At 37.4% G+C, this 72,089-nt stretch overlaps 1 long non-coding RNA gene across 6 annotated transcripts; it reads right to left on the bottom strand.

The window, feature by feature from the left end:
• Positions 1-35,660: 35,660 nt before the first annotated feature.
• Positions 35,661-38,425, bottom strand: LOC110929475. 6 transcript variants are annotated; one of them, XR_004888518.1, is made up of 7 exons: positions 37,867-38,425; positions 36,813-36,900; positions 36,684-36,731; positions 36,525-36,571; positions 36,329-36,423; positions 36,164-36,257; positions 35,661-36,064 (listed from the first exon to the last, which is right to left on the bottom strand). It is a non-coding gene; the product is annotated as an uncharacterized LOC110929475 (long non-coding RNA). The 6 variants fall into 6 exon arrangements; XR_004888517.1 differs by having other exon boundaries at positions 36,525-36,731; XR_002587133.2 differs by having other exon boundaries at positions 36,329-36,571.
• Positions 38,426-72,089: the final 33,664 nt, after the last annotated feature.

Genomic DNA, 72,089 nt, shown 5'->3' with positions numbered 1-72,089 from the left:
GCAAAAATATCAGATAGCCAGTCATTATCTGCTAAATTGAACTCTGCGATAACCGCTTCCCATTCTGATTCAAACTCTTCAGGTGTGAGAATATCCGTCCACACAACACCACAAATACGTTCTTTAAAATTGGTGGAATCGCATAGCCTAACACCAACCTATGTATAACACGAAAACGCCATGCATAAAAAAACATATAAATTACACAAAGACAAAACTTAATTAAAAAAAACAGTAACAGGGTAAAGAACGCTATGTATTTTAAAACGCAGTGTATCCTAAAACGCCAAAGGTAAAAAAAAAGCATAACAACCTTTAGAGAAATTTTATGCATCACATGCCACACGCATAACCGATGCCTCGTGTCAACAAAGATAACAGAAATAGCCTTCTTCATTGCTAGATCTTGGTCAGTGACAACAACTTTTGGTTGAGAACCAACAGCTTTTAGAAAAACTCTCAACAACCAAATATCCATGTCAGTAGTTTCCGACGCCAATAATGTTGCACCAAATATAACATTGCAGTGATGATTGTCTATACCAGTGAACGGTACACACACCATAGAGTATCTGCATATGAAAACATCATGAGAACTGAAACAATAATAAAACGCCATTGCATGTAAACTAATAAAACGCCATTACATGTAAACTAATAAAACGCCAAAAAACAGAAGAAGTTGAATAATAAAATATTACTTGTTGGATCGATACGTGGCGTCAAACGAAATCACATCACCAAACACATGGTAATTTCGTTTGGCTTGATCATCACACCAAAAAAGTCCCTTCAAATGATTCTCTTCATCTGTGAAGTAATCATACGGGAAATTAGGCTGAGAATTTTTTTTCATTCAAATGTCTCACAACTATATCGGCGTCATATTCCCCCATAAACAAGTTAATTTGCCTCTTATAGTTCTTAAATTCAACTTTACTTGCACCCACATCTTCAAAACCGCCAAAACAAGTCTTCATAACATTAAACGCCTTCACGGGACCCAAATTCAGCTTAGACATGCTCTGTATAAGATGCTTCTGGAGCTGAGTGAGGTATCATTCAGTTGGAAGAAAATGCTTATCAGGACGTTCAACAAGATAATGGTTGTTCTCCTCGACAAACTTATACACCTTCCATGATCCATCCTCAAAAGTTAAACCTAACAGTGCACCACAATCCGTCCTCTTTGAAAAGTTGGATCGCACTAATCGCTCCTTTTGATTAGGGTCCAACGTATCAACCTTCTTGTCCTTGTAACCCAGATCTCGTACACAAGTAATACTTAATATGTAACACACCTTTAGAGTTTGTCTTTGTAGTACCTTTCCTGACTGAAAACCCACACTCCTTGGCATACTTGACATACATTGAATAACAATCCTCGAGGCTTGAGAATACCATATCCATTATGGGCTTTATTTCTTCACTGACGTCAGGAATGATAAATGGTAATCCAGTATTGGGGCAAAGCCTTTGACTCGAGGAAGCAACTTCGTCTGAGAAAACACAGTGAGGAACAAAAAAATCAGAAAAACGTCATTAAAATAGAAAATGTCTCGTAATAACATTATCGATTAAAACGCCATTAATTGAATAATAAACAAGACATAATAAACACATAATTTAAAAACGACATGATGAAAACACCATGAGATGAATAATTAACAAAATATAACATCATAATGAAAACGACATAATTAACAAAACTGATGTTTACACAAATTAACAAATAGTAATAACTGATGTTTACAAATACTACTAAATAACATTCAAAACTAATCAAATAGATGTAAAACGCCAATGATCGTGAAAACATAAGAAATATACTAGATCGTAAACGACAATTAAAATTAGTATTGAAAACTCCAATTATCAGTTCTTAGTAATTGTTTGAATGCCAATTAAAACGCGATTAAATTGCATAATTTAATAACGCCATTGAAAAATCATACAACACATTATAAAAAAACAATGAAACAAGCATAAATGAACAAAACGACATATCTGTTGCATGATTTGTTGGAACAAAAATAGAAAACTCCAACGAATTTTACATTGTCGAACAGAATCCACGTTAGACGCAATAGATCTGAGAAAGCTTGCAAAGGAGGTAATAGCTAACGAGAAATCTTTGGATTTTTAATTTGAAAGACATTTATAACGCGAATAAGGAGGGAACATATAAAAGGACAATCGTACCCCCGCATAACAATTAGCGCCCCCTGCCACGTGTTGGGTCAGGATCCGTTTTCACCGTTCTCACACTTTTCACCGTCCTCTCCTGATCCCGTTTATATATATATATATATATATATATTAGTTTTTTTAAGAATAATATAATAAACATGATAAAAAAAATTCAGAACATTATTTTGTACAAGTACAATGAAAAATACTAGATGTTACGACAACTAACTCATTAAAACACCTAACCCAAATCCTCAACTATAAAAACCAAGTCTCCCGCCACTCCATTTCACCTTCCACACTCTCAATTCACTCTCAAGCTCTCTCACAACTCCAATATTGCAAATTTGGGCAAAATAGTTCCAAGTTCAAAAAGTGAGTTTCAACTCACTTTCTTCATCTCTTATTCATGAATTCTTGTTTCTCCTTCTTTGGATAACCTCTAGGAGTGTTACCACAAGTTTATCATGGTAAACAAAGTTTATACATCACCAATTTAAGGACTAAAGTTAGGTTTATTTTCTGTTTTGTTTAAACTTTTTCAAATAATGTTCATTCTACATCATTTTTGGAACATCTTCAAGTTGCCATCAAATCCCTTATTGGATTGGTTTGGATTGATGTTTGTTCCAAAAATGTTAGTCATATTAGTTTACTTTCTATCAAATCTAAGTTACCAAGTACCTTCCAAGCCCACAAAGTGAACAAACTACACCAAATCTCCAATCATAACCATGTTTAGAAGCACTCGTCTAGTTAAACTCACTTGGCTAGTAGGTGAATTAAATAAGTTATTTGCATTCTTGTACATATGTTCATGACCATCCGAATCATCCATGTGGTGATTTGTGCATTGGTGAAACTATAGGGTTAAAGGATTCATCCTGCCCATGCATGACAATACATGACAAATACTTGATGATAATATATAATATACCATATAATGTGCACTCTAAAACCTAACCACGATGTCATCCTACCTCATGGTTGAATATCAAGGTGGAAATTATCTTAGTTCTTAGACTCCTCATTTCGGACTTCCAATGAGTAAAACACTCATAAAACAATAACTAATAACGACGTCCAAATGAGTATCTAAGCAAGGATATATTTTCTTATATTTTCATGACTCATGAATACACATTTGTTTCCTATTTTAGGGTAACTTCGATGCTCCAATCTTCCAAATCGTTTAACTCACTTTTGTGGAAAGCTTCGCAAACCGTGTGTATACTTGACCCATTTTACGCTTTAATTCACTTTGGGTTCTAACATGTATCATTAACAAATTCACACTCGCGCATACAAACAATCTTATGCAATCACTAAATCCGTAAACATGCAACTTGACATACTTCTTGTTTATTCAAACTAGGACTATTCATGCATGCTATTTATCATTAACTTTACAAGCTTACCTTAACATGTATAACGCTATAGGAGTAGCAAACTGCCCGTTTTGTGGTCATTGTTAAGTATTCAATCAATACTTTCTTATTCACTTTGGTGATAAGATTACTTAGTAGACACTTTGCTTTGATTCATTGTTGATGCATGCTAGTATGTTATTTTAACATAGTATACAAACTGCCATGTGGATTTGAGATATTTCTATACTTATGCTATGTAGACAAAACCTGTATGCTCGCCAACATTTTTGTGTTGACGTACACTATATATACATCTTGCGGGAAATTGATGATGAAATCTCAAGAAATCTATTTAAGGTAGAACTAGAAACGCACCCAATATTTTATGTATTTGTTGTTCCTTCATATTGTTATGTTATTTCCCAACTTGTTGTAATTTCCTTTCAAGACAATATACTATTTGAAATTATGAATGAAATGGAACACTTGAATTATTTATCTATTGTAACAAGTAATCCTTTCAAGACAATATACTATTTGAAAGTATGAATGAAATGGAAAACTTGAATTATTAATCTATTGTCACAAGTAATACGTTATGATGTTTTGAGCAAGCTCATTCATATCACTCTGATGTTTTGCCATCGGTTGCATAACTATAGTGAATTAGGAAAAATTGCCATGTTGACCTAGTCTATAGTAAACGAACCCTTTATTTGACCATTCTCTTATCATGTTCAAAATATACTTGATTCTCCCTATTTTGCTTCTTATATCCTTCTTTTGTCTTAAAATATTTGTCTTTCCTAAGGCGAAAACTTTGCTACAATACAAAGAAATGAAGACACTCGTAACCCACAATCGAAACGACCTCACCAAAATAGGAGTGAAACCCATAATTTGGTGACGACTTTCAGTTCGCGACGAAATTTTACCATTAAGATAGGAGTGATTTCCTTACCTTCATGGGAATTTCATTCTCAAACTCTTGTGGACCCTTACGAACGAGTTGGATTCATTTTCTTATATCGATGAGTAAGTACCAACCACGTTTAGGGATGACACCACCAAGTTAGGAGTGATATCTAAATCTTAGTGACTAGTCCCACTCTTTGATTTTCAATCCCACCAAAGTCTCGAACTCTCGATTAACTAGGGACATGTAGTAACCGGAAGGGTGAATATCGTTAACCGAAATTTCGGCGAGAGTATTCTACCTACTAAGCCAAAGCATGGTTCCTGGAATCAAAAGAAGTTTTGATTACTTTGGATTAGTCTTAGTTGTGTTCCGAAACATTCCAAGTTTTATAATTGAATCTCTTTTATGCTTATATCAATTTTTATGTGTTTTAAACTTTAAACCTCTCTCCTTTCCAAGTCGAATTTCCCGAGTCGTACTATACTCGCAACCTAAAACAATAATAACATTCGAGAACCAACAAAAATTTAAAAACTTTTTCATTGTTGTTTAATTTGCTTTCATTATGAATACATGTTTCGTTTATGTGAAACTATTTGAAATCTATGTGCTATGTGACATACTATCATGCTTTAATCAGGCAAAAATATTTTTAAAAAGCCGTTTGATCAAGTCTCACCATTCTCTTTTCCCAACCTTGTAGATGTGTTCTAGCTATTTCTCCGACTAAGAGCTCTAGGCAAAGCTCTAACAAGAGGATGCTAACATTTATGGCCAAGAAAGTGGCTCAAGTCATACCCAATGATGTTAGTAAAATCTAAGCTAGCTCGAGCCGTAACATCTTGGTCAATTTCAAAGTCGACCCTTGCAAAACTGGCTTTACCTATAAACAATTCATCGGTTGTATCCCCTCATCTTTCACGGGTGATGATGGGGCTACCAAAATGCTCCAATGGGTTGATGACATCGTGGTCATATTCATCAATAGTGAATATATTGACTATCTCCGGAGCTGCAATGCCACCAGTGTCTTTAAATAGAGGGCACTCGAGTGGTGGACAAACGAGAGTAAGCTTCGTGGGATCGACGCCGCTTACGTTTTACTTTGAGAAGAGATGAAGCAACTCATAATAGCAGAATTTTGTCCGCCCCACGAGATGCAAAAACTCGAGGAGGGGTTTTGGAATCTCAAACAAATCAGTGGTAACAACTTGGCCTACATCACCCGACTTAAGCAACTTAGTATCCTATGCCCTCATCAAGTAAGCACCACCAAGACAGCCATCGCAAAGTACATCAAAGGACTTACGTCGGCAGTTCGGATGCCGTCTATGCGGTCGAACCCCAAACCTGGGAAAAAACTTACCGTTTAGCCACCACCTTCACCAACAACCACGTCGAGGATGGAACCTTGTCACTCAATGGCTCCACCAAGACCGTCAACAGAGCCACCACCGAAAAGCCCAAGGAACCTAAAGAAGTCAAACCCTAACCCAATAATAACTCCAACGGTAAGAAACATGAGTTTCAAAAGCATGACTATGCCGTGGTAACTCCACGAAACCAACCCACCCAACCCAAACCCCGCACCTACCAAGAAAGCTTACACCGGGACTTTTCCCAAGCGTAACACATGCCATTACCACCATCCAACCACCTCCACGTGCCGATATTGCACCACATGCAACCAGTACGGGAATTACAACAACGCTTGCCAAAGTGGTCCTAGACATAAGGTAACCAAACCCAACCTCAACCCCAAAACCAAAACCACCAACCACTGACGAACAACGGTTGTACTCGCTACAAGTGTGGTGATCCCAACCACCTTAGCCATCAATGTCCTCAACGTAACGCTCAAGGTCAAGCACAAACGCCTCATGGTCGCACTTTCAACGTCAATGCCAACCAAGCACAAAGCGACAATGATGTCGTGAACGGTACGTTTCTCGTAAATGGAATTTATGCTTCACTATTATTTGATACTAGTGCGGAAAAAAGTTTTGTATCCGTAGAATTTGAACCATTTCTTAAATGTACACATTCTAAGTTGCCAAAATCTTTTACCGTCGAAGTCATCAATGGGAAATCCATCACTGTTGATTCCATTCTCCGTGATTGTGTCCTATATCTCAACAAAAACGAATTTCCAATCGAACGCATACCCATGCAATTGGGTAGCTTTGACATCATAGTAGGCATCGATTAGCTTACCAAGGTCTGTGCTAAAGTCGTTTGCTTCAAAAAGTTTATTCACAATCCTCTTTGGTCCGGTGACACCTTGAAAGTCTATGAGGGAGAAACCATCCAAAGGGCTCAAGCTCATGTCATGCACCCAAGCAAACAAGTACTTATGTAACGAGTACATTGTTTTCCTAGACCACATTGTGGAGGAAAACGACAAAATAGAAAAACGTGAAAGACGTTCCAATCGTTTGTGATTTCCCTGAAGTCTTTCTCGAAGACTTACCCAGTGTTCCTCCTACTCGTTCCGTTGATTTTCGAACCGACCTCATACCCGACGCTACACCCGTTGCATAATCTCCCTACCTTCTCGCACCTTCAAAATGCTAGAGCTATCTTGTCACACCCCGACCACGTTAAAACAACAAACCGTGGCGGAAACGTCGGGGAGTGTTGTAACAGAATCATTGTTTCAAAACACACGGAATATTGAAGTTTTGTTTTATTAAACATTAAATGTTTACATCGTCTTGAAATCTAACAAACAAGTTAAACATAGTCTATCATTGTTATTAAGTCACTAAGGCCTCGTCCAGTCCTATATGAGTGTGCATTCTAGCAATCGACATCAATCAACAATACCTGAAACATATGTGAAAACAAAGTCAGCAAAGAAATGCTGGCGAGTACATAGGTTTTATGAGAGTGTCGGATTCATGGCTAGTTTATATGTTGCAGTACCTTGTTAGACTACAAGAGTCAAAATACAAACCTTGTTTTGAAAAATGTATTGCAACATAAATAACCAACTCAAATCAAATTGGTTATAGTTTGTTATAAAATCTCGTAGCCATGATTCTTAACCCAAAACATTTGTTTTAGTAAAATAATTTGGAAACATCTCGTAAAAGCTCGTTATTAAAACTCGTATGGTTTATATCATTTCAAAAACCTCGTTGTGTGACATCGTTTTAAAATCGTTTCCCCAGTGAACTAAATAATGACACAAAATGTAGTATGATAAGAGCATTTATATATAAGATGTACCAGCGGCGTATCTACCATGCTTTTATCATGCTACACCTGTCCCATGATTTAATCACATCCCAAAACCAATCGTTTAACCAAATCGTTTATCTCGTTTAATTTGTTTCAAATCGTGTAACTCATCCCAAAATCGTTTAACTCGTTTTAATAGTGAAAATACTTTTGGTCGCCTCGCTAATAACATTCAAACCTTCGTGACTCGCCTATCTCGCATTAACAAACCACCAAAGGGTAAGTTAACAATCTCGCATTAACTAACCACCAAAGGGTAAGTTAAAAATCATCAGGTTCGGTCGCTACCCACCTAACCCACACATAACCATGGGTGCAGTCTGATAACGGGATTTGTCAGATCCTATGGTACCATAACCTAATACTCGTCGGTTTGGCCGAAATTAATGAGTGTTATTCGTTATGTAATTACAATCAACAAGTCTTGTTCACCTTATCAAAATCGTTATTAATTTAATATAAACCATTGTTTAAACATCGAAATCATTTAACACATATGGATCACCCCAAAACAATCGAAAACAGTAAAATAGGGGAACTATGTACTCACTTGAGATTGTAGGGTATCCTTGATTTTGTGAACTATCGATGCACGGGAAATCAAGGAATCAAGTGGTACCTAGTATCGGATTGCTAGATAAATAAATCGACACCTAAATCGGGAGATAGGATAGAATGAGGTTCTATAAATCAAATGAGTATTTGAACTCATATGGTATGATTTAATAGTCCCAACATTCTGATTGAAAGGCCTACCTAAGTGCTTTTGACCCGTTTCGACCCATTATGGTAACATAAGCCACTATAATGCGTCGTTAGCGTAAAACTATGTTCGGATGGTAATCTATGTGCTATGTCAAGTCTTACATGCCCAATTATCCCTAAACATGTTACTAGATCAGATTACTTGTCAAAAATATGTTCACATAGTCAAATTACGGATTCTAGCTTCAAAAGGGCATTTTGGTCATTTACTATGGGCATACAAGCTAACTAGCAAATGACTAACAGATCCTACGTGATCATAAGGTATAACCTCAGTGGTTATTCCCTATGTAATTATGATCACTAACTAAGCTTGGTCGGATCCAAAGAACGACCAAACGGGTCGGGTTCGGAAGTATAAGCGGTTGTTTAGTCCGCTCATCTTACGATCCTAAACAAGCACAAACTAATAGTGTCGAGTTAGACATGTCAAAACATGTCTAACCTACTGATTTGGTATCAAAACAAAGTGTTTTGATACCCTAAAGTAGTTCCGTTGCAAAATGCGTGCTAAAACGCATTTTGACCGAAACTTTGACTCGACACTACAACTAGATAACGTGGTAATCAGCGGTTATAATTGCGAAGGACTATAACTATCGTGATTACAATCACGTGTCAAAGTTCAATTGAACTTTGACTTGACCAATTGATGGTCAAAACCGAAAGTCAAACTGTTGGCCAAACTGTTTGACTTTCTGCACTATATAAGGAAAAAGCAAGAAAAAGAATGAAAGAAGGCTCACAATAGTCCTTGCTATCTTTTCTACAAAGAAGACAAGTCCCAAATGCTTGAGAGAGAGCTCCAAAGCAGATGTGAAGAGAGGAGAAATGAGAATGAGCAATGAAATGAGAAGTTTGGATGGCTATTTATACTTGTGGTGAGTTAATAGGATCATCACAAGTGTTTTGCTTGGTCATTAAGCATTAATCCTAGCCATACATGTGTTACAAGCTGATTAGAAGCCTTGGTGAACACACAAACTTGCCCACCACACAAAGAAATTGCACAAACAGCCCCTGAATTTGCAAACTGTTGCTGAAAATGAACATTCTGTCCAGATGAGGCACTCGCGTAGCGCGACGGCATAGGCCATAGGGCTCGCGCTACGCTAGCATGTATCAGGTTCAGCCAAGTTTTAAAATTGACAGAAATGGTCCCTGCACGTGTTTAAAGCCTTTTTCGATGCGTTTAAACCCCGTTAACCTCATTTCAAGGCTCTAAAATGAAGTTAAAGCATAGGGGACTCAAAACATGTTCAAAAATATCTCGGATGTCGGTTCGTTTGATCGTACAATCGCGTTGTTCGGTTAATTACGACGGAAGTCGTAACGAACGCAAAAATCGATCCAAATTAAGCGACGAATGGAATTTTTGCATGGCGATCACTAAAATAAAAATATTTTAGTGTGTACAAAAGTTTTGAATGTCCAGATGTGTCCAGAACGTAAGATACGCGCGAAAATGCAAACTTACGCCGTTTTTGACACTTTTAGTCCCTGAAAGATCATATAAGCATGTTTTCGCACACCGAACCTATCAAAGCTTATTTCTAAGCCATTTTTAGGTTATATATGGTATGTTTAACTTATGATCAAGTTCCGGACTGTTCGACACCATACGAATCGGTATAGTTTCGCAGTTTGACACAAATAGTCCCTGCGATCGAATAAACTTGTTTTCGACACACCAAACCATCCAAAACTTATTTCTAAGTTATTTGAAGGTTATTTAAGGTATGTTAAGCCTATTTCACTATTCCGGAGTGTTTGTCGCATTAAACTGACTGCGTTTACACACCAGTTTGCGTATAACTTTCCAGAAAGCGATTTAGAGCTCGAAATCGAACAAGAATTTGATATGTGCAAACGATACACATATTTTCACAAATCCCAACTATGAAACACAAAATTTCATTGGTTTGGTATTTGTTCGATGGTCTTGGAGGCACAGATGTCACAGTCTCCCCTACTTCAGGAAATTTCGTCCCGAAATTTAATCAGAGGAAACTTGTGAGAGCTCGAAACATGAAGTTGGAAAGATAAGACAATACTGGTTGGGTTCTGAACTTCTAGTAACTTTAATAACATTATGCTTGCAGTGTAAGAGGGACACTTATATACAAGTATATGAAGTGTCATTGGTGCGTCCACCGTACCTCATTACATCGTTCACATTCCGTCATTGTTGCCACTATCAGTTCTTACACATGATAAATCTTACTGTGGTTTCTGTGCACTGAATTTCATAATTATGTACGCGTCCATAATTACGTAATTCCTTGCATAGTCCACACAGTGTATTTGATAATGTGTAGGGAGGAACCAAATGAACGAACCTGTGATAAGCGTGACTAGACCATCATTGAGTCCTTTAGATCAATAAATGATTTTTTAAAACAGACTACCTAGAAGTCTTTCCAGCTATATCACATATCATTCTTGACCAGATGTTGAATCAATCTTTAACTAGACCACTCAAGGGGTCTTTTTCGAAATATGAAATGGCACTTATATAATCCAAGGGTCTTAACTACCACGTAGAAGCCCATTAAGGATTTAAGGTAGTACCTTTGAATATCCTACTATGAATCCCTCATATGAAGATATGGGAGATTCTATGAGGATTTCGAAAACAAAATCGGATCACACAAAACACAAAGGAGAACACATAAACACATAATCACAAAATCGCATAATTGATTAATTCGACCTTTAATTTGTTATCTTTGGACCCGGGTATTTAAAGTACACTAGGAATCCAATCCGTGGATTTTATTTGGCACTTTAAATATTTCCAAGAGTCTAACTATGAAGATAGAGAGATCTTGATAGGAATTCGGCTTGTCCTTATTGAATTTTAATGTACGTATTAAGGCGTACAAAGAATCCAATCAAAGGTTCCGATTAGAGCGATAATCATCCACAAGGATCTAATTGCAAAGATAATAAGATCCTATATGGATTTCGGAATTCGAATAGCAGGGGATGCTTCGAAACCTTGCACTAGACGTGCTTAGGTCGACACACGAGGAAAAATCCTCATGAATTTGAGGTGCTAGCTATGCCAAGGCGGCATAGGAAGCAGAATTTTGAGGTTGAGTATAACATCGAAAAAGTAATACCCTTAGTTATCTAACCAAGGATTTAAAGTGATTACTCAAAATGTCACTTGTATTCGGTACTTCGTTTCTTGAAACGAGTACTTAGAATTTTTGAGGAAATCATGAGCGATCACATGAATGGAAGAACTACAAGAGTAGTTTGTAAAGAACATAGTTCTTTGGTGTAGGTATTATAGGGGTATGCCATACACAAATGTAACTACACTTGTATATCAGAATTGTGAACAACGGTTTATTTATAAACCAAACACGTTGTTTTAGAGTTCAACGAAAGAAACAAAAGCATAAGTTTCTAATTATTTCAAGCATCAGCTTCTTCTAATCAGCCTAATGCTTATCCGTGGGTCAGATTTGCATTGACAAACTTTGGGTATTCGTCCCTGAAATGACTCGTCTCGTCATAGAAGTAGCAAGTTCCAGGAGGAAAACGAGCTTGTGTTGGATTTGCTTGAAGTTGAATAGGGTTCTGAATAGTTTGGTTTAATGTAGCAACTGAACGACAGTCTCTTGCCAAATGACCAACAAGTCCACACTTGAAGCATATTTGGCATTTGACACTAGCATGGTGATGGAGGTTACACTGATGGCACAAAGGGGCTGTTCCTTTGTATGGTGCTCGAGTAACAGTAGGACCTGCAACAGCTTTGTTTTGGATGACAAAACGGCAAATGTTAACCAAATGTCCCCATCGCCCACAGTGGGTACATTTGAAACAAGGTTCTTGATTCGGATGATGGCCATTGCATTGATTGCAGAAAGGAGCAGTTCCCAAGTACCGCTTCTTGGCTGGTGGTGTTGCCACCTGACCAGGTCCTGCTTGATTTGGTGTAACAGCTGGAGGATTCTTTAAGGTCTTACGCTTCTTTGACCTTTTTGAAGGCTTGGCTTTTGCTTCCTTTGATGCTTCTCGGGTGGTTTCATCCTGGAGACGGGACATGGCAATAGCTAATTCAGCAGTCTTCAAGATTACTTCACCTATTCGTTGGGCAACTTTAGTAGCCTGTTCGGACATCTGAGCGTCGTTGCGATGAAGTGACATTTTGAAGGAAGGAAAGACAAAGGGGGAAATGAATGAAAGGCTACCGGGTAATCAAAGTAGAATGGCAATGCATAGAAATTGCGATCATTTGTTTGTTACCTAAGGCAAACAAATGAGACGGTGACTAATCAAAGTAAATGGGTCATATTAATGTATCACTGAAGACATGCTCGCCTATAAGTGAACACTCACCCCAAGAGTTCCCAGGTAAGAGTGACTGGTCCGATAATGCGGATTTGTACGAACACTCTAGCCTTAGACAGAAAACTCAGGGTACAGGCATTCACTCTTCCAGTTTGCACGTGTTCACATTATTTAAACCCAAACTTTGACGAGATTTTGAAAACTCAAAAGGCATAAAGCCAAAGATGAATCAAACCGGAAGGGTTCAAAACCGTATAACAGAGGGTTCAAAACCTAGTAATCAATCATCCTAGAACAGATGATTAATTTTCGAAGCGGATTCAAAAGTTATGTTCTTATTGTGGTTGTCACTTAAGGATAAGTGACGGTATTGTTTTATGACTAAACGCAAGTAAACTCGCGTTAGGGTCCTAGGAAGGTTATAGACTAGGTCAAAGCATTACTAATAACCTAATTCCCTATAACCATGAGCTCTGATACCAACTTTTCTGTCACACCCCGACCACGTTAAAACAACAAACCGTGGCGGAAACGTCGGGGAGTGTTGTAACAGAATCATTGTTTCAAAACACACGGAATATTGAAGTTTTGTTTTATTAAACATTAAACGTTTACATCGTCTTGAAATCTAACAAACAAGTTAAACATAGTCTATCATTGTTATTAAGTCACTAAGGCCTCGTCCAGTCCTATATGAGTGTGCATTCTAGCAATCGACATCAATCAACAATACCTGAAACATATGTGAAAACAAAGTCAGCAAAGAAATGCTGGCGAGTACATAGGTTTTATGAGAGTGTCGGATTCATGGCTAGTTTATATGTTGCAGTACCTTGTTAGACTACAAGAGTCAAAATACAAACCTTGTTTTGAAAAATGTATTGCAACATAAATAACCAACTCAAATCAAATTGGTTATAGTTTGTTATAAAATCTCGTAGCCATGATTCTTAACCCAAAACATTTGTTTTAGTAAAATAATTTGGAAACATCTCGTAAAAGCTCGTTAATAAAACTCGTATGGTTTATATCATTTCAAAAACCTCGTTGTGTGACATCGTTTTAAAATCGTTTCCCCAGTGAACTAAATAATGACACAAAATGTAGTATGATAAGAGCATTTATATATAAGATGTACCAGCGGCGTATCTACCATGCTTTTATCATGCTACACCTGTCCCATGATTTAATCACATCCCAAAACCAATCGTTTAACCAAATCGTTTATCTCGTTTAATTTGTTTCAAATCGTGTAACTCATCCCAAAATCGTTTAACTCGTTTTAATAGTGAAAATACTTTTGGTCGCCTAGCTAATAACATTCAAACCTTCGTGACTCGCCTATCTCGCATTAACAAACCACCAAAGGGTAAGTTAACAATCTCGCATTAACTAACCACCAAAGGGTAAGTTAAAAATCATCAGGTTCGGTCGCTACCCACCTAACCCACACATAACCATGGGTGCAGTCTGATAACGGGATTTGTCAGATCCTATGGTACCATAACCTAATACTGGTCGGTTTGGCCGAAATTAATGAGTGTTATTCGTTATGTAATTACAACCAACAAGTCTTGTTCACCTTATCAAAATCGTTATTAATTTAATATAAACCATTGTTTAAACATCGAAATCATTTAACACATATGGATCACCCCAAAACAATCGAAAACGGTAAAATAGGGGAACTATGTACTCACTTGAGATTGTAGGGTATCCTTGATTTTGTGAACTATCGATGCACGGGAAATCAAGGAATCAAGTGGTACCTAGTATCGGATTGCTAGATAAATAAATCGACACCTAAATCGGGAGATAGGATAGAATGAGGTTCTATAAATCAAATGAGTATTTGAACTCATATGGTATGATTTAATAGTCCCAACATTCTGATTGAAAGGCCTACCTAAGTGCTTTTGACCCGTTTCGACCCATTATGGTAACATAAGCCACTATAATGCGTCGTTAGCGTAAAACTATGTTCGGATGGTAATCTATGTGCTATGTCAAGTCTTACATGCCCAATTATCCCTAAACATGTTACTAGATCAGATTACTTGTCAAAAATATGTTCACATAGTCAAATTACGGATTCTAGCTTCAAAAGGGCATTTTGGTCATTTACTATGGGCATACAAGCTAACTAGCAAATGACTAACCGATCCTACGTGATCATAAGGTATAACCTCAGTGGTTATTCCCTATGTAATTATGATCACTAACTAAGCTTGGTCGGATCCAAAGATCGACCAAACGGGTCGGGTTCGGAAGTATAAGCGGTTGTTTAGTCCGCTCATCTTACGATCCTAAACAAGCACAAACTAATAGTGTCGAGTTAGACATGTCAAAACATGTCTAACCTACTGATTTGGTATCAAAACAAAGTGTTTTGATACCCTAAAGTAGTTCCGTTGCAAAATGCGTGCTAAAACGCATTTTGACCGAAACTTTGACTCGACACTACAACTAGATAACGTGGTAATCGGCGGTTATAATTGCGAAGGATTATAACTATCGTGATTACAATCACGTGTCAAAGTTCAATTGAACTTTGACTTGACCAATTGATGGTCAAAACCGAAAGTCAAACTGTTGGCCAAACTGTTTGACTTTCTGCACTATATAAGGAAAAAGCAAGAAAAAGAATGAAAGAAGGCTCACAATAGTCCTTGCTATCTTTTCTACAAAGAAGACAAGTCCCAAATGCTTGAGAGAGAGCTCCAAAGCAGATGTGAAGAGAGGAGAAATGAGAATGAGCAATGAAATGAGAAGTTTGGATGGCTATTTATACTTGTGGTGAGTTAATAGGATCATCACAAGTGTTTTGCTTGGTCATTAAGCATTAATCCTAGCCATACATGTGTTACAAGCTGATTAGAAGCCTTGGTGAACACACAAACTTGCCCACCACACAAAGAAATTGCACAAACAGCCCCTGAATTTGCAAACTGTTGCTGAAAATGAACATTCTGTCCAGATGAGGCACTCGCGTAGCGCGACGGCATAGGCCATAGGGCTCGCGCTACGCTAGCATGTATCAGGTTCAGCCAAGTTTTAAAATTGACAGAAATGGTCCCTGCACGTGTTTAAAGCCTTTTTCGATGCGTTTAAACCCCGTTAACCTCATTTCAAGGCTCTAAAATGAAGTTAAAGCATAGGGGACTCAAAACATGTTCAAAAATATCTCGGATGTCGGTTCGTTTGATCGTACAATCGCGTTGTTCGGTTAATTACGACGGAAGTCGTAACGAACGCAAAAATCGATCCAAATTAAGCGACGAATGGAATTTTTGCATGGCGATCACTAAAATAAAAATATTTTAGTGTGTACAAAAATTTTGGATGTCCAGATGTGTCCAGAACTTAAGATACGCGCGAAAATGCAAACTTACGCCGTTTTTGACACTTTTAGTCCCTGAAAGATCATATAAGCATGTTTTCGCACACCGAACCTATCAAAGCTTATTTCTAAGCCATTTTTAGGTTATATATGGTATGTTTAACTTATGATCAAGTTCCGGACTGTTCGACACCATACGAATCGGTATAGTTTCGCAGTTTGACACAAATAGTCCCTGCGATCGAATAAACTTGTTTTCGACACACCAAACCATCCAAAACTTATTTCTAAGTTATTTGAAGGTTATTTAAGGTATGTTAAGCCTATTTCACTATTCCAGAGTGTTTGTCGCATTAAACTGACTGCGTTTACACACCAGTTTGCGTATAACTTTCCAGAAAGCGATTTAGAGCTCGAAATCGAACAAGAATTTGATATGTGCAAACGATACACATATTTTCACAAATCCCAACTATGAAACACAAAATTTCATTGGTTTGGTATTTGTTCGATGGTCTTGGAGGCACAGATGTCACATATCTAGCTAACTTCAAGAATTTCTTGATAAAGGTTTCATACGCCCTAGCATATCCCCTTGGAGCGCACCGGTTATGACAACCCTCATAATTACAGGTACTGTACAATTAATTAATTTTAATTATGTGCTTAATGACTGTGCTTGATAACAACTGACACTTTAAACTGCTTACTGATTTATGTTACATACATACATGTGCGTCACTTTACATACAATCACTCTATTTATTTCATACAGACTCTTAGTGACAAACCTGATGCACAAAGAACAGTTAGCACATTGAGCGGATAACTCAGACACATGCTGACAATGCCAGCACATAGCCAGACACTATATTGAGGCCAGTATGAGCTAGAGACAGGATACTACCCTAGTAGGGAGTGTAGGAAAATGAGGACCATAAAACTGCGTCACTAGTTGATAATTATAGTACCAAGAAGTGCCTAAGACACACTATAAATGCAGAATTCTGCATTTATTATTAAAAATTCAGCATTGTAAAATGCTAGTAGAGTGCAGAAATATGGCAGAATGGTCCTGTATACTTTCCTAAGTGCCGGGAATAATTTGTGTTACAAATATATATATAAAAGGCATTATTCGGACTAATTAAACACTTTAATGGAGCGGTGTCTAACCGGACAACCGGACATTACCCGAGACACCAAATTTTTGTCAGTTACACAGTAATATTATTTTTGGCTAGTCTTGATCCCCGTTTGCCATAACACCCACTAAAAATCAACAAACCAATATATATGATCAAGTTACTTACATTCTAGCTAACAATTACATTTTAGTTCCAAAATCTTTACCTTAACCCCCCCCCCCCAAACCGATTTTCGGTCCCAAGTGGACCCACCCTAACATTTTCACCATTCCTCATAATCTTCTCCTAGATTATAACCTAATATTTTAATTGATGTTGCTTGTTGAGAAAACCAAAATATTGAAAGAACATCCTATAAGTATGGAGCTCTAGATTACTTATCATTCCATAGATCACACTCCTTCACCTCACTCTCTCCCTCTCACTTTCGGCTCCACCCAAACCGCCACCATCACTACCATTTTCACACCACCATCTTCCATTTTACAAGCTCATTAAAGTGTGGGAGGTTGATACAAGAAGGTTTGCATCTTGTGGAGCTTCAAAGGAGCTTTGTTCTAGACTTTTTCATCATCTTTTCCCTTCATCTTTATCACTAGTTTCTACCCTAGCCTAGTGCTAGTAGTAAGTTCTTGTAAACCTTTATTCATCTTATTTTTATGGTTAACATTGTAGTATGATGCTTATGTTACAACTAAAATGCAAGAACACTAAACATAAACATAAAAGTTAGACATAAAGTTTACTTATGATTGAAACATGAAGATGACATAATGTGACTAGTAACATATTGTTATGAGTATGTTGTTATTTTTATGATGAATCTTGGATGTGTGATGTTAATCACCTTATGAATCTTGTTAAATAATATTTAGTAATATGATTTAACAAGATTAGAGAATGGTTATGTATTACAAAAATATCCACTTTCTAGTAAGACATGAACTTAATAAAAATGATTTCTTTTCAAAATACAGATTAACTAGTAAGTTGATGAGCTTGGGAATCAAAGAATCACAAGAGACTTTTGTAAAGAAACCAAGTTAGAAAAGCGGTTTTGGAAAAATCATGACTTTACATATACTTACATTATTTTTAGAAACAAAATAAATGTGAGAACATTTATTTACAAGAAGAGTTCAAAAAGTTAATTTTTGTAAATATTATTTACAAGTTGTGAAAACGTAACTCGTTTAAGAAAGTGATTTTTAACGAAATAAATACACTTTGGAAGGTAACTAAGCCTACTAAAAGCTTCACTAACTTACTAGGCATTTTCGGGAAATATCAAGCATGAATATTATGTAACAAGTATATTGTTGCTCTTGGTGATGTAAAGTTGTATAAAGGATTGTTGTTGATTAATTTTGAAAAGAAAATGATACGCTAGTAAGCGTGGACGCCTCCATTTACAAAGGAAACTCTGGCGAAATTTTTCTAGAATTTCAACACTTAGAAAAATTATTTTCTAACAAGTATTTACAAATATAATTTTTAACTTTATTTTCAAAACAAACTTCACCGTGATTTTTATCACAAAAATATTGAAGTGCCGGAGGATGATTTTCGTAAATAAAATTTGATAAATATATATTTAGAATATATAGTTATTACTAAAACTCTTGTGTAATTATTTGTATTTTTGGAAAAATATATAAATTGGGACATATTATTTTTGATAGATAAAATATTATATATTCCAAAGTGGGACTTAAAAGTATATATAATGTCAATACTCTAAATCACAAAATACATGTATAAATACCCCCATCCTCAGGAAGGAAATGTATACAAAATAATTAAGAAGTGTGGATACAAAATAGTTGCCTAACTATTTTCCTAAACGCAAAGTTAAGTTAAAATAATTAATATTATTTTAACAAGTATAACACCAACGTAACGCAACTCAAAACACTAAACCCTAAGCAAGGCACGGCCCGTTCGTCTATTAGACGTTAGTACACTGTAGGTAGTCGTGATTAGCTGCGGAGATTTGAGTTGACGATACAGAAGACGCGCTTCAGTGAGTTCATGTCCCCCTTTTCTCTTAACTGTTTTCAGTTTTTATACTTCAGGGGTGAAATACATGTTACAATTTACAGACGCTTTTATAAATGGTATGGTTAGCTTAAGGAGGGTTTAGACGCTTAGATCATGTGAAAGGTGGGTACAACACTTAAGGCCATTAATCCTCGTCGAAGGACCGAGGGACATGAGTGATAGATCTATTTGGTTGTAGCGAGCCCACACCCATGAGGCTAGGGAGGCCCATAGTGGTGACTGTGTCTTACAGCCGGAGGCCCGGTACAAATTTGCTAGGTTTGAGTACTCCCTGCACCGTTTCACACATACCAGTGGCTTTGCAACCCATTGGTGATCTCTTTTATGTTTCCTTAATTGCTACATACCAGGGTTTTTCATACATACAGACGCATTTCAAAGGTTTATACAGACTCACATACACATGAACTCGCTCAACTTTTGTTGATTTTTCAAACTACATGTATTTCAGGAAACTAAAGGATCTGGTAAATGTCTGCATGCATGTTAAACTGCGTTGAATAAAGATGTCATCCGGGGTAGTTGGTTTAGGAGGTGTAATCCCTTGCCTGGACGGGTTACATGTCTTTAAACCATGTTTTTATTTCAAATCTTTTGTTGTGTCTGGTAAACATGTTTTAAACAAGCGTGGTTTGTAATTTATCGTAAGAGTCGACATTTTCCAACAATGATGATTGTGGTAGTATTTGTCCTAATGAATGGATGAACATCTTATGTTTTAAATCATGTAGTGTTGTTGTGATTGTTGCTATGGTATTAAGAAGTCACACCAAATTAACCCACGCTTCCGCAAAAGCTAGGGTGTGATAGCTTGGTATCAGAGCCTCGATCATAGCGAACTAGGATTCTTCCTCGAGTCTAGACTATGATCACTAGGGCTCTCATGAAAACATTTTTACATTGAATACACTAAACGTCCAGATCCAGGATACAAAACATTTTTACAAACAAAAAGGCACAAATACACTTTTTAAAATTTATATTTCAGTCTTAGAGACTGAGGGAGTTCAGTCTTAGAGACTGAGGGAGTTCAGTCTTAGAGACTGAGGGAGGTTTCAGTCTTAGAGACTGAAGGGCTCAATCTTAGAGATTGGGGAGGTTTAGTCTTAGAGACTGGGAGGTTGGTCTTAGAGACCAGGGTAGTCTGAGAGACTAGGGAGTTCAGTCTGAAAGGCTGGGTGGGATAGTCTGGGGAAGACTAGGATGATTACTTGCATATATTAATTGTGACTTATATGCTTACTTGACTATTATTGATGTATGTGCACACTCTGTGGGTGTGTTGTTACAGACGCTATGTCTTCATCGAGTGGGGTCTCTGACCCAGTGCCGGTAGATTCTGACGACCCGATGCACTCAGACCCGGAGGTCTACACATCGGACACGGACAGTACAGACAATGACGAATTTCAGCCCTTCGCGCTACCAGATTTTGGTGACGACATACAGCTAGCTGATGGCATTCCAGCCGGGGATCTACCTCTTGCGGAGATCCCTGCTCCTATTCCACCTGCTGCACTTCCCGTCGAGGATTTGCCACTTGATGTAGTGTCAGATGACGACGTCGATCTTTTCGAGGGTCCCCCTGAGGACGACCATGAGGGCGGGGCCCCGCTTGCGGATGATGTCGCTCTTCCATTGGTTGAGAGTCCTGATATGGAGGCTCATTCTGATTCGTCAGTCCCAGATTCTTTTGAGTCGGTAGCTTCCTCTATTCCACCATTGGGATTCGGTTTCTTCCTTCGTATTGACGATGATGAGGATATAGAGATGGAGGACGAGTTTGACCCTGTTTTTCCATTTGACCATGATTTAGACCAGGAGGACTAGTTGGTCCTCGAGGAGCAGCCTGCTGAGGCTCCTGTTCTCCCGGATGATCAGATTCTTGATATGCCTGCTGATCATCAGCCTGCTCCTGTCGATCCAGAGCTCGATATAGTTCCAGAGCCCGTTTTTGCTCTTAACCCTGTTCATACAGATGCTCCCGTTTTTGTACCACCAGTTATTGATGCTCCTGCCATACCAGGAGTTGGAGAGAGCTCCACGTCCTCCATGCCACTGCCAGACCCCGATTGCAGCACCACACGCTCCTTTTCCATCATTCCCTGATTCAGATGTTCGTTTCCTTCCTCTTGACCAGTAGGTTGCTTACCTGTTGCGTTTCGCCTATGCTCTTGAGGAGGACTTGGTGCATTTGCGCCCGTTGCTTTTCTCTCACTTTTCACCTCCTCCGCCGCCATCAGCATAGCTACTTTTGGTCTATTGTAGGTAGTGATTACTTTTGATGAGAAGACAGCGATTGAGCCAGACTATACAGCATTTTGAAGACCACATTTTGACATCATGACTCTGGATATTTGATTTTTGCTTGTTGTATTTATCTAGATAGTTCAGACAAGGGCATTGTGACCCTTAGTCTCTTTTGGGTTGAACAATACATTTGGAAAAAACTTGCAAACATTGTATTGTGGTCTTGATTATATAAAAGCTCAATCGCAGTATTCTCATTACATGCTTTGTTAAATTATTTGTTTTATGATTATAACACGAGATGTTTTGTGGATGATGAATGTTACTATATATGCATGTTTATTATACTTACTACGACCTGACCAATATGAAACATCTGTTAGAAGATGCCCCCACGACGCGAAGTACGCATGCCTACTACCCAGGCGGAACTCTAAGGGATAATTGCTGCAGCTATAGCGCAATAAGCGGCCTCCTAAAATGACACAAGTACCTCCAACAACAACAACAACAACAACCCTCCAAATGGTAATGATAAGTCACTAGAGACACATTACACTATAATTGGACATTTCATGTGCAATTGCTAATAATTCCTGTAAATGACATTGCTTGTACAGGGTGTACTTTCAAGCAATTCTTAGATTGCAAGCCACTAAACTTTGATGGCACTGGAGGTGCCGTGGCTTTTACCCGTAAGACTGAAAACACTGAAACGGCAATAAGAATGAGCAAATGTGCGCCGGGACAACAAGTTACATACATCTCTGGGCTTTTTTACTGATGGTGCCCTGTCATGGTGGAATCTCGAAGTTCAAACCTTAGGAGAGGCTGCAGCATACGCCATGACTTGGACTGAACTGAAAGAGCTGATGCGCAAGAAGTATTGCTCCAGAGCAGAAATCCAGAAATTGGAAACATAATTTTGGAACTTAAAGATGGAAGGCCCAAAAATCGCTGAGTATGTTCAAAGGTTCCATGATCTGTCCCATGTGGTTCCGTACATGGTCACGCCTGAATTCAAGTGCGTGGAACGTTTCATCTGGGGATTAGCACCTCAGTTATGAGCATGGTTACAACGTCGAAACTGGCAACCATTACTGAAGCCATCGATCTGAGCATATCACTGACTGAAGAAGCCATCAGGCTAAACAAGTTTTCTAATGGTGATCAGAAAAAGGAGGAGACTCATGTGGAGTCGTCTGGTGAGAACAAGCGAAAATATTCCAACTTCAAGCAAGGAACCAGCAGTGTAAGCAAGAAGGGTGAATCAAACACACCGGGAGGGCCAAAACCGGTGTCAAAAGCAAAGGGAAGGGTTACATGGGTGCTTTGCCCAAATGTGACATATGCCTGTACCATCACTCGAGTCAGTGCAGGTTGCGGAAATGCGAGTCTTGTGGTAAGGAGGGCCATTCGAAGAATACTTGCTGGGTTGGCACAGGTGCTGGTCGTGGAAACAATAGTCATAGGGGTTTTGGTAACAACAATCGCGGTGGGAACAGAAATGGGAACCGCAATGGTGGAAATGGTAATCGGGGAAATATTAGAAACCAAACTGGGAATCGGGGAGCAAACAATGCTCAAGGTGGTAATGGTAACATGCTAGGTGGTAATCGCATCCCAATGGCTGATGGAGAGACGATTGTAGTTCATGGAGAAAAGCGCGATACGCCATTGAGGATCATTAGCTGCTTGAAAGATAGGAAGTGTTTGAAGAAAGGATGCGTTGCCTTCTTGGCACATATCGTTGATAAGGAAGCCGCTGAACCAAAGATCAAAGACATTCCAGTCGTAAAGGAATATCCAGAAGACTTGCCAGGATTGCTGCCTCCAAGACAAATCGAATTTCACATTGACTTAGTTCCAGGCGCCGCGCTTGTGGCTAAGGCACCTTATCGACTTGCACCTTCAGAGACGCAAGAGCTGTCAACACAACTTCAAGAGCTGTTAGACAAGGGATTCATCAGACCAAGCTTCTCACCTTGGGGAGCTCCGGTTTTGTTCGTCAAGAAGAAAGATGGTAGTTTTCGCATGTGTATCGACTACCGGGAACTGAACAAGTTGACAATAAAAAACAGATATCCTTTGCCAAGGATCGATGACATGTTCGATCAACTACAAGGTTCAAGTTTCTACTCAAAGATCGACCTTCGATCAGGATATCATCAGCTAAGGATACAAGAGGAAAGTATCCCGAAGACGGCCTTTAGGACTCGTTATGGACATTACGAGTTCCTGGTTATGCCGTTTGGATTAACAAACGCACCGGCAGTTTTCATGGACCTGATGAACCGAATCTGCGAGCCGTACTTGGATAAGTTTGTGATCGTGTTTATTGATGACATTCTAATCTACTCAAAGACGAAGGTCGAGCACAAACAACATTTAAGAGCTGTTTTGGAACTACTTAAAAAGGAGAAGTTGTATGCCAAGTTCTCAAAGTGCGAGTTCTGGTTATGCGAAGTCCAATTTCTTGGACATGTGGTTAATGGAAATGGAATCCATGTGGATCCTACAAAGATTGAAGCAACCAAGAGTTGGGAGACTCCAAAGACGCCAACCGAGATTCGACAGTTCTTAGGGTTGGCTGGTTATTATCGAAGGTTCATTGAGGATTTCTCTAAAATTGCTCAACCTCTGACTGCACTCACACAGAAAGACAAGAAGTTTGATTGGGGTGACAAGCAAGAAGAAGCGTTTCAGTTGTTGAAAAACAAGCTTTGTGACGCACCGATTTTAGCTCTACCCGAAGGCACGGACGACTTTGTGGTATAATTGTGACGCCTCGCGTCAGGGTTTAGGCTGCGTGTTGATGCAGCGACAGAAAGTTATAGCCTATGCTTCGCGCCAGCTGAAGGTACACGAGAAAAATTATACCACACATGACTTGGAATTAGGCGCGGTGGTATTTGCGCTGAAGACCTGGCGACATTATTTGTATGGCACGAGATGTACAATATTCACTGATCACAAAAGCTTACAGCACATATTTAACCAAAAGGAGCTTAACATGAGACAAAGACCCTGGGTTGAACTGTTGAACGATTACGATTGTGAAATCAAGTATCATCCAGGGAAGGCGAATGTGGTCGCCGATGCCTTGAGTCGAAAGGAAAGGATTAAGCCCATAAGGGTTAGGGCTTTAGAAATGATTGTCCAGACAGACCTCCCTTTGCGCATTCGTGCCGCGCAGAGAGAAGCTTTGAAAGAAAGGAACATTGAGGGCGAGTATCTCCGTGGGATGGAGAAGCAGTTGGTACCAAACGGGGAAGGAACCTTGTGTTTCATGAAACTAATTTGGGTTCCTCTGTTTGGTGGATTGAGAAAGGTTATTTTCGATGAGTCTCACAAGTCACGGTACTCGATTCATCCAGGAGCGGATAAAATGTACCAAGATCTTAAGGATTTCTATTGGTGGCCCAGGATGAAAGGCGATGTTGCAGTATATGTTAGCAAATGTTTAACGTGCGCCAAGGTTAAAGCCGAGTACCAGAAGCCTTCAGGTCTTCTACAGCAACCTGAAATACCCAAATGGAAATGGGAACAGATTTCCATGGACTTCATAACGAAATTGCCAAAGACGCCCAAGGGCCATGATACAATTTGGGTAATAGTAGACCGTCTAACAAAGTCTGCGCACTTTCTGCCAATCAAGGAGAAAGACAACAAGAGTAAACTTACTGAAATATACATGGGGGAGATTGTTGCACGCCATGGAGTGCCTCTCTCGATTATCTCTGATAGAGATGGACGCTTCGTGTCAAGGATTTGGCAGTCCTTCCAAGAAGCTTTTGGTTCACAGTTGAATCTAAGTACTGCGTTTCACCCACAAACCGATGGCCAGAGTGAACGAACAATTCAGACATTGGAAGATATGCTGAGAGCATGTGTAATGGACCTGGGTGGTAGCTGGGACAAACACTTACCATTGGTCGAATTTTCGTACAACAACAGCTACCACACAAGCATTGGAGCAGCGCCATTTGAAGCTCTTTACAGACGCAAGTGCCGATCCCCGCTATGCTAGGCTGATGCAGGTGATAGACAGCTGGTTGGTCCCGAAATAGTTCAAGAAACAACAGACAAGATCTTTCAAATTCAAGAGCGCATCAAAGCAGTTCGCGACAGACAGAAAGGTTATGCAAACCAAAGGAGGAAACCTTTAGAGTTTCAAGTTGGGGATATGGTTTTGTTAAAGGTTTCACCCTGGAAGGGTGTGGCATGCTTTGGGAAGCGTGGGAAGTTGAATCCGCGTTACATTGTCCCTTTCAGAATTCTGCAAAGGATTGGGCTTGTAGCATACAAATTGGACTTACCTGCTGAACTTAATGGCGTTCATGATACATTCCATGTATTAAACCTGAAAAGAGTCCAACTCAAGAGACAGTTGTCATTCCTGCTGACAAAGTTCATATCGACGACACACTCCACTTTGTTGAAGAACCGGTTGAGGTTACGGATTGGAAAGTTAACAAAACACGCAGGAGTAGTGTCAAGCTCGTCAAGGTTCGATGGAACGCGCGACATGGCCCAGAATTCACATGGGAACGTGAGGATCATATGAAGGCCAAGTACTCGCATTTATTCCCCAAGACCCCTGCAACTAGAAGCAGAACTTAAAATTTCGGGATGAAATTTTCTTAACCGGGGGGGGGGGGGAATGTGACAAGCCTCACAATTACAGGTACCGTACAATTAATTAATTTTAATTATGTGCTTAATGACTGTGCTTGATAACAACTGACACTTTAAACTTCTTACTGATTTATGTTACATACATACATGTGCATCACTTTACATACAGTCACTCCATTTATTTCATACAGACTCTTAGTGACAAACCTGATGCACAAAGCACAGTTAGCACAGTGAGCGGATAACTCAGACACTTGCTGACAATGCCAGCACATAGCCAGACACTATATTGAGGCCAGTATGAGCCAGAGACATGATACTACCCTAGTAGGGAGTGTAGGGAAATGAGGACCATAAAACTGCGTCACTAGGTGATAATTATAGTACCAAGAAGTGCCTAAGACACACTATAAATGCAGAATTCTGCATTTATTATTAAAAATTCAACATTGTAAAATGCTAGTAGAGTACAGAAATATGGCAGAATGGTCCTGTATACTTTCCTAAGTGTCGGGAGTAATTTGTGTTACAAAAATATATATAAAAGGCATTATTCGGACTAATTAAACACTTTAATGGAGCGGTGTCTAACCGGACAACCGGACATTACCCGAGACACCAAATTTTTGTCAGTTACATAGTATTATTATTTTTGGCTAGTCTTGATCCCCGTTTGCCATAACACCCACTAAAAATCAACAAACCAATATATATGATCAAGTTACTTACCTTCTAACTAACAATTACATTTTAGTTCCAAAATCTTTACTTTAACCCCCCCACCCCCTAACCGATTTTCGGTCCCAAGTGGACCCACCCCAACATTTTCACCATTCCTCATAATCTTCTCCTAGATTATAACCTAATATTTTAATTGATGTTGCTTGTTGCGATAACCAAAATATTGAAAGAACATCCTATAAGTATAGAGCTCTAGATTACTTATCATTCCATAGATCACACTCCTTCACCTCACTCTCTCCCTCTCACTTTTGGCTCCACCCAAACCGCCACCATCACCACCATTTTCACACCACCATCTTCCATTTTACAAGCTCATTCAAGTGTAGGAGGTTGATACAAGAAGGTTTGCATCTTGTGGAGCTTCAAAGGAGCTTTGTTCTAGACTTTTTCATCATCTTTTCCCTTCATCTTCATCACTAGTTTCTACCCTAGCCTAGTGCTAGTAGTAATTTCTTGTAAACCTTTATTCATCTTATTTTTATGGTTAACATTGTAGTATGATGCTTATGTTACAACTAAAATGCAAGAACACTAAACATAAACATAAAAGTTAGACATAAAGTTTACTTATGATTGAAACATGAAGATGACATAATGTGACTAGTAACATATTGTTATGAGTATGTTGTTATTTTTATGATGAATCTTGGATGTGTGATGTTAATCACCTTATGAATCTTGTTAAATAATATTTAGTAATATGATTTAACAAGATTAGAGAATGGTTATGTATTACAAAAATATCCACTTTCTAGTAAGACATGAACTTAATAAAAAATGATTTCTTTTCAAAATACAGATTAACTAGTAAGTTGATGAGCTTGGGAATCAAAGAATCACAAGAGACTTTTGTAAAGAAACCAAGTTAGAAAAGCGGTTTTGGAAAAATCATGACTTTACATATACTTACATTATTTTTAGAAACAAAATAAATGTGAGAACATTTATTTACAAGAAGAGTTCAAAAAGTTAATTTTTGTAAATATTATTTACAAGTTGTGAAAACGTAACTCGTTTAAGAAAGTGATTTTTAACGAAATAAATACACTTTGGAAGGTAACTAAGCCTACTAAAAGCTTCACTAACTTACTAGGCATTTTCGGGAAATATCAAGCATGAATATTATGTAACAAGTATATTGTTGCTCTTGGTGATGTAAAGTTGTTTAAAGGATTGTTGTTGATTAATTTTGAAAAGAAAATGATACGCTAGTAAGCGTGGACGCCTCCATTTACAAAGGAAACTCTGGCGAAATTTTTCTAGAATTTCAACACTTAGAAAAATTATTTTCTAACAAGTATTTACAAATATAATTTTTAACTTTATTTTCAAAACAAACTTCGCCATGATTTTTATCACAAAAATATTGAAGTGCCGGAGGATGATTTTCGTAAATAAAATTTGATAAATATATATTTAGAATATATAGTTATTACTAAAACTCTTGTGTAATTATTTGTATTTTTGGAAAAATATATAAATTGGGACATATTCTTTTTGATAGATAAAATATTATATATTCCAAAGTGGGACTTAAAAGTATATATAATGTCAATACTCTAAATCACAAAATACATGTATAAATACCCCCATCCTCAGGAAGGAAATGTATACAAAATAATTAAGAAGTGTGGATACAAAATAGTTGCCTAACTATTTTCCTAAACGCAAAGTTAAGTTAAAATAATTAATATTATTTTAACAAGTATAACACCAACGTAACGCAACTCAAAACACTAAACCCTAAGCAAGGCACGGCCCGTTCGTCTATTAGACGTTAGTACACTGTAGGTAGTCGTGATTAGCTGCGGAGATTTGAGTTGACGATACAGAAGACGCGCTTCAGTGAGTTCATGTCCCCCTTTTCTCTTAACTGTTTTCAGTTTTTATACTTCAGGGGTGAAATACATGTTACAATTTACAGACGCTTTTATAAATGGTATGGTTAGCTTAAGGAGGGTTTAGACGCTTAGATCATGTGAAAGGTGGGTACAACACTTAAGGCCATTAATCCTCGTCGAAGGACCGAGGGACATGAGTTATTACCCTGATTGCGGCAGCACTTCGTGAATTAGTGTGTGTTGTGGACTGATTTAACTATAACTCGACGTACACAGAACTTATGAGCGTCGTTTCAACTTCCCAGATCAAGTCCCAATGTCCTCTATTTATACTAATTTTTGGGACATGCCTACCTACCTGCTTGACATGCCTACCTACTTGCTTGACATGCCTACCTACCTGCTTGATTGACATGCCTACCTACCTGCTTGACATGCCTACCTACCTGCTTGACATGCCTACCTACCTGCTTGATTGACATGCCTACCTACCTGCTTGATTGACATGCCTACCTACCTGCTTGACGTGCCTACCTACCTGCTTGACATGCCTACCTACCTGCTTGATTGACATGCCTACCTATCTGCTTGACATGCCTACCTACCTGCTTGACATGCCTATCTACCTGCTTGATTGACATGCCTACCTACCTGTTTGATTGACATGCCTACCTACTTGCTTGATTGACATGCCTACCTACTTGCTTGATTGACATGCTTGGGTGTCTTAATTAGGGTTTTCTAGTGGTTAATTTATAAATTACTATTATTCTTTTTATTTCTAGAATAATGATTTTAAATTTATGGGCATTACAACTATTACCCCCTTAAAAGAAATTTCGTCCTCGAAATTTTTCAAATAAGAATATAACCTATTGCATAAGTAACAGAAACGAAACTTTTATAGCAGAGTTACTAACTTATATAACCAGAATCTCCTAACCACACATGTGTATCTGAAATTCATAACTAAGGTCATGACTATACTTGTCAATTACCTTATATATGTGCCCTAATGGTCCTTTTATAACGTATCTTAATAAAATATCTTACCGTACGAAAAGTCAATAGAGACTTACAGATACTTAGAGTGACTATTAGTACTGATATTTCCTACATAGACATCTATAAGAATAGACATAGGAGTTAAACCAAATAAGAGATCAAGTTGAATCCTATCATAGATATCTACCCATTCCTCACAGGTCTTAATTACTATCTTCAAGTTTTCTACAGGAAAGAGCCTTTGCTCTGATATCATAGCTGTAACACCCCAACCCGGAAGGGCTGACGTGTCACAATAACGGTAACATAAACAAAAGTCTTAATTCCATTTATTTATTTGATAAGGATACAACCACACGATCATTAAAATTAAGATTAATATACAAGCGGAGACATTCATCTTAATTAACTAACATCTTCAGATTTATTCCTAGGCTTTATTCTTCTCTCTTTTCCCCTCCCAAAGTAACCTGTGGACCTGTATATACAAAAATTTTACGGAATGAGCCGAATGCTCAGTACGGAATTTTAGGCTCAAATAACAGATAATGCTTTATATGAAATCTTATCCGGATGGAACTTTATGCGAAAATGATACGATGCGAGAACATAATTTCATAATCATATCTTATGGATGTACCCATGAGCAAACTTAAAACGTGACAATACACAGGTAGCTACTCCTGCATAATTATCACATGAGATGGCGAATTGGCATACCCGTTATCCACCTCCTTATACTTAAATTCTAGGATCGATCCATACGCCTCCTACTAGCCTTATGTACCACACTTGTACTTAAGAGACGCCGTGAACTGATCTCTCCGTCACGGATGGAGCACATGATGTCGATGCCGCAACAACATGCTCGTGGGACACTCCACGAGAAGCGATACTCAGGGTATCAGAGTACAAATGGTCTTATTCACATAACTTATAAAACTTATTTTCATAACAAAATGGAATATATATTGGAACATGCGATAATGAGTATAACAACATAATACTATCGCATGACATGAAAGCTAAATCAAATGATTAGGATAGGAATCTAACGGACTGTCAAATGAATCGATAATCAAAGACGTGAGGAGTTTTTAACAGATATAGTAATTTAGTGGTTTATAATAATTTGAATATGAAACAATAAAGAGTGGGGTAAGGATCCGTACCTTAATAACTCCAAAGTGAAGCTACCTAGTGCTAATATTTTAGATTTATATGGGCAGAGTTTAGACTACTGATTAATCTTTTAACCTAATTTAAATAACATGCACACAAACTAGGTTAGTAACTTAATACAGCATTTACGATAACTCACGAGATCAAATTCTCACAACGAACGACAAAGTGTGATACTTAAACATCCATCGAATTAACGACGAATGACAAAGTACGATACTTAAACTCATTCATCGAATTAACGACGAACGACAAAGTATAACCCTAATGTGGGCGGCACTTAAACATCCATTGGATATATTGATCAGTCGGAAAATGAATCGTAATAGCGATCGAGTTATTACCCTGATTGTGGCAGCACTTCGTGAATTAGTGTGTGTTGTGGACTGATTTAACTATAACTCGACGTACACAGAACTTATGAGCGTCGTTTCAACTTCCCAGATCAAGTCCCAATGTCCTCTATTTATACTAATTTTTGGGACATGCCTACCTACCTACTTGACATGCCTACCTACTTGCTTGACATGCCTACCTACCTGCTTGATTGACATGCCTACCTACCTGCTTGACATGCCTACCTACCTGCTTGACATGCCTACCTACCTGCTTGATTGACATGCCTACCTACCTGCTTGATTGACATGCCTACCTACCTGCTTGACGTGCCTACCTACCTGCTTGACATGCCTACCTACCTGCTTGATTGACATGCCTACCTACCTGCTTGACATGCCTACCTACCTGCTTGACATGCCTATCTACCTGCTTGATTGACATGCCTACCTACCTGCTTGATTGACATGCCTACCTACTTGCTTGATTGACATGCCTACCTACCTGCTTGATTGACATGCTTGGGTGTCTTAATTAGGGTTTTCTAGTGGTTAATTTATAAATTACTATTATTCTTTTTATTTCTAGAATAATGATTTTAAATTTATGGGCATTACATTATGTATTACAAAAATAACCACTTTCTAGTAAGAGATGAACTTGATAAAAAATGATTTCTTTTCAAAATATAGATTAACTAGGTTATCACCCGTGAATACTCACGGGTCGGATATTTAAATTTTCTTAAACACAATTGTATACATATTTCAAATAGTGAATAATGCGTGACTAATAAGGTATTTTAGTTAAACGTTAACGTCTTGAAAATTAAAAATAATTTTCAAATATAGATTAGTTGGACAACTAAATTTAAAGCCAATGCAACTCTACTTTTATTTAAAATTTTATGAGTTGCTGGAAGCATCTCTTCTCCTAATATAAGGTTCTTCAGATATGAGTTATCATACTAAAAGCATCTAATCATAATCAGTCTCATACTAAGAGCATGCGAAACCCTGGTTAAAGCCCAAAATCCAAACCCGTCACATCACTCGCCACATCATTCCAAACCTCAACCATTACAAACTTATTTTTTCTTCCAACACTAAACCATTCAAAACCTCCACGTCACACCTCACTTTTACAGTAAAAATAAATAAAGAAATGCATGTGTGTATGTGATCCACTTAATCAAACTGAATTGGTTAGCTAAACCAAACCCGACCACCATAGTCAACCTCCTATAACGTGGGGTGGTCTAGAATTGGTTGGTTTGTATTGTTGCATTAACAACATTTATTCTTCAAATGAAAATTACACCTGATTTTAATATTATTATTATTATTATTGTATAAATTAAGAATTAAATTCATAATTATCAAACAATTTCATTATTATTAAACCAAAGAAAAAAATCCAATACAAAACTACAGAGTTTGGGTAAAAACTATTTAACTCTTATTTAATTATAACAAAACAAATATTTATCTTTTTTGCTAATCTAAAATATAAATAATAAATTCACTTTTTATTCACAAACATTGTGTATATGGAGGTATGTAAGGGGCATCTATAAACCAATTTGTAAGAAATAAATATTGAACATTGTTTGTTAATATTAAAAACTAATCTGTATTAATCCAATTAAGTCATCACATAAAATAAAAAGACTTGTTTTTAACCAAATCCACTCCATAAATGAGATTTTTGACAAAATATCAATTCTTGTAATATAATATATAGAATATTTAACTTTAATTTTATGAATAGTTTACTGTTTTGTTAAATTACATTAATCTTAAAACGATTTATTTAAAACTTAAATTTCAAGTTAGTAATATATTGGAAGGGAAAAGATCAAATAGGAAGTTTATTTTGGCTAGGAAGTGTAGGAAACAATAGGATTAGGACATGGGCAACATTTAAAATAAAGAAAAATGGTATTTTAGTCAATCCAACCCTTTCTTCTTCCTTTTCAAAACCCAGTAACTTCAAAACCCACCATTTTCAAAACCCACCATCTTCAACCATTTCTTCACTTTCTATCTCAATAATCACTACATTATAGTGCGATTTTCATCACCAATCAATGATTCAAACACCCGATCAACGTGTTCTTCAGCTTTTTTTTTTTTTTTTTTGAAGAAAACCTAGTTTAATTTCATACAAAATCTCGTTTTTTCCGGTGATTTTGAAGATAATCACTCGATCCGTTCAATTCGAGGGCTGATAAGTGTTTCAATCATTCAAAAATCGTCAATTGTTGAAGAAATCACTTTCGATCCATGTAAGAAATTCTTTAATTTCATTTTTACGATCTGGGTTTTTGATTTATTTATTGCGTTTTACGATCTTGGCGGGGGTCCGGGGGCAGCGCCCCTGGTAGCGGGGTCCCAGGGGCGGCAGCCCCTGGCGGGGTCCAAGGGGCAGAGCCCCTGGTGGGGTTGAGCTGTAATAAAAATGCATCAGAAAAAATAATTTTCCAGAAATTGGCTCATTTCGAAGACAGTAATTCGTAGACAGTTCACAGACAATTCACAGACAGTTCACAGACAGTTTTATGTGTCCATTGCGTTTTAAAAATAGGAGAGTTTTTTGTGTTTTCTGATGCATTTTTATTACAGCAAAATCTATTGCGTTTTAGAAATAAAAGAGTTTTATGTGTTTTCTGGCTATTGCCTTTTAGAAAAAAAAAACACATTTTTAAGTGTTTTTAGTCATTGCGTTTTTGGTAAAACACATTTTTGAAGTGTTTTTAGTTATTGCGTTTTAGGTAAAACACATTTTTTAGTTGTTTTCAGTCCATTGCGTTTTAGAATGAGTCATTTTTAAGTGTTTTCTGGCCATTGCGTTTTACAATTAAGACATTTCTTTGTGTTTTTGGTTCATTGCGTTTTAGGTAAAACACATTTTTATGTGTTTTTCAGTCCATTGCGTTTTAGAAAACAGACAATTTAAGTGTTTTCTGGCCATTGCGTTTTACAAATAAGACATTTATTTGTTTGTGTTTTTTGTGCATTGCGTTTTAGGTAAAACACATTTTATGTGTTTTTTGTCCATTGCGTTTTAGAAAGTACATTTTCTTTTGAGTTTTTAGGCTATTGCGTTTTAGAAATAAGACATTTCTTTGTGTATTCTGGCCATTGCGTTTTACAATTAAGTCATTTCTTTGTGTTTTTAGTGCATTGCGTTTTACAAAGATGTCATTTTTATGTTTTTTTTCATTGCGTTTTACGTAACTGGGGGTTTTTCTATTGCGTTTTACGCAACTGGGTTTTAAATTTTTTTTTAAATATAGCAATAGTATACTCGTTTAAAAGATAAAAAACGCTCGTTTTTTTGGTGCAATTTTTATAAAAAAATAATGTCGTATGAAAGAGTTATTAACGTTTAAAAAATTGGGGGGGGGGGAATTGGAGGAGAGAGAAACTATTGGCTTGAATTGACTAGAATGCCCCTAAACAAACTCACGCGCCTCTTTTCTTCCCTTCAATTTCTCTGATTTAATCTTAGCCCTTGATTAACTAAATGGATGGTCAAGATCACTTCCTAGCCTTCCTAGCCAAATAAACTTCCTATTGTATCTCCACCATATATTGGAATACGATAATTTAATTAGAAAGCTGATGAGCAATATTGACATTTAGGTGGCATGTTTATTCCTTGAATTGAATGTGTGTTGAATATTTTAGGAAGGTATTGTACACGGGAAAGAATAATTTGATCATACAAAAACAGGTTTTGATCTATTAGTAATACTAGGTTAGAGCTCGCGTGTACACGCGCAATATAACAAATGAAAATTGTATAAAACTTCGATCTTTCCCAACTCTGAATGAATCTTTTTTATCTTACTGCATGTAAAGTTTATACAAAAGGCAAAAGCTACGCGAAATTAACAAAGATAAAAAGGTTGCACTTACTCTGTCATGACCACATAAATCCGAAAATCTCTAGTGGCATTAAGTTGGTCTAATAATATGGCACTTGTAAATGAATTGTAATGACATCAAAATTTGTTACCTTTTTATGCAATAAGTGGTAAATTACTTTACTAAATAGGACAAAATTAGTGAAAAGTTATAATCTCTCTCTTTGTATTATAAACGGGTAATATATTGTGTTATATTACTATCATTTTTTTCATTAACTTTTTTTAAATAAAAAAAATGCAAATGGGATAAATATGATGAATAGAAAAAATGTTTCACTCACACAATTATGACATGTGAAGTGAAATGTGAATATTTTGTATATTCAAATTCTAAAGATAATTTAAAAAAAGTTTGCATTCAAAGTACAACTAATTTAGCTTCAAAGTAAAATCAAGTGGCTGCAGTAATAAAAACACAAAGCGAAATGGAAGTGTAACCGTAAAACAACTGAAACATGAGACTCTATGTTACACCTTATATTTAGTAGCATCGTTCACAATCTACAAAAAAAAAAAAAAAAAAAAAAAAAAAAAGAAGAAGAATAGTGAGCTAAATGCCAATTTTTTTGATATGAATGACACCGTGGAGCTAAATGTATGATTCATCCTAACTGCAAAACTTGAGATTGTGCTTGGAAGAACTTATTTATATCATCACAAAATTGAGTTTACCAATTTATTTCAATGGTCCAAACTTTAGTCATTTAGACTGTGGGGAGTGGGCCGTTGGTTGGGGCGGGGATGCCATTCAACGCCAGTTCCTCCACCTCGGGTTGGGGCGGGGGATGCCCTTCATCACAAAAAATAGAGATGTTAAGTGGAGTGATTATGTATATATCTATATATGTCATCACAAAATTGATAGAAAACTACAAAATGTAAAATGTACCTATATATGTCCCATCATGTGCAATTAATACGTTATCAGGTTTTGGAGCTCGATGGACAATTCTTAAAGTACGAAGGTATTCAAGAGCAAGATACTGTAAAGTTAATATTGTATGATAATTAAATGTCTAAATTTGAATCTAATAAAAAAAACTTATTGACAAACCAGTTATGCAATGTAAACATGCGTAATGCGTTACATCCTCGCCAAGGCGATCGACATTTGTTGGCAAAGAAAGCAAATCAGCTCCACGGTGAAAGCTTAAGAGGGTGAAAGTTAACATTAACAACACATATATATAAAAGTAAAACTGATTCAACACATATATTATAAAAGTAAAACTAATTCAAATAAAGACAACCTGGAATCAAATAACTGGTCTTCTTTTCAAATTGAGCCTGTTTTCCACTGATTCTCAAACAAAAAACAGAAGTGGGCAAGACCCAAGAAAGGTAAGATTTTAGTTAAACCTAACTTGTTTAATTGGACACATCTGAGCAGAAGAGAATTAGAAGCGAACCTATGAGAAGAAAGAAGCTAAGCTCCATCCTTGGAGCACCTTCAGTACCTATGCAAAAAAATTACATCACAATTATAAACTCGCTAACAAAATTTAGTGTCAGTCGTCAATCAAAACTGTGAAAAATACCTTATCTAAAGTTGCTTTTGAATGTGCGAGGTATATTTGGCTAAGTTATCATTAAAAAAAGACAATTTTGATATCCATAGTATCATCACTGTCAATTGGTAATCAATCATCAGTTATCATCCAACCGGTCTTACTCGTGTTTCAGGACAAATGTAGAAGAAAACAATAGTAAAGTTGTTAGTTACATTAATTACCATCGGATTAACTCACTATCCACATCCCCTTAAACGGATTCTAAAGTTCTAATCCCTAGCCATAATCAGTGTTACATGTTATCTTACATGTATATTTATTTTTTATGTTACGTATTGACCATCGTCACTCACTGGACCATGGCCTCTTGCATATTGACTAAGCCCTATATTATAAAGATTCACTTTTATATACGAAGAATATTTAAATTGTAGGTTCATTCTCATCAAGAAACTGTAAACATTTTTTCTTTGGCATCAAAATCTATATCAACCAATGAAATTACCTAAGGTTGAAGACGTTAACATTTAAATGTAAATAACTTCAATCAACATTTACACAACCTTCACAAATATCATTAAATTCAAATTGTTCATAGTTTTAATTACTTGAGAAGATGAAGATGATGGTAAATCTATAAATCAACATCACCATCATCAGTGAATCAGTTGACCGTTAAGTATCAACTACTACAAAAATTAAAAGCTCAAAACCTTAGCCGTCTAACATCCAACTAAAACCTTGTTTATAATTTTCTCAAAGCTTGCCTACTTTAAATAGAGAAAATAAAAAAACTTAAGTATCAAATAATGAAAAGGTTAATCAGTTTCGAGTTAGGTTGCTAAATATTTGAACAGCAGTGACTATGATTTCTGCACAAAAAGTTGACATATCAAAAAGTGCATCTTATGTGTCTTTCCAAAACCCATACATCCTCAAACCTTACAAAAGAACCCAGGTTTAGAACACACCACACATGAACATCAATAAACAGCAAAACTTATCCATCCTTAAACCCTAGAATTAGCAAAATAACCATAGAATTTTCTATTTCATGTAAAACTGATCAACAAAAACTTACAAAGATGAGTCGCGTCTTCATATGTTGGATCCGATTTGGGTTTTTGAATATAAAAGTTCGGATGGAGACAAAATTTCTCATATCCTGAATGCTCCTTGAGGTTATACAACCTGATTTAGGGTTCGTGAAGGGAAGGATTTCAGACATATTGACAGTGGAAATCTACACCTCCCCTTTCTGCTAATGAAACCCATTTCACATTCATAGTGCGTACAACCCTTATCATCATAAACTTCAAAAAAAATATATCAATTAATCGATCAATTGATCGATTCACCAAAGAAACATAAACGTGGAGGGGAAAGGTGATGAAGTAGAACAATGAAGGGGAAGGAATTCATAGCTGATTATAGTTCACTGATTGGAAGAATAGAATGATGGTGAAGCAGAACAACGAATTTGAATTTAGGGTTTCTCGCTTGAAAGGAAAAGGGAAATAAAGTGCAGAGGAAATAATCGAATTTGAATTTTGAATTAGCTAAGTTGTTTTTGGAAAATTGAAAAGGCAGAGATGTGGTTGAATCAGAGAGCTGGTTTGGCCGTTTGGGGAGAAAGAGAAGTTTCAGAGATATGCAGAATATACGACTTTGACTTTGTATTTTTCATAATTAAAAAAAATCAAAAAATCTAGAATAATGACACATAGGATTTCATAAATAAAAAAAATTAAAAAATCTAGAAAAATGACACATAGGATAAAAATAAGGGAAGGGGCTTAGAATTGTGCCACCTAGGATTCAAAGTTTTGCTTTATTAGATTAGGATTAGGAAGATTAGGAAGACTAGTAAGTTGATGAGCTTGGGAATCAAAGAATGACAAGAGACTTTTGTAAAGAAACCAAGTTAGAAAAGCGGTTTTGGAAAAATCATGACTTTACATGTACTTACATTATTTTTAGAAACAAAATAAATGTGAGAACATTTATTTACAAGAAGAGTTCAAAAAGTTAATTTTTGTAAATATTATTTACAAGTTGTGAAAACCTAACTCGTTTAAGAAAGTGATTTTTAACGAAATAAATACACTTTGGAAGGTAACTAAGCCTACTAAAAGCTTCACTAAGTTACTACGCATTTTCGGGAAATATCAAGTTCATGAATATTATGTAACAAGTATATTGTTGCTCTTGGTGATGTAAAGTTGTTTAAAGGATTGTTGTTGATTAATTTTGAAAAGAAAATGATACGCTAGTAAGCGTGGACGCCTCCATTTACAAAGGAAACTCTGGCGAAATTTTTCTAGAATTTCAACACTTAGAAAAATTATTTTCTAACAAGTATTTACAAATATATTTTTTAACTTTATTTTCAAAACAAACTTCACCGTGATTTTTATCACAAAAATGTTGAAGTGCCGAAGGATGATTTTCGTAAATAAAATTTGATAAATATATATTCAGAATATATTTCAGGAAACTAAAGGATCTGGCAAGTGTCTGCATGCATGTTAAGCTGCGTTGAATAAAGATGTCATCCGGGGCAGTTGGTTTAGGAGGTGTAATCCTTGCTTGGACGGGTTACATGTCTTTAAACCGTGTTTTTATTTCAAGTCTTTTGTTGTGTCTGGTAAACATGTTTTAAACAAGTGTGGTTTGTAATTTATCGTAAGAGTCGACATTTTCCAACAATAATGATTGTGGTAGTATTTGTCCTAATGAATGGATGAACATGTTATGTTTTAAATCATGTAGTGTTGTTGTGATTGCTGTTATGGTATTAAGAAGTCACACCAAATTAACCCACGCTTCCGCAAAAGCCAAGGTGTGACACCGGTCCTTTTCATCAAAAAGAAGGACAGATTGTTTCGCATGTGCGTCGATTACTGTGAACTCAACAAACTTACTGTCAAGAACCGTTATCTCATTCCTCGTATCGACGACCTCTTCGATCAACTCCAAAGAGCAAGTTGTTTCTCGAAAATTGATCTTCGTTCCGGTTATCATCAACTTCGTTTCCTCAAAGAGGACATTCCAAAAACCGCATTTCGCTCTAGATCACTACGAGTTCATGGTCATGCAATTCGGTTTGACCAACATACCCGCGGTCTTCATGGACTTGATGAACCGTGTGTATAAGCCTTATTTGGACTGTTTCGTGATTGTGTTTATCGATGATATCCTTATCTAGTCCAAATCCAAAATCAAACACGAGCGATACATGTGTTTAATCTTGGAACTCCTTCCAACCGAACGATTGTACTCTAAATTCTCTAAGTGTGAACTTTAGCTACTAGAAGTCCAATTCCTTGATCACATTGTAAACGAAAAAAGGTATCCTTCATTCATTAGAAGTTCACGAAAGTTTTCATGGTTTGGAACCCAAATACGGTCAAGATAGTGGAGAATACCGTTGGATTTAGATTCGAGTTGAATTTTAGCACAACGTTGCATCTGGTCATAGAAATTTTTTCGTTGACGGATGAGTATTGTGCTTCGCGGATTTGAGATTGGATGTCGGTTTGGATTTGCATGCAGCGAATACTTTGGACCTTGACATGACTTTTTCCTCTAAGTGCATCAGCCACGACATTCGCCTTACCGGGATGGTAGCGAATTTCGCATTGTAGTTGTTCAACAACTCCACCCATCATCTCTGATGCATGTAGAGTTCTTTTTGATGAAAGATATGTTGGAGGCTCTTGTGATCGGTGAAGACCACACACTTGGTACCATAAAGGTAGTGTCGCCAAATCTTTAAGGCAAAAACAACCGCACCAACTTAGAGATCTTGAGTAGTGTAGTTCTTTTCATGTATTTTGAGTTGGCTTGTTGCATAGGCGATGACTTTATCCTGTTGCATAAGGAAACAACCGAGACCTTTGTTGGAAGCAATACAATAGACGACAAAAAATCGTTTACGTTAGGAAGGGCTAGGATTAGGGCATCGCATAGCATACGCTTGAGGGTTTAGAAATATTCCTCTTGTTTGGGACTCTAAACAAAAGGTTTATCTTTTTGAGTCAACGAGGTGAGAGGTACGGCGATTTTGGAAAAGTTGGAGATGAACCGACGATAGTAACCCACCAATCCAAGGAAAGAACAAACTTCGGAAGGGGATTTTGGTGCGATCCAATCCTTGGCGGCTTCAATTTTGGCTGGTTCTCTCAGATAAAGAAAATATGTTATACATATTTTATAAAATTTCCAGCTATCTATTCGAGCATTCACATTGAAGTCTCTATAGCATTTTATATCTTTAATATTTATAGAAAACTATAGAGAATGACAAAAAAAAGTGTCTAAATCTTTCTTTCAACTGATTCTCTAAGACCAAAAAAAACTTAGAGATATTAATATAAAGATTTACTATTCATTCTCTTTATCAAACTCTATAAATATTTACGAGTGATTGTGACTATAGGAAAAAAATAAAAAACATAAAAGGATAAAGAAATATTATTGAATAGAGATGAATGTGTGAGTTAAAAGATCTATACAATTTAAAGTTAAAGGTGAGTTTTATTTAAATTGGAGCATTCACATTTGATTCTGTATCCATATCCATATGATTACATTAACAATTACTATTTTTCTCTATCTTTTTTTCACCTAAATATATAGGTGAGGTTTTGTTTCTTTTTTTTTTTTTTTTTTTTTTTTTTTTTTTAAATGGGGTGATGGTCCATTGGCAAAGTCAAAGCTTTTTTTTTTTTTTTTTTTTTAAATGGGGTGATGGTCCATTGGCAAAGTCAAAGCCTTTAAAAACACTTAGGTTGGGAAGGGAAAGGTCTTGCCTTCAAGTCCCCCACAGATGACAGGGGATTAAAGAAATTAGGCATTCAAAAAAAAAATTTTTTTATACCTTAATTATTATCTTTTCCCTCTCCTTCACTCACAACCACCTCTAAAAATTTAAGAAAAAAATATATAAGAGTGAACGGTATTTCACATATATTTGTAGATGAACTGTAACATTCTTATATTTTCGTTCTTCTCTATTCACAACCATTCCTTATAATATAAATAAACCACTCACAATGGTTGCTAAAACTTAATAGTGTCATGTAGTGGGTAACTTGCCATTCACATCATTAACTTTTTTAAGTCAAAAAAAAAAAAGAAAAAAAAAATTTGGCGTCTATTGAACCCCAAAATTGCAGCTAAAAACGCTGAAGCTCACAGCTCCAAATGCGTCTGAACAAAACATAGTTGCAGATTTGCAGCATAAAAAATGGTTGCGGATTTAAAGCCCAAAAACGTCCAACAGAAATACAATGCAGCCCAAACATTTACAGCCAATTCGTAACAAGGTCTGGCCCAAACCAACATATTAACCGTCAACCAACCCAGGTCCGGTCATACATGTGTACCACTGAAGTATCAGGTCTAGTTTTTACCTTAAATGCGGTCCAAATTTAAGCACTTGAACAATCTTGCATCCAGACACCTTTCCTCCTCAACTCTGTGATCTCCGTCGTAGATCACGTCGAAGACCCCAATGTTTTTATGTTTTGGCCCTTGAACAATCCCCAATTATGTGATAGTAACTTGTTGAAATCATTTCTTATGTTGTATCCGTTAGTTGGAAGTTTATGTCACATATTTATCTCTTCATGTTATCAAAAAGAAGTGATAGATCAACATAACTGGGTAACTTAAGGTAAGGTATATATATTTTTTTAAACATTAAAATTCAGAAGGTTGTAACAATTTGAAGATTAACTAGTGGGATGCCCCGCGCTGGGCACTTGTTCGGTACAGGTTAAGCCAGATTCAAAAACCAAATAACATTAACTAAAAAGTTAAAAGAAATGAAAAAATATAATTTAATGCATCTATTAGACCATAAGGTGTGGGCATTGTTTAGTAGCGTTTAGGCCATTCCACGCCGGACACACCACCCCGGCAACGACGTGGAAGGTGGCGTTAAGGTTGGGGCGAGAGGATTTCCAACGACTTGGAGGTAAAGAGTGGGTCGACGTGGCGTTGGCTCATTGGTGTGGCATGTAGCTGTTGGACCTCAATGACACAATTTAAAAAAAAAGATTTTTCAATTAAAAAAAATATTTTAACCCACCTATATAAAAAAACTCAACCTTTTCACCATTTTTCACTTCACTCTCTTTTACCCAACTCCATTTCAACCTTCATTTTTATAAAATTTTCAACTTTTTATAAAAAAAGAATGCATCCCCACAACCGCAACTTCGATCCGAACAACCCCTATGGTGTGGGTGAAGTACCTAACACCACAGGCCTCAAGGGTCTCAACCGATCCGTAACTTCGATCCGAACATAATGGCGTCCGACAATCTTCTTGTGAACCTACCTTTTATGTTTTCACAATAAATGCAAGCTCAACAACGACCGCTCAATCCTTTATCCCAAACGCCCCCTACACCCGAATTCGTACCAAAACTCAACCTACACCACCCGAATCCTCTACGCGAAGAAAACAAAACCATAAAAAGAAAACCGAGGCCAAGAAGGAAAAAACAAAAGAGGATCATCGCGTACATCCATGGACAAATGATGAAGAGTTTCTTTTGATGTAAGCTTGGTTTTCAATTTCGGAGAATTCGGTTTTAGGTATAATTTGAGTTTAATTTATTGTAAAAAAAAATATATCCTATACTTATAATATATATTTACTATAGGAAAAATGATAGTCTCTCGTCAAAGTCTTGTGAAATAAATACCGCCATGACCGCCTTCGACGGCCACAACAACAACCTAAAGAACAACCCAAAAAGTGACGAAACGAACTCCGACTTGTTGACATGTGCAATGGCATTGTATTCGGAAGGAAAGAAACTCATCTTTAAATTTATTCGTTGTTGGGATCTTGCGAAAAAGTCCCCAAAATGGGCAAGAGTACCTTTAGCGAGACAATCGTCATCCAAAAGGTCTAAAAGTTGTTCCTCCTTTAATCGCTCGGATGCTCGTACATGAGTTTGAGATCAACTTAAGCAACGATGATCTTGAAGCCAATGCCAACTTGGAAGACATAAATAAAATAGAGGGCGCAAAAATATACACTACGAGTGATATAAGAAACACCGCTTTGGTCGGCATCGAAGATCAAATAGCTATGTTCAATAACATTCAACAAGAAAGAAACACCCTAAAAATAAAAGCTCTGGTGATTTACGAGCAAAAGGAAAGGAAATCGGATATAAATTTCCTCGCTATGAAGATCGATCACCTTGACGCCGAATGTCACACCCCAAAAACGTCGCATCGGAATTACAAACGTGGCTGTGACAGAGGTTGGCACTCATAAGTATCTTAGTGGATGATGCATTAATTATTTTGGGCGTTTAACTTAATTAAAACATAGTGTTTAAAGTTTTAAACCTAAAACAAAACCATGATATAGTTATTTCATCCTTTATGGATCTTAATACAAGCGGTCCCAAATAGTTTTAAAAGTTGTGCAAAACATTGTTTCTTTTATTTTGCATCCCCAAAACACAAGATACGCCAAAATTCCGAAGCCGAACTCATGTACCTGAAGAACACGTAAATCAAGTGTCAACACAAAAAAGGTTGGTGATTCCACGTATTTAAAAGCTAAAAGTAAATTTCTCCATAATTTCTTTTAGGAAAAGCTTTCTCATTGAGAGTCTCTTTTCATATTTAGTCAAATTTTATCAAATTTCCTTTTAAAAATATGAGGGTCAGTACTCTTGTCGCAAGCGTTTTTCCCAAAACCTTCGACTCAAATCATCTTCCCAAGGGTTTATATATTAAATTTCTAATATCAAAATTTCAGATTCATATGGTTGCAAAGCCTATGAGTTATATATTAACAATAAGGGTATAGTCAACGCTAAACAATCACAGAATATCAATTCGTCGCTTTGCCTTGACACGGAGCTACCGGTCACGACGGGGTGGTCAACCCGAAGTCCCCGCCGAAGTCGTAGGCCTATTCCGTTACCTAACCTCTTGAGATTGGGCAAGATCGTCACAACTTAGATTAAAATATTTTTAAATCTATACAGTCATTTTTTACCCCAACGATGTAATCATCCCTGTTTCTCCCCGAAACTATTATTATTTGTCCATCCTTGTTTCTCCCCAAAATAATATATATTCAATCCGTTCTCTTTTTCCTAGAAAACAATTTTATATCATCCATTTCCAAACCTATGTTTTCCTCGAAACACAACAATTTCATTTTCAATCCAAATTTTCCACGAAAATATATTAGTATCCCATTTAGGGCATGTTTTACATAAAAACATATCAAATCCTTTTTAAGGCGTGTACTTCCTCCAAAATGTTATATAAAAAGGTAAAAAGAAGGGTAGTGAAATTCACCTTTAGGTGCGTTTCAAACAAGCAACTATTTCCACACGTTTTTAGGCGTCGAACGTCACATCTGACTAGCCAAACACCATGGATACTTAGTATCAGTTTAAATACTTATATTTGTTGTAACAACATCACTTTATAACCTAATCCAAATCAGATTCACAAAAATCACTTTAAAAGCTGATTTTTACCGTTTTAACGCATAATCTTGTTCTGAACTTTACTATAATCATCCCAAATCATCTAAACCTTATATTTGAACACATCACATAATATTTACTCTATAAAATGATGCTAATAACCATATTAGTGCAGATTTCATGTAAACCACATAAGTCATGCATTTTTTAATCCATTTTACTACTTTTTAAGCCTCATGTACAACATGTAAGACCATCAAACTTATGACACACTTTTGTATCATCATAACACATCATATTTCATCATATTATTATGCATGCAACTTTATTTAAATCATCTTTCAAGAAACACATCATATCATCATTAACACTTATGTACAAGCATTCAATGCATGACTCTCATTTCTTCATCATATAATAATTAACTCTAAATAATCCAGGACATCATCTTCACTTAAATTATCCATCCAATCGTTTTCACATCATTGCATATAACCTTTTCATACATTTATACATTTATGAACTAGTAAACAAAAACCCACATACTAGCACACATACATACATACATACATACATACATACATACATACATACATACATACATACATACATACATACATACATACATACATACATACATACATACATACATACATACATACATACATACATACATACATACATACATACTGTGACACTCGAGGTTTTTCCAAACGATCACCTTGTAATATTTTGTGTATATAAATATTATTAAATGAAAACTTGACCTTTGTGCATGATATGTGATGTATGTATGTATTATATATATATATATATATGAGAGCCGAAACCACGACCCGAGACCATGACTCGCAACCGGGCGGTTGCGAGTGGACCACTCGGTCTCGAGTGGGCCGTTGAGCCGAAACCGGTTTGGGCCGAAACCCCAAGCCCAACCCGAAACCCCCACTTGGTATATAATCCCCACTTTCCTTCATTCCTTCATTTTACACAACACACCAACACATACACTCCTTATTTCTCTCTCAACTAGAACACCCCAAAACAACATCCCAACCTTCTCCAACTTTCGGATTCAAGCAAGGGATCTCGGACAAGGACTCGGTCAAGCTCGGATCACTCGGACACTTCATCTTCTCTCATTTTCTTCCCTTGTTTTCGGCTCTTTCTTCTCCTAACCGGTTAGTCATTATTATGTGCATAGGACTTATGTTGTGTATATGAACTAAGAAATGTTTGGTTAGTAATTTATGCATGATTATTAGGTTGTTTTGGTAAAGTTTGTGAATATGTGTTAACATGACTAAAATGACTTGATATTGGTAGTTTACAAGTGTTCATAGCCAACTACACTATGCTTTAAAGTTTCTTGCAAAAATGATGTTGATAAACATAAGATTTCGGCTATAAAGTGTATGTTTCTTTGTTCTTGCCATGATAATCTTGTCATAAATATGTGATTTTTGGTTCATAAAATGTATGATTTGTTATGATGAAAACCCTAGAAAAATATGAGTATAGGATGAACTTGTTGAATGTGGGTTTGAAGATTCAAAATAAGGCAAAGTTTGATCTATTTTTACTACTAGTCAAATGAGGAAAAGTGTTAGTGAAATATTATTGGTTGTTTCCTATTATGGGCCTGAATTCTTGGTACAAATTGGACTGTCATATCTGCATCATCACGTGTGTATGAAAGTGACAGATTACGACTCGCAACCACGGCATTACGACTCGAAACCACACGGTTGCGACTCGCAACCAAAGCATGACAAGTCGAAACCTCGAGATTGCGACTCGAGACCACGCCGTTGCGACTCGCAACCAAAACGTGATGACTCGAGACCACGGTTGCGACTCGCAACCACAGCGTGACAAGCCGAGACCACCTGGTTGCGACTCGAGACCAGCTGGTTGCGAGTGGGCTGTCCATTTTAGTTATTGGGCCATTCTGTGTTAACTTGGGCTATCTGTTAAGTGGACTATGTGTTGCTGTGTTCTGTTTGACGGTGTTACTGTTAGGGCCGGCCCAATAACCCATGACTATTACTTGTATGCATGTTATGTGCCTGTATATGTTCTTACGTGATTACTTGTACACCGAACCTGACCTATACCGATAACCATGTTAGGACGTGGTGACCAACGTGATTGACAAGTAACCTAAACCTACCGAGCAACCCAAGGTGAGTTCACAACTTAAAAGCATGCGTCCCGGTGGTTTGGGACACGAGACTAACAACCCTATCCCCTGGTAAAAGGGGATACCATTTACATACCTTCCCTAGTTATTGGGAACACAACTTACTTTTACTTCCCGGGTATTGGGAAAACCTTTTTGGTTAATTACTGTTTATACGGATTGCAACTAACGGCACTAAACGAAACTCTATCACTCAAGTCCCTACTACAAATACCGATTAGTCGCCGGGTTAGGCGAGCGGGTTATTAGTTGATAGCGCTATTTAGGTGTTTACCAGCCTCACACCGTGCCCTGGTTTGGGACGGTCGTGAACTAATGTACTCAGATATTCGTCAATGATGATAGAACATTGACATCGGGGCATCCTGCGGATACGCAACGGTTACCTAGTGTTCGGTATTGGAAAAACAGTTTAGTCGCTAACTTTTGGGGTAGCTCCCCAGGGCATGTATAAACGGATAAATTAACCGGTGAAACAAAGTTTTTGGTAATTAAAACTGGACAACTAGTGAACTCACTCAGCATTATTGTTGACCCCTTACTGCATGCTTTGCAGGTAACCAGTGACGATGGAGCTTGCAGCTTGGGAACGAGTAGTGTCTGTTCACCCTTGTGTTGGGTGTTACCTTATTTTGAATTATGAACTTTGTCTAAACTACTTTACTTATGCTTCCGCTACTTATTAACTGTTTGAACTTAAAACCTTAAACTCTGAACTTGATATTTGCTAATCCTATGGTTAGTAAGTATTACTTTTGTTATCAACTTAATTATTCAGTATAACTGGTGGCTGGATCCAGGTCAGTCACGCCCCCGAAGCGGGTGTTATCCGCAGGTGGATTTTGGGGGTGTGACAGATTGGTATCAGAGCCATTGGTTATAGTGAACTTGGTTTTAAAAAGGGGAAAATCTTTTTGGAGAAAACCAGACTATAACCCGTGACTCGTAACGACACTACACTCCAAGTGCAAGGCTCGACGCATTTGACCTCATAGCTCGGACCAGTGTTTACTTGTTTGCTTTATGTTTCCTGATTTACTATACGTACTAGTGTGCCTAAACTAGATAGATACACCTCTCTCTTCTATCTCATTCTCGCTACACTACGACATCACACTCATACTGTGTTTTCTGGTTATGAAGACAATGAGTGGACGCGGAAGAGGAAACATCAACATGACGCAGGCTCAGTTCACTAACCTGCTCAACACCGTGGCTGCAGCTTTCGCAGCTCACCCTATAGGTAAGCTCGTTGTTTTAGGATGTATAGATCCTACCGCCACATCGACTTTTCGCCTCTAAACCTATACGCTTCGCTTCTCACGAACAGGTCAGCATGCACCTGCGCAACCACCAGTGTGTACTTTTAAAACTTTCATGGATTGCAAGCCTCTCCCTTTCAACGGCACTGAGGGTGCCATAGGTCTTCTGCATTGGATTGAGAAAATTGAAGCTGTTTTTGCTGTTTGCGAGTGTCCTCCCGCAAATTGGGTGAAATTTGCTACTGCTACGCTTGAAGGAAGCGCGCTTTCTTGGTGGAAGGCGCAGATTCAGATGTTTGGTTTGGAAACTGCTAATACTACCGCATGGGAGGATTTCAAGGATATGATTAAGGAAGAATACTGTCATCGGGATGACATCCACAAGCTTGAGAATGAGTACTATGAGCTCAAGATGGTTGGGTCAGAGATTGAGACTTACACCAAGCTGTCTAACGACTATGCTGCTCTTTGCCCAAACATGTCTCGACCAATGTACCGAAGGATCGAACTGTACATCAAGGGTTTAGCCCCAGAAATTCGAAGCCATGTCACTTCAGCCAACCACACTACCATTCAGCCGATTGTTCGACTTGCTCACAAACTTACTGATCAGGCCGTAGAAGAGGGCCGGTTGCCCAAAAGGATCAGTGCTACTGTCGGAACTTCTAGTGACAGCAAGCGTAAGTGGGAAGGAAATCAAAGCAAGGATGCTAACCCCACTCAGGCCCCAGCACAGCAAAGGAAAACTGAAAACAACAAAGGCACTCAGCAACAGGGTGGCTACCGGGGAAGCTACCCAAAGTGCAACAAGTGTAACAAACACCATAATGGGGCATGTAACAAGGGCCAGTGTCAGCGATGCCACAAGATGGGGCACGACGCCAAGGATTGTCGAAGTCAGTTCCCAGCCAGACAGAATCAGCAACAACCCCAACAGCAGCAGCAGCAGGGAAACAACCGGGCATGTTTTAAGTGTGGAGCTGAGGGGCACTTTAAGAAGGATTGCCCTGAACTGAATCAGAACCGCAACAATAATCAGGGAGCTGGGAACAACAATCAGAACAACAATGCTGGGAATGGTGCTAGAGGAAGGGCTTTCGTGATTGGAGCTGGTGAAGCAAGGAATGAGCCCAATGTCGTGGCGGGTAAGTTCCTACTCGATGATCGTTATGTTTCTGTGTTATTTGATTCCGGTGCCGATGCTAGTTATGTATCCCTACGTATTAGTAAGAAGCTTAAGCGTCCGCTTTCGTTACTAAGTTCTCCTCATATCGTCGAGTTAGCTAATGGTAGAAACATCGAGGCCTCACATGTTGTCAAAGGCTGCAAACTAGAGTTGTCTGGTCAGACATTTAGTATCGACCTTTTCCCTGTTACTCTTGGAAGCTTCGACGTCGTTATTGGTATGGATTGGTTATCCAAGCATCGCGCTGAGATCCTCTGTCAGGAGAAAGCAGTTCGTATTCCTCGCCGTTCTGGCAAACCCCTCATTGTACAAGGTGGCAAAAGTGGAGAAATCTCCGGCGTTATCTCTTTCTTGAAGGCCCAGAAGTGTTTACGAAAAGGGCACACCGCTATCTTGGCACTTGTCACCAACACGCAGGAAAAGGAAAAGAGGATTGAAGACTTTCCAGTAGTGCGTGACTACCCTGAGGTATTTCCTGAGGAATTACCTGGACTCCCTCCCCATCGTCAGGTCGAATTCCAAATCGAGCTAGCTCCCGGAGCAGTGCCTATAGCTCGTGCACCTTATCGTCTAGCCCCCGCAGAATTGAAGGAACTCTCTACTCAACTACAGGAACTATTGGATAAAGGATTTATCCGTCCTAGTTCATCACCCTGGGGAGCACCGGTACTCTTTGTTAAGAAGAAGGATGGCACGTTCCGAATGTGCATTGACTATCGTGAGTTGAACAAGGTTACCATCAAGAATCGTTACCCTCTCCCGCGAATCGACGATTTGTTTGATCAACTGCAAGGATCAAGCTACTATTCTAAGATTGATCTGCGATCAGGCTACCATCAGTTAAGGGTCCGTAATGAAGATATTTCCAAAACTGCATTCAGAACTCGTTATGGTCATTATGAATTCCTCGTTATGCCCTTCGGAATGACCAACGCCCCTGCAGTGTTCATGGATCTCATGAACCGGGTATGCAAACCCTACCTCGACAAGTTCGTGATTGTGTTTATAGACGACATCTTGATCTACTCGAAAAGTCAGGAAGAGCATGAACAGCACCTACGCCTTATCCTCGAACTCCTTCGCAATGAGCAACTGTATGCCAAGTTCACGAAATGCGACTTCTGGCTTCGAGAAGTCCATTTCCTTGGGCACGTGGTTAACAAGGACGGAATCCACGTCGACCCAGCTAAGATCGACTCTATAAAGAATTGGCCTACCCCTAAGACTCCCACTGAAGTTCGCCAATTCTTGGGATTAGCAGGTTACTACCGCAGATTTATTCAGGGATTCTCAAAGATTGCACAACCCCTCACTACGCTCACTCAGAAAGGCGTCACCTACAAGTGGAATGAAGCACAGGAATCTGCTTTTCAGAGGCTTAAGGATAACCTCTGCAGTGCTCCTATTCTCTCGTTACCTGAAGGAACGGACGACTTCGTGGTGTACTGCGATGCGTCTATTCATGGACTCGGTTGCGTGTTGATGCAACGCGAGAAAGTTATTGCTTACGCCTCTCGACAACTTAAGACACACGAAAGGAACTACACAACGCATGATTTGGAACTGGGAGCAGTGATATTTGCGCTTAAGATATGGAGACATTACCTGTACGGTACCAAGTGCACCATTTACACCGATCACAGGAGCCTCGAGCATATCTTCAAGCAAAAGGAATTAAACATGCGACAACGCCGATGGGTCGAACTTCTGAATGATTATGAATGCGCCATTAAGTATCATCCGGGCAAGGCCAATGTTGTGGCGGATGCCCTCAGCCGGAAGGACACTATACCAAGGCGCGTGCGAGCATTACAACTTACCATCCAGTCTAGTCTCCCTACCCAGATTCGAAATGCTCAGATTGAAGCTCTGAAACCGGAAAACATCAGGGCTGAGTCCCTGCGAGGATCGAGACAGCAACTAGAACAGAAAGAAGACGGCGCCTACTATGTGGCAGGGCGCATTTGGGTCCCACTTTACGAAGATCTACGAGAGCTTGTGATGGACGAAGCTCATAAGTCCCGTTATTCAGTACATCCAGGTGCAGATAAGATGTATCACGACTTAAAAACCACTTACTGGTGGCCTGGCATGAAAGCCCACATAGCAGCCTACGTTGGCAAATGTTTGACCTGCGCAAGAGTCAAGGTCGAGTATCAAAAACCAGCAGGCTTACTCCAGCAACCCGAAATCCCGAAATGGAAATGGGAGCAAATTTCCATGGATTTTGTCACAGGATTACCTAGATCTCAACGCGGGAATGATACTATTTGGGTGATAGTAGATCGATTGACTAAGTCTGCACACTTTCTGGCCATTAAGGAAACAGACAAGTTTTCTACCTTAGCAGAAATCTATTTGAAGGAAGTAGTCTCCAGGCACGGGGTGCCAACTTCTATTATTTCCGACCGAGACGCTCGTTTTACTTCCGAGTTGTGGCAAGCTATGCACAAATCCTTTGGCTCACGTTTGGACATGAGCACCGCTTACCACCCGCAAACGGATGGGCAGTCTGAACGCACCATCCAAACCCTGGAAGACATGCTTAGAGCATGTGTGATCGATTTTGGCAAGAACTGGGAGAAGCATCTACCGCTGGTGGAATTCTCCTACAATAACAGCTATCACACTAGTATTCAGGCGGCACCTTTTGAGGCATTGTACGGTCGTAAATGCCGATCACCTCTTTGCTGGGCGGAAGTCGGTGATAGTCAACTCACAGGCCCAGAACTAGTGGTAGATACAACGGAAAAGATTTCCCAAATCAGGCAACGCATGGCGGCAGCTCGTGACCGTCAGAAAAGCTACGCTGACAAGCGTAGGAAACCGTTAGAATTCCAGGTCGGGGACCGGGTTCTACTTAAAGTCTCACCCTGGAAGGGTGTGGTTCGTTTTGGCAAACGAGGCAAGCTGAATCCACGGTATGTTGGACCATTCGAAATTACCGAGAAAATCGGTAAGGTAGCTTATAGATTGAACCTGCCTGCAGAGCTGAGTGCAGTGCACAACGTTTTTCACGTATCTAACTTGAAGAAGTGTTTGTCGGATGAAACACTTGTGATTCCTTTTAAGGAACTGACGATTGATGAACAGCTACACTTTACTGAGGAACCGATTGAGATCACGGATCGAGAGATCAAAACCCTCAAACGTAGCCAGATACCCCTTGTGCGAGTTCGTTGGAACTCACGACGCGGCCCAGAGTATACCTGGGAGCGGGAGGACCAGATGAAGTCCAAGTATCCCCAGTTATTCCCAAACGAAAACCCCAGCACTGAAGCTACAACCGAATTTCGGGACGAAATTCCAAACTAACGGGGGGATGATGTGACACCCCGTTGAAACACGCTAGCTTGGCAGTGGCTGCTTCAACTTTCGGGACGAAAGTTCTTAAAACTTGGGGATAATGTGACACTCGAGGTTTTTCCAAACGATCACCTTGTAATATTTTGTGTATATAAATATTATTAAATGAAAACTTGACCTTTGTGCATGATATGTGATGTATGTATGTATTATATATATATATATGAGAGCCGAAACCACGACCCGAGACCATGACTCGCAACCGGGCGGTTGCGAGTGGACCACTCGGTCTCGAGTGGGCCGTTGAGCCGAAACCGGTTTGGGCCGAAACCCCAAGCCCAACCCGAAACCCCCACTTGGTATATAATCCCCACTTTCCTTCATTCCTTCATTTTACACAACACACCAACACATACACTCCTTATTTCTCTCTCAACTAGAACACCCCAAAACAACATCCCAACCTTCTCCAACTTTCGGATTCAAGCAAGGGATCTCGGACAAGGACTCGGTCAAGCTCGGATCACTCGGACACTTCATCTTCTCTCATTTTCTTCCCTTGTTTTCGGCTCTTTCTTCTCCTAACCGGTTAGTCATTATTATGTGCATAGGACTTATGTTGTGTATATGAACTAAGAAATGTTTGGTTAGTAATTTATGCATGATTATTAGGTTGTTTTGGTAAAGTTTGTGAATATGTGTTAACATGACTAAAATGACTTGATATTGGTAGTTTACAAGTGTTCATAGCCAACTACACTATGCTTTAAAGTTTCTTGCAAAAATGATGTTGATAAACATAAGATTTCGGCTATAAAGTGTATGTTTCTTTGTTCTTGCCATGATAATCTTGTCATAAATATGTGATTTTTGGTTCATAAAATGTATGATTTGTTATGATGAAAACCCTAGAAAAATATGAGTATAGGATGAACTTGTTGAATGTGGGTTTGAAGATTCAAAATAAGGCAAAGTTTGATCTATTTTTACTACTAGTCAAATGAGGAAAAGTGTTAGTGAAATATTATTGGTTGTTTCCTATTATGGGCCTGAATTCTTGGTACAAATTGGACTGTCATATCTGCATCATCACGTGTGTATGAAAGTGACAGATTACGACTCGCAACCACGGCATTACGACTCGAAACCACACGGTTGCGACTCGCAACCAAAGCATGACAAGTCGAAACCTCGAGATTGCGACTCGAGACCACGCCGTTGCGACTCGCAACCAAAACGTGATGACTCGAGACCACGGTTGCGACTCGCAACCACAGCGTGACAAGCCGAGACCACCTGGTTGCGACTCGAGACCAGCTGGTTGCGAGTGGGCTGTCCATTTTAGTTATTGGGCCATTCTGTGTTAACTTGGGCTATCTGTTAAGTGGACTATGTGTTGCTGTGTTCTGTTTGACGGTGTTACTGTTAGGGCCGGCCCAATAACCCATGACTATTACTTGTATGCATGTTATGTGCCTGTATATGTTCTTACGTGATTACTTGTACACCGAACCTGACCTATACCGATAACCATGTTAGGACGTGGTGACCAACGTGATTGACAAGTAACCTAAACCTACCGAGCAACCCAAGGTGAGTTCACAACTTAAAAGCATGCGTCCCGGTGGTTTGGGACACGAGACTAACAACCCTATCCCCTGGTAAAAGGGGATACCATTTACATACCTTCCCTAGTTATTGGGAACACAACTTACTTTTACTTCCCGGGTATTGGGAAAACCTTTTTGGTTAATTACTGTTTATACGGATTGCAACTAACGGCACTAAACGAAACTCTATCACTCAAGTCCCTACTACAAATACCGATTAGTCGCCGGGTTAGGCGAGCGGGTTATTAGTTGATAGCGCTATTTAGGTGTTTACCAGCCTCACACCGTGCCCTGGTTTGGGACGGTCGTGAACTAATGTACTCAGATATTCGTCAATGATGATAGAACATTGACATCGGGGCATCCTGCGGATACGCAACGGTTACCTAGTGTTCGGTATTGGAAAAACAGTTTAGTCGCTAACTTTTGGGGTAGCTCCCCAGGGCATGTATAAACGGATAAATTAACCGGTGAAACAAAGTTTTTGGTAATTAAAACTGGACAACTAGTGAACTCACTCAGCATTATTGTTGACCCCTTACTGCATGCTTTGCAGGTAACCAGTGACGATGGAGCTTGCAGCTTGGGAACGAGTAGTGTCTGTTCACCCTTGTGTTGGGTGTTACCTTATTTTGAATTATGAACTTTGTCTAAACTACTTTACTTATGCTTCCGCTACTTATTAACTGTTTGAACTTAAAACCTTAAACTCTGAACTTGATATTTGCTAATCCTATGGTTAGTAAGTATTACTTTTGTTATCAACTTAATTATTCAGTATAACTGGTGGCTGGATCCAGGTCAGTCACGCCCCCGAAGCGGGTGTTATCCGCAGGTGGATTTTGGGGGTGTGACACATACATACATACATACATACATACATACATACATACATACATACATACATACATACATACATACATACATACATACATACATACATACATACATACATACATACATACATACATACATACATACATACATACATACATACATACATACATACATACATACATACATACATACATACATACATACATACATACATACATACATACATACATACATACATACATACATACATACATACATACATACATACATACATACATACATACATACATACATACATACATACATACATACATACATACATACATACATACATACATACATACATACATACATACATACATACATACATACATACATACATACATACATACATACATACATACATACATACATACATACATACATACATACATACATACATACATACATACATACATACATACATACATACATACATACATACATACATACATACATACATACATACATACATACATACATACATACATACATACATACATACATACATACATACATACATACATACATACATACATACATACATACATACATACATACATACATACATACATACATACATACATACATACATACATACATACATACATACATACATACATACATACATACATACATACATACATACATACATACATACATACATACATACATACATACATACATACATACATACATACATATCATACATACATACATACATACATACATACATACATACATACATACATACATACATACATACATACATACATACATACATACATACATACATACATACATACATACATACATACATACATACATACATACATACATACATACATACATACATACATACATACATACATACATACATACATACATACATACATACATACATACATACATACATACATACATACATACATACATACATACATACATACATACATACATACATACATACATACATACATACATACATACATACATACATACATACATACATACATACATACATACATACATACATACATACATACATACATACATACATACATACATACATACATACATACATACATACATACATACATACATACATACATACATACATACATACATACATACATACATACATACATACATACATACATACATACATACATACATACATACATACATACATACATACATACATACATACATACATACATACATACATACATACATACATACATACATACATACATACATACATACATACATACATACATACATACATACATACATACATACATACATACATACATACATACATACATACATACATACATACATACATACATACATACATACATACATACATACATACATACATACATACATACATACATACATACATACATACATACATACATACATACATACATACATACATACATACATACATACATACATACATACATAACATACATACATACATACATACATACATACATACATACATACATACATACATAACATACATACATACATACATACATACATACATACATACATACATACATACATACATACATACATACATACATACATTACATACATACATACATACATACATACATACATACATACATACATACATACATACATACATACATACATACATACATACATACATACATACATACATACATACATACATACATACATACATACATAACATACATACATACATACATACATACATACATACATACATACATAACATACATACATACATACATACATACATACATACATACAATACATACATACATACATACATACATACATACATACATACATACATACATACATACATACATACATACATACATACATACATACATAACATACATACATACATACATACATACATACATACACACACACACACACACACACACACACACACACACACACACACACACACACACACACACACACACACACACACACACACACACACAGACATACATACATACATACATACATACATACATACATACATACATACATACATACATACATACATACATACATACATACATACATACATACATACATACATACATACATACATACATACATACATACATACATACATCTATACTACTTTATAAAGCATATAGGAAGGATAGAAATGGTCATTTGCCACTTTACAAGTCTTTGAAGCCCATTGTACAACCTGTTAAGCACAAATGTGTTGAAAGTACCTTTTCAACACATGGAACTCTTGGGCGGGATATCTAATTTGTGGGCGGCCAATCCTTTTTGTTCAAAATTTGAATCCCTGCTCATCCCCACTTCCCCATACATCTGTCTTTTCAAAATCAAATCTCAAAATCTGGCAACCATTCTCTCTCAAGAAACCCTACAAACTTATCACAGCCCAAATCCATCACGGTACCAAGAAGACCACGCTAAGATGTGCAATTCCTCTTCAGATTACAGTTTGTTTCTCTTCAGGTCTACGATTCCTCTTCAGATCTGTATTTGTTTCTTCTTCAGATCTACGATTCCTCTTCAGATCTGGGCAGTTAGCCAGCTCCACACCTACTTTATATAGAATAATACCCTTAATGTTCCTGTTGTATAATGTGCAAGGCTTTAGCTTTGTTTGCAGCAAGAACAACTTCAGCGGTGTAAGATTTCACCAGATCAATTCTGATTTTGCTCTCATCAGCGGCTGTAAATGGTGGTTGTTTGGTTAAGCTAGCGATTCCGACCACTTGACAAACTTAAGGTATGAATATTCAAGATCTGATTCAAGTTAACTGATTTCATATGGTTTTATAAGGGTCTTTTGCTAAATCTTTCTACAGGAAGAACCATAGAGAGAGAAGGGAAGGAGAATCTCTAGAGAAGGTATAACATGTTAAACTCTAAAATGATTCAAATGTGCAACAGGACTTAGTTGAACAAAAACCCTAATCGAGTTGATTCTTGATCGTTTGGTATTGAATTAAAAAGGGTATTCAAGAATTACGGTTCTCGAGTTGATGATTGTGTAGTTTTATCAAAATCAAGATTAGGGTTTGGTATAGTTTTTGTTGTTATGTAACTGGGAATGTTGAATTTTGGTTAATTTTGGTTAATTTTGATGAAATTGTGAAATGGGGTTAAGTGTTTATAGATAGATCTAAGTTGGGATTGAAGTAAGAGTTATGGATCATACTGTTGGTGGGAAGTTTAAGCTTAAAAGGAAAATTGGGAATGGGTCATTTGGTGAACTTTATTTAGGTATAATCTTCATTTTGGGAATTCAATTGCAGGTGTTATGTATTAATGAATGTGGATGATCTTCATGTTTGATTATATATCTTTGCACGGGTGGCCTTCCAACTTTTATTGATATAGGGAATAACTTTGGCGCCCCAGCAATTGTGGTAGACAACCTCATACATCAGTTTTGATTCGATTATGAATTTGAGGTGTATTTTATTTCTCTTTGTTTCTGACCTTGACCTTTATATGGGTTTAATATATCTATTATTTACAGCTTGTTCAAAATGGAAAACAAGTAGTGATGATGGGAGATGATACTTGGACACAGCTGTTTCCTCATCACTTTAATAAGTCGTATCCATACCCCTCTTTTAATGTTAAAGACCTGGACACGGTATCTATTTTAAAGATGGTTTAATTAATACGTTCTTGCATTTCAGACTTATTGGTGCTTAACATCATTTATTTGCCATGTAGATAATGGTTGCATCAAGCACTTAATTCCAACCTTGTATGATGATGATTGGGATGTTCTTATAGCACATTTTCTTGGCGTGGCAAGTCTCTCAATTGCGAAAGAAGGTTTATTTAGTCTTTCAAAGTATGTGACATACCCATATAGCATGATCTATAGACGGGCTAGCTAATCTTTTTTGTAATGGTATGGCAATAAGAATGGTGCTGACTTGTTGTGTTCACTCAGGATCATGCTGGTCATATATTTGGTGTTGATTCAGTTCAAATGATTGATAAACTGCAACAATGTAATGAACAGTTAGAGGTATGTCTTATTGTCTACAGATATTACGTCTGCAAGGTTACGTAAATTATAGACCAGTTCATATATATTCCTGGAAACTTGCAAACTATCATATTTACGCAACCAAAAAAATAATTTCAAACATACCCATTCAACATACTTACAATTTATATATGACCATTGTACCCTTCTCTTTGCACTCTAAACTCTTATGTCCTGATGCAAATTTTAGGGAAGGGCGTAATGTCATAATTCTGGAAATGGGTACATCTGATATGATGATTTTATGTTGGGTAAATATGATATTTACCAAATTTTGAAGATGTATGAATATATCCCTTAAATTATTATTTATTTCTTCATGACATGGGTTATGAAGATGTAATGTGATTTTGGTCAAAACTTGAATAAAGATTGAATCTTTATGATTTTTATGAGATGGGTTATGAAGATGTGATGTGATTTTGGTCAAAATTTGAATAAAGGTTGGATTTTTATGCCATGGGTTATGAAGTTGCGATGTGATTTTGTTTAAAATTTGAGTCAAGATTAGATTTTATTTTTATTTTTATAATGTTTATTTCATGGGTTATGAAGATAACGTTATTTTGTTCTTCTTAAAGTTGATGTAGAAAGGAATTGGAGTATGACCACCATTCAAGAGAAGCTGTATACAACAAGTGTCAACACTCGGACACGCTTTTTAGTTTAGGAAATGAAATTGTTGAAGGAAATGCAAGACCATTCTGGTAAATTTTTATTTTTTTTATTTTTTAATTTTCCAACAAATATTGTTATTGCTCATATATATAAATATATATGGATTTTTTCATTGTAGTGATAAAGAAACCAATAAATTCTGAACTATGGCATGCATGTGCTGGACCATTTGTTTATTTGACGGTTTACATAGGCAGATAAAAGTAGGGCTGGCATATCGTGTATACCCGTACACGATAAGAGACGACACGATAAGACACGATACACGAAATCCAATACACGAACACGACACGATAACTTATCGTGTCCATTTTTTCAAACACGAACACGACACGATATACACGAAAATTACCTGTTAATACCTGTTAACACGACTGTTCGACTGTTATACACGAAAATTACCTGTTAATACCTGTTAACATGAACAAAAACACGAACATGGCATGCTATCCGAGAGTTACAAAGGGAGTTTAGGGTTTTATTTTTGTTTGATTGAATGAGTAATGAAAATAGAAAGGAATTAAGGAACCCACACGTACATGGCTGATGAGTTTTATTTAATTTAATTTCTTATCATGTACTAACGGGTATTAACAGGTAAACAGGTATTTAACCTGTTTATACACGAAAATTAACAGGTAATTTCGTGTCTACTTGTTAGATACACGATACCTGTTAAAGCCATACACGATACCTGTTAACTTCGTGTAGGTTTGTGTCGTGTATTCGTGTAAAATTGCCAGCCCTAGATAAAAGACCGATGAGATCTACGCCCAAATGAGTCTTCGACCCGTAAATTCGGTGAGTTATGTAGATACAATCACCCATAAAGAAAAGGCAAAGTACTTTGACTTTTCAAGTGTCAACTTTATATAGCCTGCTCATTTCAATTGTGAGACACTTTATAGCTTGCTTTCCCTTTTCTTTTATAAACCGGTCAAACAAATAACCCTCAAACAAACCATTTTAACCCTTCAATTGTCATGCATTTACACATAACTTCACATGCACTCATCATTGTGAAATATAAAAAGCCTGTATTAAAGGGTAAATGAGTTCTTCACTTCTTTGTGAAATAAAACAAGTCGGTATTACGGGGGGTAAATGAGTTTAGGAAAGTTTAAGCTTTTACACATTATATACCTTCTAAAACTTGAGTTCGGTTTGTAACATGGTATGAGTTCCTTCTTATCTTAACAATAATAAAAAATCAACAATATTTTATCTATATAGATGACTATATTACAAGTATAATTTATATAATTACACAGACAAGAAGCAATAAGCCTACAATACGCAGAGACGGGTGATAACCAAATTTGGGACGCGGCAACCCAAGAGCTAAAACTGATGCGGAATAGAACCAGGGCTAAATCGAATCAAGACTTGATGACCCAGAAGCTAAAATCGATGTGGAATGTGATCCAGGTCCGGTTGCTAAAATTATGGAGCTAAACATTATCTGAAAAACATCTGGATGATTTCAAATTCAAATATATGTAATTATGGTATCTTTAAAGTTGTTGGGTTAATAGGGTGAACGTTTTTGATAGTTTTTGTTTTTCTTTTGAGTTTTACCAAACTCCTTGTTCTCTTTTCCTTGTGATCCAATTTCTTCACCCAGCCAACATGCATGCTTCAACTTAGGGAGAGCAAAATACCGATACCGAATTTCATCAGAACTGTATACTGATACCGATACCGAAATATTCGGTACGGTATGGTATCGGTACGGTATCGGTACGTTGTTGGTATTTGAAGGTAAAATTTGGTATTTTATCGCTACCGTACCGAACCGCTACCGATCCCGAAAGTACCGATACCAAAAATGCCAAAAAGTAGATACTGAATCCGGTACCGAAAAAATTCAGTACAGTATTTTCGGGATTGGTATCGGTACGGTATTTGATACCAAATGCTCATCCTTGTTCAACTTCAATTAACAATAACGAAAAGTGGCAAGACAGAGATCAAATCAGCAACAAAAACTACCGAAACCAATAAATCATAACAGGTAGACTGAGTTTGAGGAACTGATTCATACATCGAAACAATGTTATAAGTAAATGTGCTGAAATATATTGAAAAAAATAAATAAACTAAAGCCAGTGCAAACATTGTTGTAAGTTTCTTGTGATACAAAAACAAATGAAAACCTACATCACTCCATATGCCACTCAATGGAAACCTTCCCAGCAAAATTTCTTGAAGCTATAGTATCACAATCTGCTGCATCTTCAAAAGAACGACCCCCAAAAGTTGTACACATAACAAAGATGAAATCTTAAGCAAAACCCAAATCAAAACCCTATGCCTGTTGCCTTTTCAAATCAAGAAAAGCTTTACCGATTTGACTTTCACATGTCGAATGAACTTCGGAATCTAAAGATTCAAGAAACTATGTCAATAGTTTAGTTTATAGGTGGTTAAATAAGTAAAAATCTTACCACAGAACTTTCGCACTTCGGCCCGTTTCGCTTGCTTTTCAGGCACATTCGTCACCAGTTCCTTGATCAAATTACCGAGTCGAGAAAAATGAACACTTATCATCTCTTTCCCTTCATCATTTCTACCTTGTTGGCCAAAATATACGGCTTCAATATTTCCAATATCAAGTCGAGTGCTTCAACTTGCCTAAACTTCGACTTTGCACCGTCACATTTGTCAACAAGAAACCCGAAGAAATGTTGACCAACCCACGGCCACCTCCTGAATATTTCTTTCAAGAATTGGGGTTTTAGTTGAGAGTTTTTATCATCAAAATAACGCACCATAGCGTTTTTTAATATATCATGCACCCTTTCCAATTCATCTTCAGAGAAACTTCTTGAATCAATAAGCTTTAGAATCCAATAAGTCGAGTTCGAGCAAGATTAACAATCTTTCAGTATCGCTGGAAGGAAGCAAATTGTTTCTTCTTAGATGGGGTGACTATAGACTTCTTATTTTTTAAGTTAACTTCGAAAGGTTCCAAAACTTGAAGAAACAAATTAGTATATATCCATCAATATTTGATATTAAAAGTCACTAAGTTGGTTAAGTGTTTTCCCCTTAACTTAATTACGTTATCCTACATCAACTTTAAACTCATAGTTTATCAAATTAACAACCACAAAATTTCTTCGTACTCACTTCAAAATTTCCAAAAACATTCAAGGCATAGATAGATCACGCCGAACCTACAACTAAAAAAATTAACAAAGGTATATCGCCAAAGAATTGATAAACTAACATAAAAACGAGTGTCAACATATCACGAATAAGAAAACTAACTTAAGTACTATACAATATATCACTAGACGAATGATAAACTAACGCCAAACGAGTATCCTATTGTAAATCGCCACTCCCGCTGCATCGCGCGGGTAAATGGCTAGTACATACATACATACATACATACATACATACATACATACATACATACATACATACATACATACATACATACATACATACATACATACATACATACATACATACATACATACATACATACAACCACACATATGCATCCAAACATATACTTTTTACATTTTCAACTTAAACCATCATTATCTTTAAATAAATCTACTTTGATCATACATGTAATCACTTTTCAAGATTCATCATAATCACATGTTAACTTGTTAACTAGGATTTCTATGGAACCAAGTTATATAATCTCTGAGGGTTATACTAACCTATAATATGTTCCTAATGGAATCCTAAGGTATATCTAAACTAAGCTAAATCAGGTCAGAACTGAAAGTCAAAGCAAAAGTCAACTTTTGCGACTTTCGGTTCCGAACCGAGCCTATGCTTAGAATTGTCGGGTTGAACATGCTTAGACATGTTCAACTAATATTTACCAAGTTATTAAAGTGAGAAAACTGATTTTATGGTTTCTTATATTAATAGTTATGAATTTATTATAACTAACCCGTTTGACTTTCATTTGACCCGACAATTTAACTAAGTAAACGTGGTAATTAGGAGGTGCCCTTTTGAGGGTTAAACACCTACCTAATTACGGTCACGTAGCCATGTTCGTTACGAACAATGGCTTAACCGTCTAAAAGTTAAAGCGTTTATCTCAAAAGCTTGACTTTCCGGCTATAAATGCTAAATATTTAAACTAAGCATGAAGGATACTTACAAGGGTCCAAAGGACTGAAAGAGGTTCTCAAGAAGCTCAAGACCCTCAAAGAATTCAAAGCAATCAGAAATGAATGAATGGTGCAAGTGAAACCCAAAATCAAAGGGGGTATTTATAGGATTTTGAGAGCCTCTAGGATCGTTCCTCGGTAAACGGGATTCGATCTCAACCCTACAAGTATGCCCCCTGATTTAGAAAACCATGGGTGTTCCAAATTCAGCCCCTAGAATCAATTATGTGAGACAAGAAACAAAACCACAGCTGGTTTTCAGTTTCTGGTTGCTGGGCATTAGTATACGGACCGTATGGTCCTGTATACGGTCCATAAGGACCTGTACAGCACATGTACACTTTCAATAATTGTCACATTTGGCCCCTGCATTTGATAATTGCCATTCCCTACACATTTATGGCCCGTTAAACAATTTTTAAGGCTCTACAATGATGCCTAAACACGGGGAAGATGAAAAATGCTCAAAAATATGTCGGATGTCAGTTCGTTTGGTCGTACGGTTACGTTGTTCGGCTAATTACGACGAAACACGGACGGACGCGAGGAACGAACCAAATTACGCGACGAATGAAATTTTATCAAGACAAACACTAAAATAAAATATTTTAGTGCTTACATAAATTTTTGGGTGTCCGAATATATTCAAAATGCAAGATATGCGCGAAAATGCAAACTTGTGCACTTTTTGACACTTTTAGTCCCTGCATGACTTAAAAGTTTATTTTTGCGCACCGAACACCTCTAAGCCTATATCTAAGCTATATAAAGGATAATTAGGGCATGTTTAACAAATGGACATATTCCGGAAGGTCCGTTACCATACAAATCGACATACTTTTGCAGTTTGACGCAAATAGTCCTTTAATTGCGCAAAGTAGCGCGAAATACCGTTTAATGATATCCAAGCCTTCCATGGCTCATATTGATCATTCCCAAGCATATACTTAAATATTACTATGCTCTCATTCGCTTAGATGGTCAGCGAAAGGCGTAGATTCAAAAGTTGACGCTTTAGGTCCCTCTATTGCGCAAACTTGCGCATCTCATCATTTAATAACATTGAAGCCTCATCTAATCCATATTAGGCGTTCTTGAAAGTATTATTAAACATCACGATGCTTCAGGTTCGCTAAAAGGTCATTCAGAGGTATGTTTAAACATATTGACACTTTTAGTCCCTCTAACTTGCAAAGTTGCGCGTAACTTTACTTATAGGCATAAAAACCTTAGACGACCATTATTTGGCGTTCCCGAGAGTATAACCAAATATCATGAAGCTCCCGATTTGTTAAAAGGTCACTCAGAGGTAAGAATTAACATGTTGACGCTTTTAACCCTTCATTGCGCAAACTTTCAATTAATTACGCAAACGGCTACACTTGATCAATAAGTGGCTCATTTGTGAATATAAACATCGTAAGAGGTTATTTAGAAACTTATTTTAGGTATGCTAACACTTCCAGTCCTTTCATAATCAAAGTTTTTTGATTTTTCAAAAAATTAGTCCCTTAAATTTAACATTTGACTTCATTAGGGTTTATTACATGTGTCAATACATCATTTGACGTGATTTTGCGAGGTGTTACATCCTCACCCCCTTAAAAGAAATCTCGACCTCGAGATTTGCTAAAATGCTGGAAGTACTTTTTGTCGCATGATGGACTTAACTCTATAGCATATCTGAAGCTTCTTTAAGCTCCCCAGTTGACCTCTATAATAGGTACATGTATCCTTTTTGGAGCTTCTTAACCTGTCGATCTTTAATCGACACAGGTTTCTCATCATATCATAAATCTGCATATCATTATGTGATAATGCTTTTCGACTTATTGGTGAAACACATCCTTAAATTATTAGGGTGTAATGTATTGCGAGCTCTGCCAAGCTCCTTAAATAGGTTTTAGCTTATAAGCTATTTGATCTTGATACATTCAATTCCCTCGGATGATTCTATATATTCAGAGCTTAACTAGTCTGATAGTTAACAATTGGCACACCCTTCCAGGGTGATATCTATTGTTGAACCTTATTCCTTAACAAGAACTTAGGAGGGTTGCCACTTTCATTAACCCTTGATTTTCTGCCGAATACGAGCAACTTACAGATGATTATGTGTTTGTATGATCTAATTCGTTGTTTCCAAGGCAACTTTCAGATCCTGGTAATTGGACTTCCCAAGTCCCGTCCATCAAACTGATGTTTTGGTATATCATCTATACAAGGTCTCCAAAGGAGCAACCTTGATACTTATATAACAACTATTATCGAAAAGCTTATTTTAAGGTGAGATGGTTATTCCAACCACTGCTTAAAACTAATCTTAAGGAATAGCTAATCCTTATAGTTAGCCGAACAAATCGACGATCCTGGGCAGTTGATGGCGATTCTTAATTGTTGCCTAATTAGGGTTGCGGTAATCAATGCATAAGAAAAATGAACCGTCTTTCTTAATTAATTATACTGAATTCTTAGAATATTGAGTTAGGCTATATGAATCCTCTATTTTAAAACTCACTTAATCAAGGTTCTGATTCTTCCAATGATGGTACTAGTTATCATGGAGATTTCACAATAATGCAGCCCTAAGCGGGATGTTAATCTTAACTCTACTTGCCTCTAAGGAGGTAAACAGGGTAACCTTTGGAGAAGATAATCTAGACACACGGAGATTACAGAGATTTTCCAAATCTCATGCTCCAGTTCATTTATCTGTGCCTGTGCCAGATAAGTGGCACATTTATGTTATGAGTCCACAGATTTCTTAATCAGAGACACTTACTTGGACAATTCCATTCTGGATATCTTCTTTGAATACCATTAGTTGGCTTTAGTACCATATGATCATTGGGATATCTTTGTGGTTCCATGCATTAAACCTCCATACTAATCAGGCATGGAAGCAATCTATGGAACATGTTAAGATACACCAATCCTCATGTGGCGCTTTTTATCATACCGTCTGGTATTCGCAATCGATAGAGATCAAGAGATATCAACTACATATGCTGACGCACTTCTTCTAGAGAGAGGATACTTCTAGAATTCTACGATTGGATGTTTCTGACAGGAACAGAAGGAATGGTTCTTATGATTTCTCTTGTAAGTTTTACTTTACACTTAATATCTGGGGTTCTTACGGGAAAATTTCTAAAAGTTTGCTAAGCTTATGGTCTTATGAGAGACTTAGCAGTACCTGAAACCAAACGTAAATCTTACCAATAAAATCACAATAAGTGATTTATCTAGTGTCATTATTAATGTGAACTGCCACTAATCATTCATCAGGAGGGTTAAACGCCTCCATTCTTAATCCTTTTACTTAGCTAGAAAATCTTTGACAAATTTTAGGGCAGTCTCAGCTTTGACTGGTTATTTCTTAATCTATAAAACGTGAGTAGCTGAGGTAGATCCATAATGGATTTATAATAAGCAGGCTTTGAAACCTTAATGTGCCCTCTTATTGCCGATGCTAGCCACCGATAATTAATTGCATTAAGCTTAGGCTTTGGGTAATTTGAATAGAGCACTATCTCAGCCAATGAATTAAAATTTGCGACATACTGTCTACAGTCTAGAACTTTTATGGTGAGAGTCAGAAAATTCTTATTCCATCTTTTTCCATCTCGATGCGAATAATAGGTCTTTCTAATAAGGTCCTTAAAACTGGGACCATCCCATAATGTTTAAGAGGATATTTCTTGTGGACGTCATTAATGTCCTCACCAATTAAGGGTATTGCCATCGAACGACTGTGATGTATACTTCACCGTGTCCTTTCCAGCATAACCGCTGTTACACCTAACAGTTTCTACTTCATCCATCAATTTCCTACAATCGATGGCCCCTTTTTTACTATTGAAATCTCTTGACTTCCAAGAGACGAAGTACTTTTAAGTACATCCTAAAAGAATGGGGCTCCTTGCCATATATGCTTTTGTTGGGTTTATTCTTTGCATTTGAAGTATGACTATAACTCTTCCTATGAGCAGCGACATGTGTTTTAAAGCTAACAACATTCGGCTTCTTGAACCTTTTCTTGACTTTTCTTATAGCCTTCTTGACAGCTATGTTAATTACCATTTTGGAGATTAACTCCATTAACATTGAGGTTCACATTTGATGCACCATTAACATTTGTCGCATTTCTAGATCGCGACTGTTGTTTATCTCTTCTGAGTTTTCCATACCCGAAGCTTTGGTGTTAAATACCAATTTCAACAAGTGCTTAGGCAATCCATACCCAGTGTCTCCTTGAATTATCAAAGGTTCACCATAAGGAGTCTTGATAACTACTTGCTTCTTATCACCCACAATATGGGCTTGGTTTTAAGATGACCAATCCATTCCTTTCACTATATCGAGTCCCTCTTATTTTAATGAAAAGAAGGACAACGGATAAGAATGATTCCTAATGGATATAAAACATCCATCTAATATTGCTGAAGCAGTCTCTGAGGTACTATCGGCTAATTCTACTTTATACTTAACGCTTAGAGTTTTAACAGGCAGATTTAATAATTTACAAAATCCATTGTCTACGAAAGACTTATCTGAACCTGAATCAAATAATACTCTAGCATGAGCGTTATTGATAAAGAAAGTACCTGTTGTGACATTGTTATCCTGAATAGCCTCTTGAGCATCCATTTGAGAGCCTCCAACTTTGGTCTTCTTAGCTTCCCCAGGCTTCTTGGTTTTATTTAGGCAGTTAGTTTTGATGTGCCCTATTTCATTGCAACCATAGCAGGTTGCGTCCTTTATGTCTTGGCACTCCAAAGTCTGGTGCCCTTTCTTATTACAAATTCCACAAGGCCTAGCTTGTGACTCTAAAGTGCATTTCCCTTTAATCGCCTTCTTTGGGCAGCGGGTCTTTATGTGCCCCTTCTCGCCACAACCATTGCAAGTGGCGTCCTTCAAGTCCTTGCATTCATGAGTCTTGTGATCCATTTCCTTACAAATGCCACATCCCTTGGTCTGTTCATAGAAGCATTTTCCGAAGTGCTTCTTCTTGCAGGTTTTACATTTGGGTTTTGCCTTATCTGGCTTGAACTGGTTTGAACCGGCCTTACCCTTTTTGCAACCTTTATTTGGGGTATTATTACACTTTCGCTTATGGTCCTTTAATACACGGTCCACAGCGTTGTTTACGGTTGTATCTATCATAGCCTTTAGCTCGGTGCCCGTTAAGTTCAGTCTTGCATCATTATTCTGATCAACTGGATGATTGTGAGCTTCAGATGGGTCAGCCATGGTGAAGCTTTGAAGGCTACAAACCAAGCAGTAATAATTTGTTTAATTATAGTGAATTGTTGAACTTGATAAATAAATAGCCATGATGCAAATAAACCATATAGGCCAATAGATAGTTGATGTGCGTGAAGTGTGTTATATTTTAGGTATGTATTTTAAGCCCTTTTACACTTTTTAGCCAAGTTTTAAATTTATAAAACACGATATTTACTAACACTAAACACACATATGGGCAAGTGCACCCATCGTGGACGTAGTATAGTATTGGTAAGATACCGAGGTCGTCCAAGGACACAAGAGCTTTTAGTACCGGTTTATCCTCAACGTCTAATCAAATAAAAAATGTTAGAAAAATATTTTAAACTAAGAAAACAAAACTAACTAAAATGCTGAAAATAAAATAAAAATAAAAACAGATAGACAAGATGAATCACTTGGATCCGACTCGTGTGTTAGTGTAACCTTTGATTATTTTCGCACTTTTGCACTTGTTTAAGAGATTATCTTAGTTATTGTAGTAGGCCCCTCTTTTGAAGGCGACGTTACCCTCAACCCAGTAGTTTGAGTCAGCAAGGATACAATCCTAAAGGGTCGGATTATTGAAAGATAATTAATTAAGTTATTAATGCATAATGTAGTAGGCCCATCTTTTGAAGGCGACGTTACCCTCAGCTAAGTAGTCTGAGTCAGCAGGGATACAGTCTAAGTAGCTGGGTTAAAGTTTTAATAGTAGTGTAACTTATGAGGGGATCAAAGAGTTTGGACCCCCGCCATCCAATACCTTTGGGTATTGAAGGAGGCCCTACTAAATTTGACCCAGGTCCCTTGCAGGATCTCTAAACGCTGAACAACAGCAAGACTCTTACCAAACCGTTCCCTTAACCCCCGACCAGGTAGCCAACATACCTCCATATAGACCGTGGAGATATGAATGGTGAAAATCTTTTATTTTATATAGACAGTAAAATAATGCCAAGACACCACGGACAAACGATAAGGAAAAATCACCTTCAACATAAGAAACTAGTAATTAAAGTCATTAATACAAAACCAATTAAAAAGTGCAAAAGATTAAAAATAAAAAGTATTAGACTAAACACTTGTCTTCACCAAGTGATGTAAGAGACTTAGGCAAACATGGCCTTTGATTGTCAAGAACTCTTACGATCAATCTTGGATCACGAGACGACTCACACACACTATGATGGACAATGGATGATGGTGGTGGATGATGGTGTTATGGTGGTGATGGGTGGTGGGTGAAGTGTGAGAGAGGTGGTGTGCCAAGGGATGAGTTGAAATGGCTCCAAACACTCCTATTTATAGGCTGAACAAAAGCTCGGGCACGGCCCCGTGCCCGCTGGGCACGGCCCCATGTCCATCCTTGTCTCTCTCCTCATTAATTGTAATTCGTAATTACAATAAATGCGCCTGCAGGAGTCTGACCACGCCCCCGTGTCCGCTGGGCACGACCCGTGGTGGGCAATAGAAGCTTCTAAAGGTTTGTCTTTTCTGCTGCTTCTTGGGCACGGCCCCGTGCTCGCTGAGCACGGGGTGTGTTCAGTCTTCTGTTTTCTTGGTTTTGCTTGGGAAGATGCTGTTGAGGGGTCGGGCATTCCACTTTTGTTCCTTTTCTTGTATTTATGTTAGATTTTGCTGTCTTTTTGCTTCTTTTGTTAATTTGAGCTCATTTAATCCTGAAAATACAAAATGAAGACAAAAACACACTTTTTCCAATATTAGTACTAAAAAGGGTTAGTTTTATGCCACAATTGATATAATTCATATGTTTCATTTTGCGCATATTAAATACCCCCACACTTGAATCTTTGCTTGTCCTCAAGCAAAACTCTTTATAATGTGGCTTTATTCACTCCCAAATGGAATGGGTAGAAGAGAAGGTTTTTTGGCTTGTCATAGAGTGTCGGGATTTCCAAGATTCTTTATTGAGGTTTTATTTTTATTTATTTACAATCCTATTCTGCATGATTTATTAAGAAAATTCCTTAAGATAAATTACTTATTTGGGCATAACATACCTTTTTTAAAATTTCATTTATATACAAGTTCACATACCTCACGGGAGATCACTCAACACTCGGCCGAAGGTGTATTTTTTAGTGAATCACTCGAGAGCGGCATGGGACTTACTTCTACCATAAGCTTGCCAAGCAATCAATCCTCCTCCTTTTTAACTATATACCTTTGTAAATATCAAGAGGACTTT

Source organism: Helianthus annuus, chromosome 3 (genome assembly GCF_002127325.2).
Source record: "Helianthus annuus cultivar XRQ/B chromosome 3, HanXRQr2.0-SUNRISE, whole genome shotgun sequence".
NCBI lineage: Eukaryota > Viridiplantae > Streptophyta > Magnoliopsida > Asterales > Asteraceae > Helianthus > Helianthus annuus.
The sequence above is the reverse complement of the archived record's forward strand: the minus strand, read 5'-3'. Positions and strand labels throughout refer to the sequence as shown.